Here is a 72,089-nt window from a genome sequence, read left to right as displayed (position 1 = left end):
GCCGACACTGAGGCCTTCCACAGGTTCACCCTTTAAAAAATTATGGTTATGCACTTACGTCCACCACTCCTAACTGTTTTCCCTAAGTACTTTTTTTTTTCTCGTGCCTCAGTTAGATTGATAAAGCCCCTAGTAGACGAAACGTCTCTCAGCATTAAAAATTTAAACCCTAACAGTTTTTTTTACCTCATTATCCTAACCGAGAGACTTCATCAAGGATCAGGCCGAGGGGGCGTTGACCCCCCGGAACGACCTACAGGTAGATTTCAGGAACTTAATAACTATGCTTCTAGTGGCTTAAAAAATAAACTTTGATGTACCAGTTTATATAAAACTTCCATACAAAGACTAACTAATCGTACGTAGATAACAGGACAGTTAAATGGTAACTTAATTACTAGAGACATTTAATCATCTTGACTATGCCATTCCTCCAATCAAGAGCTTTCCCTGTGATATATACATACTTTCCCCTTCAAAGGAGTGCCTTGATGCTTATGAAGGGCTCTTGATCTGAAGAATTAGAGCTGCCCTCTCCTTTCTCGGATCAAACCTAACTGCCTTCCATTCCCTAGGCGCTATAAAAATTACAGATTTAGCGCCTCCCCTGAATACAGTAATCATACGTACATTTTCACACATAAATACTATCACGCTAATAAATGTTCATGTAATCATTAATATCAAAACACCTGGTTATCAGATATATATGTATCAGTGCCACCTGTCTGATATCCGCAACAATCTGGCTGACAGTACCAACACCAGGTGTTACCTTACGTAAACATTATAAATGGAACGAATCATACAGGTGATTATAGCAGGCTGATTGTATCTTACGGTGATTCATATATACACTGCATACTGAGTATATTTACTATTTATATATACTTTGCATACATACCGGGAGATAAACGCCTGTATATGTACACGAATATGTACCTCTGTGTATATACTGAGTTGTAGATACACAAATATACATCTCACGATGTGGTGTGTGTATTGTGGTGTGAGTATTGTGTGGTGTGTATTGTGTGGTGTGTGTTGTGTGGTATATATTGTGTGGTGCGTATTGTGGTGTGTATTGTGTGGAGTGTGGTGTGTATTGTGTGGTATGTGTATTGTATGATGTGAGTATTGTGTGGTGTGTATTGTGTGCTGCGTATTGTGGTGTACTCACCTAACTGTGGTTGCAGGGATCGAAACTCAGCTCCTGGCCCCGCTTCTTCGCCGAGTGCTACTAGGTCCTCTCTCTCCTTGCTCCATGAGCTTTATCATACCTCATCTTAAAGCTAAGTATGGTTCCTGCCTCCACTACCTCACTTGCTAGGCTATTCCACTTCCTGACTACTCTATGACTGAAGAAATACTTCCTAACATCCCTTTGACTCATCTGGACCTTCAACTTCCAATTGTGACCCCTTGTTTCTGTGTCCCCTCTCTGGAACATCCTGTCTCTGTCCACCAGATTTTTTTAGATTTTGCCACTGAAGTGGCTAGTTTATTGTGCACCCCATATCCATCCTGTGGACGGTAGCGCAAGAGCATATGGATACACAAAAGGCCTAGGAACTAGGCCCCAAAAAGGTTAACAGGTGTATATATTGGTTTATATCTACAGTTTACTTATCTGTTACAAGCAAATTTAGGAAATTTGCTTAGTATATCTGGTATCTTATTTTCATTAATAAGATATCTTGACATGTCACATAGGTTATTATACTGTCTGTCTCTGTATTCCTCAATAAGTGGACAATTAAGCACATAATGTTCAAGTTAGTTTAATATGTTTATTATGCACCCCATACCCATCCTGTGGGCGGTAGTCAAAAGATTACAGAGGTACATAATTGGTCCAGGGACTGGACTCCAAAGTTTTGATAGCTGAGCAAGTTACAGAGGTAATGAACTCACAATTTACAAAGGTAATGAACTCACAATTTACAAAGGTAATGAACTCACAATTTACAAAGGTAATGAACTCCAGGTAAGTCTGGTCACAATCATGACAAGTTACAAAGGTATTTACAGATTACAGAGGTACGTAATGGGTCCAGGGACTGGGCCCCCAAAGTTTTGATAGCCGAACTAGGTACAAAGGTAATGAGCTCACAAGTTACAAAGGTAATGAATTCTGTAGAATGGTTACTTACGTTTATACTTTGGCTACAATCATGAACAAATTATAGAGTAATGAGCAATTCACACTTCCACACCCGGTCACAACTGTAATGAGTTATTGGTGCAAATATTGATTGTTGAGTCACACACACCACACACACACACACACACACACACACACACACACACACACACACACACACACACACACACACACACACACACACACACACACACACACTTTAGTTTAATATCTTTATGCACCCCATACCCATCCTGTGGGCGGTAGTCAAAAGATTACAAAGGTACATAATGGGTCCAGTGACTGGACCCCAAAGTTATGATAGCTGAACTAGTTACAAAGGTAATGAACTCCAGGTAGATCTGGTCACTAATCATGGCAAGTTACAGAGGTAATGAATCAGCTTCACTCCTATACATGGTTACAGTCATGAACAAATTACAAAGTAATGAACCACTGATACGTCCACACCTGGTCACAATTGTAATGAGTTATAAATACAAATATTAAGTGGATCATACACCCACACTAGTGCGCGCGCGCACATACACACACGAGGGCGCACGCACGGACATGTGCACACGAGCGTACAAATATATGCATACACACAAGGACGCACACCCACACACACACACCCACACACCAACACCCACACACACACACCCTCACACACACCCACACACACACCCTCACACACACCCACACACACACACCCACACACACACACACACACACACCCACACACGCACACACACACCCACACACGCACACACACACCCACACACGCACACACACACACACACACACGCACACACACACACACACACCCTCACACACACCCACACACACGCACGCACACACACACACACACACACACACACACACACACACACACACACACACACACACACACACACCCTCACACACACCCACACACACACACACACACACACACACACACACACACACACACACACACACATGCACACATGTGGTAATGCTTTATTTACAGCTAGCAAAGTCAGGGTATTTCTCCAGAATGGTCTGCAATATACCACTGTGGATAAAATACTTAGCCATTTCTTGAACACTTCTGAGTGAGTTGTTTCTAAATTCATTAATTTTATCACACTCCAGTACATAATGACGCAATGTGTGACAATAGTCCATCTGGCAAAGTTTACATTTCGTTTGGTCTACATCTGGTGGTGGTGATTTAACCTGCCACAGATACTTGTAACCCAGCCGGAGCCGGGCGGTAGTGACATCCAAGAGTCTGCTTATTTTGTTGGATGCACCATAGACATGTGGCTCCTCCTGCATGATAGAATGATGATAGATGGACTCACTGGTGTCAATCTCCCTAAGTCTTAAGTCCATAAAATTCAGCTGAAGTTCTTTTCGTATTATTGTTCTCAAACTACTACCTGACAAGCCAAGATTGTAATCTACTCCCTCTTTGAAAGCATACAGCTTAGCCAATTTATCAGTTCTATCATGCATCTGAAGACCAATGTGAGATGGAATCCACAGCATGTGCACTCTGACTCCACTGTCCACAATCTTACCATATCTATGTCTGGCTTCTGACACAAGCATGCCACAATTTATACTTAATGAGTTGAGAGCATTTATGGATGACAGAGAATCAGTTACAATTAAAGTGTCAACCTTAGATACATGGACACATTTGAGTGCAAGGAGTATGGCAAACAGTTCTGTTTGAAGGGTAGAGGCCCAGTTGTTGATGCGTGCTCCAATTTCTTTATGAGAGCCATCACTCTGTGTGACAACAGCGGCACTACCAGCTGCACCAGTGGACTGGTGAACAGAACCATCGACGTAAATAATTTGTGAAAGATTGTTCTGTGTGACTAAGTTATCAATACAGCTTAAGGCATCATGTTTGGCTTCAAGACGAAGCTTTGGTTGTGATTTAAGAAGAGTTTTGGGGGGAAATGGAGGAATGGTAGTTTGGAATGGGGTAATATCCCATGGAGCAGGGAAATGTCTCTGTTGTCCAACTTGATATAGATCATGTAGCTGGTTCATGCGGAGGTCGGTTCCAGTTTTTTCGATCCATCTGGAAGGATGTTCACCAGTGCTGAGGAAAGTTTGGAGGGCTTCTGTGCAGGGGTTTGAATGGGCTAGCCTAAGCATATTGACCCCAATAAGGATATTTCTTTCAGTAACACGATCTCTAATGCTTGGAATATTAAGTTCTTTCCGCATATTTAAAATTTTAGCAGTACGAGGGCATCCTAGGATGATCCTCATTGCTTCGTTTTGCAGTTTTTCCAGCCCTCCAAGCTTCCAGTCAGACACGAGTGCAAGTAGTGGCGCTGCATAATCAACCAATGATCTAATATAAGCAAGATACATCATTTTCACAATTTTAACATTAGCAGCATACATGGGATGAAAACCTGCCACAACTCTAAGTGCTCTCAGCCTTTCTTTGTATTGGCGACAAAGTCTCGTTACAACAGGTCCAAGTAGTGGAACCTCAAAGCCTAGATACCTGTATCTGCTTACATATTCTAGAAGAGACCCATCATGCAACTGGATCTGACGAACTGTGCCTCTCTGCCGAGGAGGACGCCTGTTGAGTATCTTTGTTTTATCCCCTGAGATTATTAACCCCAGGTCCTGACACGAGGTTAAAACATGATTAAGAATGTTTTGGGTGTTGGAGAATCCGGTGGTGTGAATCATTATGTCATCAGCAAAACTAACCATATAATGATGGGGCTGGCTAGGCATGGCATTAAGTAAGGCATTAATCAAAATGTTGAAAAGGGTGGGACTAAGCACACCTCCCTGTGGGGTTCCTAATTCAAAATCTTTAGTTACACTTCTATGTCCCTGGAACAACACAGACGACTTTCTGTTGGACAGGTAACCTTTAATCCAGCGGAGAAGCCATCCTCCAACATCCATTCTGGCAAGTTCACTAATGATTACATGTCTGTTGGCTACATCAAAAGCGGATTTAAGGTCAAGGAACGTAGTGTATGAGCTGTCAGTGTGCAGAGTGAGAAAGGTGGCATTGCACAAGACAGTGACGATATGCCTGATCACATAATTTGTATTTAGTTTGATCATCATCTGTGTGTCTCCCAAACTGCCAGAAGTACTTGTAACCAAGCCTAAGCCTGGCCACTACAACATCAGTCAGTACTTGTAACCAAGCCTAAGCCTGGCCACTACAACATCAGTCAGTCTGTTCACATTGCAAGTTGCTCCATAAACATATTTATCTACGTTCATGTTATCATAGTGGGTTATAGATCTACTCAGGCTTCTAACTGCATTCCCATAACAATCATTTTCGTTATTTGCTTCTCTCCTAATATTATTCCTAATGCTAGACACAAATATACCAAAGTTATATTCTACATTCTCCTTCTGGGTACTCTTCTTGGCTAACATATCAACTTTATCAACCAGGGCCGGATTACAGCATAGGCAAACTAGGCATTTGCCTAGGGCCCCGCGGTCCAAGGGGTTCAGGGGCTCATCCAAGACTGTGCACATGGTGCAAGTGCAAAGGGGTCCCTACCTAAAAAGTTCAAGTGTTTGGAGAGTAAAATTGATTTTTAAAAATTAATCAAAACAAAAATAAATAATGAAATAAAATAAAATAAAAATAAATAAACCTAACCATAGATGGCAACACTCAACACGCCTTTGTTTACATCAGAACAGCTGTGTTTTCCCGCTAATGGGTGAGTATGGGAGATTCCTCTCCAATTTTCTGTAGTAATTACACGTTATCTAGACTTGTACTGTGACAAATTAACTGAAGTGTTGTTGATAGACATTGATGTGTATGGATAAATGTTTGTTTTCGCCTCTAAATGTTAAGGGAGGTACCTGATAGGGTTACTTGACCAGTAAAGACGCATTTTTGGTAAAAATACTATAAAGAAAAACCTAAAAACGCAAACTGACTTCCGTTTGTAGGTTTTAAAAGCACTTTGTCCTGTCTTTAAGTCTTTATCATTTCAATAACAGATCTCAATTGATTGATATTCTACATCACTTCCGTCGCAAATGCTTAGTTTTCAAGTTGCGACGGAAGTGATGTAGAACATCAATTAATTTACTACATATTTCCCCAGAAACACATAAGCCACATCAGAAAATCGTTGGTTGGGTGAAACTGAAAATTGTCCCAGCATTCTTTAATTCCCATGTCCTTATCTACGGTGGTAGGCCATATATCATGCAAAACATAATGATTAGTTTAGTTATGAAAATGGTAATATAAATACCATTGTGCATTGTTCTTGGACTCGGTATGATTTCTGTTTAAGTAAATTGGAGATCAAGGAGGATGAATTAGTAAAATATTCGTAGCCCAAATCACTAACCTAATCTATGGTAAAAGTTCTGTATATGACTCCTTTCTGGTAACGTTTTGAATTTTTAGATGCGCAGCCAGAGGAAAGGGGGCTACAAGGGCCATATCCCCCCAATTGACAGAAAAAAATTTAATAATTAAAAAATTAATAATAATTGATAATGAAAAATTTGTATTTGCATGATTACAGACAGTGATACATCCTCATTATGGCATCTCGTGAACGTGATGTTGGACGTTCTTATGCGAGTGGGTCACAGAAAAGAAAGAAAATTCAAGAAAAATAGAAAAAGAAAGATGTAGGAAGCTGCAGAAAGATCACAGACATGCTCACGAAAACAGTTTCTGATGTTACCAGTACAGTTGAATCTGCAGATACGTCAGATCATACAGGAAGCCCTCCCTCCATTATTTCTCAGCCAGCATCTACTTCTTTTGTGTCTCCTCTCATTGTCTCAACGGACATTTCATCCGCAGGATTTCTTAAAAAATCCTGCCTCATGGCCAAATTTAATCCCAGATTCTCTACGTAATGCTTTCATTGCAGAAAACTTCAGTCAAACTCTGAACATTGACTTTAGGAAATTAGCAAGGATTTATGATGATGGAAGTCGTCGTTGTTTAAAGTCATCTATTTTTTATAGGAAGCTTGCAAATTCAGAAACTGTGAAAAGATCATGGATGGTATACTCTGAAAGCTCAGGAAAAGTGTACTGTTCAGCATGCAAGCTATTTTCTACCAAAGAAAATACCTTCACACAGGGGTTCAATGACTGGAAAAATTCCAAGCGTTTCGAGGAACATGAAAACAGCACCACTCACAGGAGCTACATTTTAGCCAGTGTATTTCGTGCACAGAAAAAAAGGCTTATTGGATTCTCATTTGGAAAATCAAACTGAAAAAGAGCGCACTTATTGGAGAAAAGTTCTAGAAAGAGTTGTTGCTGTTGTAAAATTCTTAGCTCTAAGAGGACTTGCTTTCCGTGGAGAAAATGAGGTTTTTGGTTCGGAAAACAATGGCAATTTCCTAGGGATCATAGAACTGTTAGCACAATTCGATCCATTCTTAGCAAATCATGTGTCACGCCTTGGGAATGCAGGAAGAAATGCGTAGGGAGACACTGGTCAGAGAAATAGCAAGCATCGAACTTAAGCTAAAAGAATCCTTTAGGAGTCAGGAATCGCGGGAAGAACTAAAAGCCATAAATGAAATCGAAAGAAACCCAAAGTATTTCTTCTCCTATGCCAAATCAAAATCGAGAACAACGTCCAGTATTGGGCCCCTACTTAAACAAGATGGGTCCTACACAGATGACAGCAAGGAAATGAGTGAGCTACTCAAGTCCCAATATGACTCAGTTTTTAGCAAGCCGCTAACCAGACTGAGAGTCGAAGATCAAAATGAATTTTTTTATGAGAGAGCCACAAAATTTGATAAACACAAGCCTATCCGATGTTATCCTGACGCCAAATGACTTCGAACAGGCGATAAATGACATGCCCATGCACTCTGCCCCAGGGCCAGACTCATGGAACTCTGTGTTCATCAAGAACTGCAAGAAGCCCCTATCACGAGCCTTTTCCATCCTATGGAGAGGGAGCATGGACACGGGGGTCGTCCCACAGTTACTAAAAACAACAGACATAGCCCCACTCCACAAAGGGGGCAGTAAAGCAACAGCAAAGAACTACAGACCAATAGCACTAACATCCCATATCATAAAAATCTTTGAAAGGGTCCTAAGAAGCAAGATCACCACCCATCTAGAAACCCATCAGTTACACAACCCAGGGCAACATGGGTTTAGAACAGGTCGCTCCTGTCTGTCTCAACTATTGGATCACTACGACAAGGTCCTAAATGCACTAGAAGACAAAAATAATGCAGATGTAATATATACAGACTTTGCAAAAGCCTTCGACAAGTGTGACCATGGCGTAATAGCGCACAAAATGCGTGCTAAAGGAATAACAGGAAAAGTCGGTCGATGGATCTATAATTTCCTCACTAACAGAACACAGAGAGTAGTCGTCAACAGAGTCAAGTCCGAGGCAGCTACGGTGAAAAGCTCTGTTCCACAAGGCACAGTACTCGCTCCCATCTTGTTCCTCATCCTCATATCCGACATAGACAAGGATGTCAGCCACAGCACCGTGTCTTCCTTTGCAGATGACACCCGAATCTGCATGACAGTGTCTTCCATTGCAGACACTGCAAGGCTCCAGGCGGACATCAACCAAATCTTTCAGTGGGCTGCAGAAAACAATATGAAGTTCAACGATGAAAAATTTCAATTACTCAGATATGGTAAACATGAGGAAATTAAATCTTCATCAGAGTACAAAACAAATTCTGGCCACAAAATAGAGCGAAACACCAACGTCAAAGACCTAGGAGTGATTATGTCGGAGGATCTCACCTTCAAGGACCATAACATTGTATCAATCGCATCTGCTAGAAAAATGACAGGATGGATAATGAGAACCTTCAAAACTAGGGAGGCCAAGCCCATGATGACACTCTTCAGGTCACTTGTTCTATCTAGGCTGGAATATTGCTGCACACTAACAGCACCTTTCAAGGCAGGTGAAATTGCCGACCTAGAAAATGTACAGAGAACTTTCACGGCGCGCATAACGGAGATAAAACACCTCAATTATTGGGAGCGCTTGAGGTTCCTAAACCTGTATTCCCTGGAACGCAGGAGGGAGAGATACATGATTATATACACCTGGAAAATCCTAGAGGGACTAGTACCGAACTTGCACACGAAAATCACTCACTACGAAAGCAAAAGACTTGGCAGACGATGCACCATCCCCCCAATGAAAAGCAGGGGTGTCACTAGCACGTTAAGAGACCATACAATAAGTGTCAGGGGCCCGAGACTGTTCAACTGCCTCCCAGCACACATAAGGGGGATTACCAACAGATCCCTGGCAGTCTTCAAGCTGGCACTGGACAAGCACCTAAAGTCAGTTCCTGATCAGCCGGGCTGTGGCTCGTTCGTTGGTTTGCGTGCAGCCAGCAGCAACAGCCTGGTTGATCAGGCTCTGATCCACCAGGAGGCCTGGTCACAGACCGGGCCGCGGGGGCGTTGACCCCCGGAACTCTCTCCAGGTAAACTCCAGGTAAGAGGCACTGTATCTTACATGTCATCTACTATATGCAATGAGTTTATTGAACTGATGACTAAGAAGGTCCTCAATAACATCATAGCAGCTGTGAAAACTGCAAAATACTTTGCAATAAGTGTAGATTCAACACCAGATATTTCACATACAGATCAATTGACATTCATTGTTCGCTTTGTCGACTCCAGTGGTAAGCCTGTAGAGCGCTTTATAAAATTCATTCCTCTTTCAGGCCATGATGGAGAAACAATGATGAATGTAGTACTGAATACTCTGCTTGAACATGATCTCTCTATTATGCATTGCCGTGGCCAGAGCTACGACAATGCAAGTAACATGTCGGGTAAATATAATGGATTGCAAGCCCGTATCAAGCAAATCAACTCACTTGCTGAATATGTGCCCTGCTCAGCACATTCTCTTAATCTTGTTGGGTCATGTGCTGCGGAGTGTTGTGTCGCTGCTTTTACAAGCACTCTTTATTTTTTTCTCTGTTTCAACGCATCGGTGGAGTATACCCAAGTCAACCATTCATGGAGATGTCATCAAATCATTATTAACAACAAGGTGGTCAGCGCAGCATGATGCAGCACATGCTTTGAAAGACAGCTTTGCTGAAATACGTTCTGCTTTGATCCAAATAGCAGAGGATGAAGACCAGACAGCAACTACAAGAAGCGAAGCAGCCAGCTTAGCATCAAAATTGGAAGATTTTGAATTGGCCTTACTCTGTGTGCTTTGGGACTGTATACTGGAACGGTTAAATGCCACGAACAAGACACTTCAGAAAATTGAAATTGAAATGGCTACTTGTGCTAACCTCTATGCAGGCTTAGTGGAATTTGTAAGCTCACTTCGCAATGATGAAGCTTTTGAAATGTTTGAAGAGAAAGCTAAATGCTGGTGAAAGACTACAGTTACCAGGCTGATCATCAGCGGTCAAGGAAGAGGAAACGCAATTTTGAAGAGCCAGACAATGAAATTGTGTTGCTACCAAGGCAGAAATGTAAGACAGCTACATACTTCGTCATTCTGGATTCACTGATTACAGAATTGGTGAAAAGAAAAGAAATCTACCAGAATCTCAATGACAAGTTTGGATTTCTGTTCAAAATTACTACTATGCCAGATGCAGAATTGAGAGAAGCTGCATTAAAGTTGCAACAACACCTTTCAGCAGATGTTCAGGACACATTTGTTGAAGAAATAGTTCATTTTTCTGGGTATATGAATCAGATTAAAGCTCCACCTGAAAAATGTGCGCCCTCAGCTGCTTTGAAACATTTAAGAAATGCAGGTATCTCAGAAACCTTCCCTAATGTTGACATAGTGTATCGCCTTTACCTAACACTTCCAGCTACTAACTGTGAAGGAGAACGTTCATTTTCTGTTTTGAAAAGAGTGAAAAACCAGCTCCGTTCAACAATGAGCCAAGACAAATTGTGTAACCTAGCCTTGTTGACCATTGAGTCTGATCTAACAAGAAATATTGATTTTCAGAATATAATTGATGATTTTGCCAATATGAAATCCAGAAAAAAGTTTATTTAAGAAGTGCCTGTGAATATAAACAATTCTTTACTTTCTTGAGTTTATATGATTTGATAGTCTTATGCATGATGCAATGATAACAATGATGGTCAGTGATTTATTAAGGGAATAATAGTGCTGTAGTGGTTATGCTGAATATAATAGGTACATGATGTCACTACTTTAATAGCCTAATCTAGTAATACTATGCTGTCTTGAGTTTATTCTCTTTAAAATGCATGATTTAACAAGATAGTTATAATGGCTGTTGGTAAATGGTTTTGGTTGTCTTGATGTACTTTCCCTATTAAATTTAATCTAAATAGCCAGAATGTATTTAATTAGACCTTAAACAGGCTCACACTGACGCCCCTCCCCCCCACCCCCAAGCTGGAAGGGGTCGCTTCGCTTACCCGTAACTCAAGGGGCCCCCGCCAATCTGAATAGCCTAGGGCCCAGACTTCTTAATCCGGCCCTGTTTATCATGAAGGAGTAATCCAATGTGTGATGGGATCCATAGCAATTGTACATTAATTCTTTTGTCCCTGATTTTTGGGTATCTATACCTGGCTTCTCCAATGAGCATGTTCTTGGAGTCATTATATGAGTTAAGAGCCTTCAATGATGACAAAGAATTAGTAATGATGATAGAGTCAAGCTCAGTTCCACGCAGTATTTGGTATGTCGTTATCATTTCATGTGGTGTGTATTGTGTGATGTGTGTATTGTGTGGTGTACTCACCTAATTGTACTCACCTAATTGTGGTTGCAGGGGTCGAAGCTCAGCTCCTGGCCCCGCCTCTTCACTGATCGCTACTAGGTCCTCTCTCTCTGCTTCCTGAACTTTGTCATACCTCGTCTTAAAGCTATGTATGGTTCCTGCCTCCACTACATCACTTGCTAGGCTGTTCCACTTCCTGACGACTCTATGACCGAAGAAATACTTCCTAACATCCTCTGACTCGTCTGAGTCTTCAGCTTCCAATTGTGACCCCTTGTTTCTGTGTTCCCTCTCTGGAACAACCTGTCTCTGTCCACCTTATCTGTTCCACGTAGTATTTTGTATGTCGTTATCATGTCTACCCTGACCATTCTGTCCTCCAATGTCATCAGTCCGATTTCCCTCACCCTTTCTTCGTTGGACATACCCCTGAGCTCCGGAACTAGCCTTGTTGCAAACCTTTGCACTTTCTCTAATTTCTTGACGTGCTTGACCAGGTGTGGGTTCCAAACTGGTGCTGCATACTCCAGTATGGGCCTGATATACACAATGTACAGTGTCTTGAACAATTCCTTACTAAGGTATCGAAACGCTATTCTCAGGTTTGCCAGGCGCCCATATGCTGCAGCAGTTATCTGGTTGATGTGTGCCTCCGGAGACATGCTCGGTGTTATGGTCACCCCAAGATCTTTCTCCTTGAACGAGGTTTGCAGTCTTTGGCCACCTAGCCTATACTCTGTCTGCGGTCTTCTTTGCCCTTCTCCGATCTTCATGACTTTGCATTTGTCAGGGTTGAATTCAAAAAGCCAGTTGCTGGACCACGTGTCCAGCCTGTCCAGGTCTTTTTGAAGTCCTGCCTGATCCTCATCTGATTTAATTCTCCTCATTAACTTCACATCATCTGTGAACAGGGACACTTCTGAGTCTATCCCTTCCATCATGTCATTCACATATACCAAAAATAGCACTGGTCCTAGGGCCGACCCCTGTGGGACCCCACTCGTCACAGATGCTCAATGTGATACCTCATCCCGTATCATGACTCGTTGTTGCCTCCTTGTCAGGTATTCTCTGATTCATTGCAGTGCCCTTCCTGTTATACGCGCCTGTTCATCTAGTTTCTGCACTAGTCTCTTATGAGGAACTGTGTCGAAGGCCTTCTTGCAGTCCAAGAAAATGCAATCAACCCACCCCTTTCTCTCGTGTCTTCTGTAGCTTTGTCATAAAACTCCAGAAGGTTTGTGAAACAGGATTTGCCTTCCATGAATCCGTGATGGTTGTCATTTTCAATTCAATTCAATTCAAATTCAATTCAAAGTTTATTCCCTATAAGGATTACAATGCTGAGTTTACAGAATTTGGTTATTGTGTGGTTTACATGTAGTTAAATAATGATTACAGAGTGTACCACTAGAACACCTAGCATGGCTAGGCATTTCGGGCAGACTTAGTTTAATTCTTAATTTTAAAATATTACAAATTATGAGGTAAGTTGGTATTATGGCTAAGTGACTAAATACTAGTTTGTGAGTTTAGCAATGTGAATGCTTTTGTTTTGGCACAGTACATAGTTTCAGTATTGGAGTATCACAGGATTCATTATTTTAAGATTGAGATTAATATTTCTGTTTATGGTCAAATGGGTGAGTGAGTGTAAGTGTTAACCACCAGGTGATATTCGTGTAGTTAGTTGATGGGGTGTATCAGGGAGATAAGATGTTTTCTAATGGTAGTTTTGAAGGTGGTGAATGTGTCTGCAGTTCTAGAGTTCTCAGGTAGGATGTTCCAGATTTTAGGGCCTTTGACATACATTGAATTTTTGTAAAGGTTAATCGGACGCGGGGAATGTCGTAGAGATGTTTGTGTCTGGTGTTATGCCTGTGGGTTCTGTCACAACTATCAAGAAAGCGTTTTAGGTCAAGGTTGATATTGGCGTTTAAGGTCCTGTAGATGTAAATTGCACAGTAGTAAGTGTGGATGTACTGAACAGGGAGTAAGTTTAGATCTATGATGAGTGGGGGGTGTGTGTTGCCAGGGATGGGATTTAGTGATTATTGTTACTGCAGCTTTTTGTTGGGTTATTATTGGCTTTAGGTGTGTTGCTGCAGTTGATCCCCAAGCACAAATAGCATAGGTGAGGTATGGATAAATAAGTGAGTGGTATAGTGTGAGAAAGGCATTTTGCGGCACGTAGTATCGTATCTTGGAGAGGATCCCAACCTTTTTGGATACTTTTTTGGTTATGTGTTGGATATGGGTGCTGAAATTCAGGTTGTTGTCAAGGTATAGGCCTAGGAATTTGCCCTCATTATGTCTGGTAATTAGAGTGTTGTCGATCTTAATGTTAATTTGTGCATCTCCTGCTCTGCTACCAAACATAATATAGTAGGTTTTGTCAGTGTTAAGCGTAAGTTTATTGGCTGTCATCCAAGTCGATATTTTGATCAGCTCCTCGTTAACAATGGTGTTGAGGGTGGCAAGATTAGGGTGAGAGATGACATAAGTCGTGTCGTCAGCAAAGAGAATGGGTTTCAGGTGTTGGGATACGTTTGGAAGATCATTAATGTAAATGAGGAAGAGCAGGGGACCAAGGACACTTCCCTGCGAAACTCCAGTATCAAGTGGCCGTGTTGTTGATGCTCTGTCTTTAATGGTGACATACTGATACCTATTAGTAAGGTAAGATTTGAAATAAGCAAGCGCATGGCCTCTTATACCGTAATGGTCAAGTTTGTGGAGTAGGATGTCGTGGTCTACTGTGTCAAAAGCTTTTCTTAGGTCAATAAAAATTCCTAGTGGATATTCCTTATTTTCCAATGCTGTGTAAAGCAGATCTAGCATTTTTATGATTGCATCATTAGTGCTTTTATTTTTCCTGAATCCAAATTGGCAGGTGCTCCTCCACTCTCCTCCTGATAATCTTCTCCATGACTTTGCATACTAAACACGTCAGTGACACTGGTCTGTAATTTAGTGCCTCTTTTCTGTCTCCTTTTTTAAAAATGGGAACTACATTTGCGGACTTCCGTACCTCAGGTTGTTGCCCAGTTTCAAGGGAAGTGTTGAAGATTGTGGTTAATGGCACACACACTGTGTATTGTGTGGTGTGTATTGTGTGGTGTGTAATGTGTGGTGTGTATTGTGTGGTGTGTATTGTGTGGTGTGTGTATTGTGTGGTGTGTGTATTGTGTGGTGTGTATATTGTGTGGTGTGTATATTGTGTGGTGTGTGTATTGTGTGGTGTGTGTATTGTGTGGTGTGTGTATTGTGTGGTGTGTATTGTGTGGTGTGCATTGTGTGGTGTGTATATTGTGTGGTGTGTATTGTGTGGTGTGTGTATTGTGTGGTGTGTGTATTGTGTGGTTTGTATTGTGTGGTGTGTATATTGTGTGGTGTGTATATTGTGTGGTGTGTATTGTGTGGTGTGTGTATTGTGTGGTGTATGCATTGTGTGGTGTGTATATTGTGTGGTGTGTATTGTGTGGTGTGTATTGTGTGGTGTGTATTGTGTGGTGTGTATTGTGTGGTGTGTGTATTGTGTGGTGTGTATATTGTGTGGTGTGTATATTGTGTGGTGTGTGTATTGTGTGGTGTGTGTATTGTGTGGTGTGTGTATTGTGCGGTATGTATTGTGTGGTGTGTATATTATGTGGTGTGTATATTGTGTGGTGTGTATTGTGTGGTGTGTGTATTGTGTGGTGTGTGTATTGTGTGGTGTGTATATTGTGTGTTGTGTATTGTGTGGTGTGTATATTGTGTGTTGTGTATTGTGTGGTGTGTATATTGTGTGGTGTGTATTGTGTGGTGTGTATTGTGTGGTGTGTATTGTGTGGTGTGTATATTGTGTGGTGTGTGTGGTGTGTATATTGTGTGGTGTGTCTATTGTGTGGTGTGTGTATTGTGTGGTGTGTGTATTGTGTGGTGTGTGTATTGTGTGGTGTGTGTATTGTGTGGTGTGTGTATTGTGTGGTGTGTGTATTGTGTGGTGTGTATATTGTGTGGTGTGTATATTGTGTGGTGTGCATATTGTGTGGTGTGTATATTGTGTGGTGTGTATTGTGTGGTGTGTGTATTGTGTGGTGTGTATATTGTGTGGTGTGTATATTGTCTGGTGTGTATATTGTGTGGTGTGTATATTGTGTGGTGTATATATTGTGTGGTGTGTATATTGTGTGGTGTGTATATTGTGTGGTGCGTATATTGTGTGGTGTGTATATTGTGTGGTGTGTATATTGTGTGGTGTGTATATTGTGTGGTGTGTATATTGTGTGGTGTGTATATTGTGTGGTGTGTATATTGTGTGGTGTGTGTATTGTGTGGTGTGTATATTGTGTGGTGTGTATATTGTGTGGTGTGTATATTGTGTGGTGTGTATATTGTGTGGTGTGTATATTGTGTGGTGTGTGTATTGTGTGGTGTGTGTATTGTGTGGTGTGTGTATTGTGTGGTGTGTGTATTGTGCGGTATGTATTGTGTGGTGTGTATATTATGTGGTGTGTATATTGTGTGGTGTGTATTGTGTGGTGTGTGTATTGTGTGGTGTGTGTATTGTGTGGTGTGTATATTGTGTGTTGTGTATTGTGTGGTGTGTATATTGTGTGGTGTGTATTGTGTGGTGTGTATTGTGTGGTGTGTATTGTGTGGTGTGTATATTGTGTGGTGTGTGTGGTGTGTATATTGTGTGGTGTGTCTATTGTGTGGTGTGTGTATTGTGTGGTGTGTGTATTGTGTGGTGTGTGTATTGTGTGGTGTGTGTATTGTGTGGTGTGTGTATTGTGTGGTGTGTATATTGTGTGGTGTGTATATTGTGTGGTGTGTGTATTGTGTGGTGTGTGTATTGTGTGGTGTGTGTATTGTGCGGTATGTATTGTGTGGTGTGTATATTATGTGGTGTGTATATTGTGTGGTGTGTATTGTGTGGTGTGTGTATTGTGTGGTGTATGTATTGTGTGGTGTGTATTGTGTGGTGTGCATTGTGTGGTGTGTATATTGTGTGGTGTGTATTGTGTGGTGTGTGTATTGTGTGGTGTGTGTATTGTGTGGTTTGTATTGTGTGGTGTGTATATTGTGTGGTGTGTATATTGTGTGGTGTGTATTGTGTGGTGTGTGTATTGTGTGGTGTATGCATTGTGTGGTGTGTATATTGTGTGGTGTGTATTGTGTGGTGTGTATTGTGTGGTGTGTATTGTGTGGTGTGTATTGTGTGGTGTGTGTATTGTGTGGTGTGTATATTGTGTGGTGTGTATATTGTGTGGTGTGTGTATTGTGTGGTGTGTGTATTGTGTGGTGTGTGTATTGTGCGGTATGTATTGTGTGGTGTGTATATTATGTGGTGTGTATATTGTGTGGTGTGTATTGTGTGGTGTGTGTATTGTGTGGTGTGTGTATTGTGTGGTGTGTATATTGTGTGTTGTGTATTGTGTGGTGTGTATATTGTGTATTGTGTGGTGTGTATATTGTGTGGTGTGTATTGTGTGGTGTGTATTGTGTGGTGTGTATTGTGTGGTGTGTATATTGTGTGGTGTGTGTGGTGTGTATATTGTGTGGTGTGTCTATTGTGTGGTGTGTGTATTGTGTGGTGTGTGTATTGTGTGGTGTGTGTATTGTGTGGTGTGTGTATTGTGTGGTGTGTGTATTGTGTGGTGTGTATATTGTGTGGTGTGTATATTGTGTGGTGTGTATATTGTGTGGTGTGCATATTGTGTGGTGTGTATATTGTGTGGTGTGTATTGTGTGGTGTGTGTATTGTGTGGTGTGTATATTGTGTGGTGTGTATATTGTCTGGTGTGTATATTGTGTGGTGTGTATATTGTGTGGTGTATGTATTGTGTGGTGTGTATATTGTGTGGTGTGTATATTGTGTGGTGTGTATATTGTGTGGTGTGTATATTGTGTGGTGTGTATATTGTGTGGTGTGTATATTGTGTGGTGTGTATATTGTGTGGTGTGTATATTGTGTGGTGTGTATATTGTGTGGTGTGTGTATTGTGTGGTGTGTATATTGTGTGGTGTGTATATTGTGTGGTGTGTATATTGTGTGGTGTGTATATTGTGTGGTGTGTATATTGTGTGGTGTGTGTATTGTGTGGTGTGTGTATTGTGTGGTGTGTGTATTGTGTGGTGTGTGTATTGTGCGGTATGTATTGTGTGGTGTGTATATTATGTGGTGTGTATATTGTGTGGTGTGTATTGTGTGGTGTGTGTATTGTGTGGTGTGTGTATTGTGTGGTGTGTATATTGTGTGTTGTGTATTGTGTGGTGTGTATATTGTGTGGTGTGTATTGTGTGGTGTGTATTGTGTGGTGTGTATTGTGTGGTGTGTATATTGTGTGGTGTGTGTGGTGTGTATATTGTGTGGTGTGTCTATTGTGTGGTGTGTGTATTGTGTGGTGTGTGTATTGTGTGGTGTGTGTATTGTGTGGTGTGTGTATTGTGTGGTGTGTGTATTGTGTGGTGTGTATATTGTGTGGTGTGTATATTGTGTGGTGTGTATATTGTGTGGTGTGCATATTGTGTGGTGTGTATATTGTGTGGTGTGTATTGTGTGGTGTGTGTATTGTGTGGTGTGTATATTGTGTGGTGTGTATATTGTCTGGTGTGTATATTGTGTGGTGTGTATATTGTGTGGTGTATATATTGTGTGGTGTGTATATTGTGTGGTGTGTATATTGTGTGGTGTGTATATTGTGTGGTGTGTATATTGTGTGGTGTGTATATTGTGTGGTGTGTATATTGTGTGGTGTGTATATTGTGTGGTGTGTATATTGTGTGGTGTGTGTATTGTGTGGTGTGTATATTGTGTGGTGTGTATATTGTGTGGTGTGTATATTGTGTGATGTGTATATTGTGTGGTGTGTATATTGTGTGGTGTGTGTATTGTGTGGTGTGTGTATTGTGTGGTGTGTATTGTGTGGTGTGTGTATTGTGTGGTGTGTGTATTGTGTGGTGTGTGTATTGTGTGGTGTGTATATTGTGTGGTGTGTATATTGTGTGGTGTGTATATTGTGTGGTGTGCGTATTGTGTGGTGTGTATATTGTGTGGTGTGTATATTGTGTGTTGTGTATTGTGTGGTGTGTATTGTGTGGTGTGTGTATTGTGTGGTGTGTGTATTGTGTGGTGTATATTGTGTGGTGTGTATATTGTGTGGTGTGTGTATTGTGTGGTGTGTGTATTGTGTGGTGTGTATTGTGTGGTGTGTATATTGTGTGGTGTATGCATTGTGTGGTGTGTATATTGTGTGGTGTGTATTGTGTGGTGTGTATTGTGTGGTGTGTGTATTGTGTGGTGTGTGTATTGTGTGGTGTGTATATTGTGTGTGTGGTGTGTGTATTGTGTGGTGTGTATATTGTGTGGTGTGTATATTGTGTGGTGTGTATTGTGTGGTGTGTATATTGTGTGGTGTGTATATTGTGTGGTGTGTGTATTGTGTGGTGTGTGTATTGTGTGGTGTGTATTGTGTGGTGTGTATATTGTGTGGTGTGTATATTGTGTGGTGTGTGTATTGTGTGGTGTGTATATTGTGTGGTGTGTATATTGTGTGGTGTGTGTATTGTGTGGTGTGTATATTGTGTGGTGTGTATATTGTGTGGTGTGTATATTGTGTGGTGTGTGTATTGTGTGGTGTGTGTATTGTGTGGTGTGTATATTGTGTGGTGTGTATATTGTGTGGTGTGTATATTGTGTGGTGTGTGTATTGTGTGGTGTGTATATTGTGTGGTGTGTATATTATGTGGTGTGTGTATTGTGTGGTGTGTATATTGTGTGGTGTGTATATTGTGTGGTGTGTGTATTGTGTGGTGTGTGTATTGTGTGGTGTGTATATTGTGTGGTGTGTATATTGTGTGGTGTGTATATTGTGTGGTGTGTGTATTGTGTGGTGTGTGTATTGTGTGGTGTGTATATTGTGTGGTGTGTGTATTGTGTGGTGTGTGTATTGTGTGGTGTGTGTATTGTGTGGTGTGTATATTGTGTGGTGTGTATATTGTGTGGTGTGTGTATTGTGTGGTGTGTATATTGAATTATTATTTTTGTTGGTGAATTATTTGATGTTTTTATTTATTTGTGTTATGTACATTGCATTTTGCTATTGTAATAAGTATCATTTTTGGGATTTACAAATGTGATCTCATTCTAGAATGTCATTTTTAGACATTGTTAGCATACTTGTTAATGATATAATTGTTGTTGTTATATGACATATCTAGAGGCGGACTTTGAGGCCGATGCCAGCAGGGTACCTTTGAGTTTAATGTTGAGCTACCAGGATCATCAGTGGTAGCAGGTACTGTGATGAATAGTGATAGTGAAAGATGTAATGTATAATGATAGATGTAATGAATAGTGATGGTGATATATGTGGTGACACTGGGAGATGAACAAGTCTTGGTGTTTGCACACTTTCATGTAAAAACAATAATAATAATAGTAATAATAATAATAATAATAATAATAATAATAATAATAATAATAATAATAATAATAATAATAATAATAATAATAATAATAATAATAATCATTAATAACTGTCCTCTTATAACTCTTACGAGTTTAATGCTCCGATACAAAAAATTAAACTCATTTTTGACCAACAAAAAAGACTTGACTTAAAGTGTATAAGGTCCTAGGAATCAACCAAAGTTCTATGGGACTTGTGTCTTTGATGTTGACTTTGATCTTGGTAGCTGGGAGGCCTAGACTTGGAGGTAGCATGATCTTGGTAGCTGGGAGGCCTGGTCTTGGTGGGAGCAGCAATGGTGTTCACACTACCCAAAACCCTTTAGTATTATAATGTTTTAAAACACATTTCTTATTACCCAGAATTTGTGGTTTTCCATGTTGTTGTGCATTCTGGACTGGTGGTTTTACTTGGGTTTTTGCATCATCAAGGAATATTTGCTTGTCTGCTGGCATAACTACTATTTTCTGTGGGGTCTCACCTCTTGGACCAGTCAACACATGGCCGTTCAGCATCAGTGCTCGTCTTTCGTAATCCTTATTTTTAAAAATTGCAAAGCCATACCCACGATGACCTCTGAGTCTTCGTGGCATCATGAATTTGATTAAACCGCCGGATTTTTTCAGAAGCTGTTTTACAGTCCGGTACCTACACAAAGTGGGTACCTTGGCCACAAAAACTCCATACCCTGTAGGGTTGGGGATGGTGGGTTTGGGGATGGTTATGGGTTTGGGGATTGTGATGGGTTTGGGGATGGTGATGGGGATGGGAAGGGTATTGGGGTTGGGGAGGGGTGTTGAGCTACCAGCATCATCAGTGGTAGCAGGTACTAGCTCACCAATCACCACTGTGTCACTGGTGCTGGTATGTGTAAGTGGCTTGAGAAGTCTGGTACGGAAGAATCGCCAGGTGTAGTACAAAACTCCTAACACTGTCACAACGACCCAGAGATGAACCAGCATCACTTGGGAGGATGAATTATTCTGGCAGGATTCTTTCATCTCCTTGAGGAGAATCTCCAGCTCCTCAACATCTTTGCTGGCTTGGTACAATTTAAAGATGATTCCCAGAAGAGGCCAGGAGTTTGGTGCCCACCAAGTGCTCGCCAGCCTTCCAGGGAGATGTAAGGGGGTATAATTATCACAATTAAATATTATCCCCATCCCAGGGATCCTACAAATTCTCTGGAAAAATGATTCACAAGCCCAGGAGGCTTCCTGGATCTCCATCTGGAGTCGCATCCGGTCCTCTTCCAGCTCCTGGGCCCACTCATCAAAATAACAATATAGCCCAACAAAAATGGTGATAACGTCCAACACCACGACGAGATACATCAATTTCCTGTAGATTTCCATATTTAGATATTTCTTCTCTAGTGGAAGCTAGGAAAGAAGAGAATAATAATTTATAATATCTCCAGCCACAATAATGTTCAAAATATAATATATGAGAAATATAGTTAACCTCGAATTTTGTTGTTCTGCCCTTGTGTATAGTGATGGTGATATATGTGATGAATAGTGATAGTGAAATGTATAATGATGGAGAGATGTTGTGAATAGTGATGGTGACATGTGGTGAATAGTGATGGTGATGTAGTGAATAGTGATAGTGATATATGTGATGAATAGTGATAGTGAAAGATGTATAATGATGGAGAGATGTTGTGAATAGTGATGGTGACATGTGGTGAATAGTGATGGTGATGTAGTGAATAGTGATAGTGATATATGTGATGAATAGTGATAGTGAAAGATGTATAATGATGGTGAGAGATGTTGTGAATAGTGATGGTGACATGTGGTGAATAGTGATGGTGATGTAGTGAATAGTGATAGTGATATATGTGATGAATAGTGATAGTGAAAGATGTATAATGATGGTGAGAGATGTTGTGAATAGTGATGGTGACCTTGTACCTAGTTCAGCCATCAAAACTTTGGGGCCCAGTCCCTGGACCCATTATGTACCTCTGTAATCTGTAAATACCTTTGTAACTTGTCATGATTGTGACTAGACCTACCTGGAGTTCATTACCTTTGTAAATTGTGAGTTCATTACCTTTGTAAATTGTGAATTCATTACCTCTGTAACTTGCTCAGTTATCAAAACTTTGAGGCCCAGTCCCTGGACCCATTATGTACCTCTGTAATCTTTTGACTACCGCCCACAGGATGGGTATGGGGTGCATAATAAACATATTAAACTAACTAACTTTGAGGCCAACAGAGTATTTTATGCCCTTGAGGCCAACAGAGTATTTTATGCCCTTGAGGCCAACAGAGTATTTTATCCTTTTGAAGCCAACAGAGTATTTTATGCCCTTACCTGGAGGGTGTTCCGGGGGTCACCGCCCCTGCGGTCCGGTCCATGACCAGACCTCGTAGTGGATCAGGGTCTGATCAACCAGGCTGTTACTGCTGGTCGCACGTAAACCAACGTACGAACCACAACCTGGCTAGTCAGGTACTGACTTCAGGTGCCTGTCCAGCTCCCTCTTGAAGACGCCTTGAGTCTATTGGTAATCCCCCTTATGTATGCTGGGAGACAGTTGAACAGTATGGGACCCATTACAGTGTTGTATCTTAGTATACTCATGGCATCCCTGCTCTTCATTAAGGGGAATGTTGGACCGCCTGCAGAGTCTTGCTTTCGTAGGGAGTAATTTCTGTGTGCAAATTTGGAACTATTCTCTCTAGGTCTAGGATTTTCCAAGTGTGTATTATCATGTATCTCGCCTTGGTTTTTTTTTTTGTAATTTTATCTTATATATTTTATTTTATGTTCACTATACTTTTGTGCCTTAATTGTCTGAAAGCTTCGTGTAACCATCAATATATTTCTTATCTTAATCTTGATACAATAGTTTAAATAAATAATACACTTAATAATTGGTATGATAACGACCTTCACTTACCGAGCTGGCGGGCGTACAAGTACTACATTATCTATATACACATTTATATACATAGATATATTTTATATATGCATCTTACGTATATAAATTCACGATTGCAATAAACACATTAAAAAAAATCAGTGCCTGAGGAAATACATATTAAAAATAAGTTAGTGGTATAACTTGTGTTGAGTGACCCTGAAGACTGGGTAGACATGACTGTGGAAATGACTTAAAACCTCAAATGAACATGACTCGTGAAGTCAGTGATATTGCAGTGACTGAGGGACACCACCTGTGATGACTCTACTGCTGGACAAACTCAAGGTTCTTCCTGACTATAATGTCGAGGAAATACTCAAAGAGGAGTTTCCTAGATGTGAAGGTCAGTTTTATTTCAGGTGTAAGTTTATTTAGGCACAGGTACACATGTGTACAATTAACATATATATAGTTTAAATTACCAAGGCTAACCTAAAAAAGTCAAAGTGACTTATTTCCATTGAGTCCTTGTAATATCTTATTATTTAAAACAGCTAGTCCAATCTTCTGGTACTAACGTCAGTGAAGGGCTCTTGATTCAGAGAATTTGAGCAATCTTTTCTTTTACCTGCATCTGAATAAACTAACTTATATTACAAGCTGACAGACAGGATCTGTATACTCAGACCCCTCAAGGAAGGTTCCTTGATGTTGGTGAGGGGCTCTTGATTTAGGGAATTGGATCTGTGCTCCAGTTCCCCGAATTAAGCCTGAATGCCTTCCACATCCCCCCCCAGGCGCTGTATAATCCTCCGGGTTTAGCGCTTCCCCTTGATTATAATAATAATGTATACTCAGAGGTGTATGTCTCTGCATACTTGCTGAGAGTTTACTTTTATCCTGGTTTTAAGGGGGGGGGGAGTTATCTTTGGTAATTTACACATGTTACTTATACTATGTTAATTGTACTGCCCCGTGACCTGGTGGCTGAAGCTCTCGCTGCAGACGGCGAGGGTCCGGGTTCGATTCCCAGCAATGGTGGAAACATTGGTCGTGTTTCTTTACACCAGTTGTCTGTGTTCCCCATCAGTAAAATAGATACCTGGGAGTTAGTCGACTGGTGTAGTTTGCATCCTGGGACAAAAATTGACCTAATTTGCCCAAAATGTTCTGCATAACAAGCAGCTTTCTATGTAGTAGTATGTCACTGATGTCAGCTAGGCCTGTATGTATACCTTGTACATGTACTTGTACAAATAAAGATATTATTATTATTACTATTATGTACACCTGTAACTGAATATTCTTACTTACTAGATAGGCTTTCAACACACAGATAACCCACATATAGGAGAGAGGAGCTACGATGATATTTCGGTCCAACTTGGACCATTTACAAAGTCACACTGCGGGTTATTTGTGTATTGTTCCAGTCAGGGTATTGTGCCTTTTTGTTATATATTTAGACTTTCAACCCAATTAACCAACCATTGTAGGCTCAGAAAGACTACAGAGTATTCTGTACCATGTTTTGGCTGAACTGCTGAGATTTCTTTAAAGATTAAGTTAAATTTGTACAGTGTTAACATTTGTACATTGCAAAAAAAAAAAAGTTCCCATATATGGTTTACATTTTGACGTGGGCACACTGGCATGTGATGAAAGACCCATTGATACTGGAGCTTATTCCCATAACCATCCACAAAAAATGGACTATATATGAATGCCAAAGTCATGATTATAAAGTACAGTAGTACTAGGTATTTTACATTTCTGAGTGTTCCTTTCACTTTAAACCTTTCCCATACACAGCTTTGTTTAAAATTAATGTTTATGTGTACAGTACTACTATATAAAATTAATTCCAGAGTCTATGACAGCACTGTATTACTGTCACTGTTAGTAAAATACAGTAGTACTATATACCATGCATCTTGCCTGATTTTTACACTCCACCAATTTTCCTCTGTCCCTCTCACAATATTTTTACCTGCTACTACTTTAATAACAGAGTGCGTTCTCTACAGGAGAGTTAGTTTTTCTTTTAGGCACAGGTACACATAAGTACAAGTATCATACATAGTGTAAATTACCTAGGGTAACCCCCCAAAAAGTCAGTGACTTATTTCCATTACGGTCCCTTTAAGTTTATTTAGGTACAGGTACACATTTATCATGCATAGTAACATATGTGTAAATTACCTACAATAACCCAAAAAAGTCAAAGTAACTTTTAACATGCTTTGTATTTGTAGTTTTATTGTGATTTTTTTTTTATCAGGCCATTGTTACCTTGATCATGCAGCTGCAGCATTATACAGCAACAGCCAAATAAAAAAAGTATCAGATGAGCTTCAGTCATCGCTGTTTGGTAATCCCCACTCTCGCCACTTCCCTAGTGACTCCTCTACACAGATAATAGAGTCTGTCCGCCAAAGGTGAGGAGGATATTGATTTGGTCGTAACATTTTTGATAAACGCATATTTCAGTGAACTGTATTAATTTATGAATAAAAATATTATCTAGTTAAAAGGGGAGGGATATGCTTGTGCTATCTTCTCTTTGGTAATTTTTTCATCGTATATTAGTAATTTGTTAATATTTCCATTGGTTGTAGCCTTAGTACTGTCTCTCTCACTTTATTCCATTCTTCACAAAGAAAAAATTCCCAGTATCCCTTCAGCTTCATTTTAGTACTAGTAGACTGCAGTTCCCTTTGAGAAGTAAAATTGTATGCTATATCCTTATACTTTCTGAATTTGGTGTTTAGGGAAGCAATTGTTAAACCGGTATTCCTGGAGTAAGAGATTTTAAATAATTAAAGTAGCTTCTTAAAGAGTGATTCTCTCCTTCCTCTATACTCCAAGTATAGGTATACAACTATGATTCTCTATATTTTCTAACATCCTTTCTCCTTAAACTGGAGATGTCATAATAAATGGCAGTTAGTTAATAAGCTGAATGGTTGAAGTCTTGGGCTTGGTACATACAGTACATGGACCACCATTTAATTCACTGTCCAGCATTTTGTCTATTCATTTTTTCCTTATTTGCATAGTGATCTGTTTATTAATTTAGATTTTTTTCTTTGCAGAATCTTAGAGCATTTCAATACGACACCAAATGAATATGATTTGATCTTTACCTCTGGTGCTACTGAAGCAATGAAGATTGTTGCAGACAGTTTTCAGTGGAACAGTAGTTCAGAAATATTGCACAGAAGGAGCAATGGTGCTGTGTCAGAAGAAAAAGCAGTTAAAAAAAATAGCCAGAAAGCCCAGGATATCGAAGACATGCAGCATGAATGGAAGAGTTTGAGGGAGACCGAAATGACAGAGGCACATTGTGGGGCATTTGTATATGCAAGAGAGAACCACACCTCAGTGCTTGGTATGAGAGGCTTGGCCCACTGGGCAGGTGCTAGTGTATACTCTCTCCAAATCAAAGAGCTACACAATATATTTGAAGAAAAATCTTGTACTGTTTTGAAAGATTCCAATTTTGACATGGATACTTTTGGCTGTGCAAATGCTAAAGAAAAGATATCCCAAGGCAATTCTCATCAGAGAGGTGTTACAAGAACAAATTCAGAGATGTGTTCTGGAAGAAAAAACTGTCTCTTTGCCTACAGTGCTCAATGTAACTTTTCAGGAACAAAGGCACCTTTGGAGTGGATTGAGAAGGTTCATAAAGGAGCTTTGAACAGGCTATTAAAAACCTCTCCAATAAATAAAGATGCAAGGACAGGTACGTTACTCTTGGAAAGTTAGTATTATACATACATACTTGTTGGATTTCTCACACTCAAATCTGTTTTCTTTCTACTATTTCTTTCTTATAAATGTCAGTGTAAACCAGTTTAATCATATTTGAGGAGATTGAGTGTGATCATATAGGAATGAATTTGTATCACATACAATGTAGCAAAATACTGGTAGAAACTGGGTGACTGCATATAAGAAAATTCACAAAGTGAAATTACATGAAGTGAGGGAAACATTATTCTGTACTTACCATATAATGAACTAAACTTTGAGACATTGTTGAACTTCTGTCTGTTTTGGCAGTCATTCAGCCCTTGATGCTTCAAATAATGTGTTTCTTGTTGATTCAAATATTCCTTTCACACTTCCTTCTGTTCACACTTAGTATATTCCATTTTTCAGTGGATTACTGCTAATGCATAAACTATTAAGCGGAAAACATCTTATTCTCGTGAATGCTGTGCAATGTCAAAATAAAAATGGTTCATTACCCACCCATCCCTCTTACTCAGGTGCTGTCCCAAATATAATCACCTTTGAGTTCTACCAGTTGTATCCAGGAAATATTAATAGGATGCACCCCTGAGTATGAGCAAACAATAATTAGTAGCAAGTATGTGTTGGAGTGTGAGCAGGGTAATATTTAGTGAAGGGATTCAGGTAAACTGGTTATTTTTTATATAGCCAGACTTGAGTACTGGAAATGGGAAGTACAATGCCTGCATTTTAAAGGTTTCGGATATTGGCAGTTTGGAGGGGTATGTTATATATCTGTATATATGCTTCTAAACTGTTGTATCTGGGTGCCTCTGCAAAGACAGTGATTATGTGTGAGTGAGGTGAAAGTGTTGACTGATGATGAAAGTATTTTCTTTTTGGGGATTTTCTTTCTTTATGGGTCACCCTGCCTCGGTGAGAAATGGCCGACTTGTTGGAAAAAAAAAAATGTGGCTTATCAGTTTTGAATATTGAAACTGTTTGTAAAATTCATTTTCATTAGGAACCTTGTTTAGATGTACATGTATATCCTTTTATTTTCTACATCATCTATTTAACAGTATTTTTCATATTTCACTTTTTCTCTCCTCAGAATTTAAAAATGATCCACACTGGTATGTACTGCTGGATGCTGCTAGTTTAGTAGCAACCTGCCACCTTGATCTCTCCATGTGGAAACCAGACTTCATCCCTGTATCCTTCTACAAAATTTTTGGATACCCGACTGGATTAGGCAAGGCGTTTTTTATTATGCCTGTATTCCTTTGTGATTTGGGATACTATTGACAGTTTGGAGGGACTTCTAAACTGTCGTATCTGCGTGCCTCTGCAAAGACAGTGATTATGTGTGAGTGAGGTGAAAGTGTTGAATGATGATGAAAGTATTTTCTTTTTTGGGGATTTTCTTTCTTTCTGGGTCACCCTGCCTCGGTGGGAGAGGGCTGACTTGTTGAAAAAAAAAAGTACATTTAATTTATTACTATATTTGTACATAGTTTTATATACTACATTAAGACTGAATAATATTTACTATGCAGCATATGTAGTAATATGTATGTAATACTCCTCAGGATGCTTGATGGTGAGAAAACGAGCATGGGAGGTGTTGAAAAAGCAATATTTTGGTGGGGGCACTGTGCTTATGGTGGACTCCAGGGAAATGCAACTTGTCCCACGACCATCACTTCATGACAGGTACTGTATTGGATTTGTTTTTAATTTATTTCAAGCCTGATTTTGCTAGTTTTTGTTTACCCTTTCAGTGGTGTCGAGAAAAGTTTAACTTCAGAGAGACTTATAACGTAAAAATGATATATGGAGAGACATTGGGAGGTAAAACAACAAGTCAAGGGAGACTAAAGCTAGCCAATGAGAGAATGGGCAAGGCAACATCAGTAAATTTTTGCTGAATATAAGAAACAGTTTTGGGAACAAATTGATAAGTTGAGAATGCCTGTGAAAGCAATGGACTTGGTACTTCAGAATGAAAGAGGGAAAATGTTAGATATGGGAGGGATGATACCAGAGAGATGAAGGAAATATTTTGAGTTGTTCACTGCTGATGAGAGAGAGAGAGAGAGAGAGAGAGAGAGGGGGGGGGAGGTTGTGATATATATTGGGCTGGGAGGAATTATGTGGTAAGAATAAGGAATAGCCAGAGGTGAATTTTGTGGCTAGAGTCTCATATTGCAGCTGCAAGTGCAGTTACAGGTGTAGGGGCTAGTACAAGTGCAGGTGCTTCTAAAATTGTGGGCACAGTGTATGTATTGATAGGCTTCAAGCTTTGTATTGATGATCTTTGTTAAAAGAAAGATTGGACTTCACTTTGAGCTGTGTAAATTAAAATTCAACAGTTATTATTAATATTGTTTACATGACTTAGATAGGGAAGCTGTGATTTCGTGTATAGGGCAAGGAGGAATAACATCTTGTAGGAGTGAGGAAGAGCCAGTTGTGAGTGTGGGGGAAGTTCGTGAGGCAGTAGGTAAAATGAAAGGGGGTAAGGCAGCCGGGATTGATGGAATAAAGATAAAAATGTTAAAAGCAGGTGGGGATATAGTTTTGGAGTGGTTGGTGTAATTATTTAATAAATGTATGGAAGAGGGTAAGGTACCTAGGGATTGGCAGAGAGCATGCATAGTTCCTTTGTATAAAGGCAAAGGGGACAAAAGAGAGTGCAAAAATTATAGGGGGATAAGTCTGTTGGAAAGAGGGGGTAAAGGAGGTTTTGTGGGCGAGGGGCTTGGACTTCCAGCAAGCGTGCATGAGCGTGTTAGATAGGAGTGAATGGAGACGAATGATTCAGGGAAACCGGTTATTTTCTTATAGTCGGACTTGAGTCCTGGAAATGGGAAGTACAGTGCCTGCACTTTAAAGGAGGGGTTTGGGATATTGGCAGTTTGGAGGGATATGTTGTGTATCTTTATACGTATATGCTTCTAAACTGTTGCATTCTGAACACCTCTGCAAAAGCAGTGATAATGTGTGAGTGTGGTGAAAGTGTTGAATGATGATGAAAGTATTTTCTTTTTGGGGATTTTCTTTCTTTTTTGGGTCACCCTGCCTCAGTGGGAGACGACCAACTTGTTGAAAAAAAAAAAAAAAAAAAAAAGTCTGTTGAGTATACCTGGTAAAGTGTATGGTAGAGTTATTATTGAAAGAATTAAGAGTAAGACGGAGAATAGGATAGCAGATGAACAAGGAGGCTTTAGGAAAGGTAGGGGGTGTGTGGACCAGGTGTTTACAGTGAAACATATAAGTGAACAGTATTTAGATAAGGCTAAAGAGGTCTTTGTGGCATTTATGGATTTGGAAAAGGCATATGACAGGGTGGATAGGGGGGCAATGTGGCAGATGTTGCAGGTGTATGGTGTAGGAGGTAGGTTACTGAAAGCAGTGAAGAGTTTTTACGAGGATAGTGAGGCTCAAGTTAGAGTATGTAGGAAAGAGGGAAATTATTTCCCAGTAAAAGTAGGCCTTAGACAAGGATGTGTGATGTCACCATGGTTGTTTAATATATTTATAGATGGGGTTGTAAGAGAAGTAAATGCGAGGGTCTTGGCAAGAGGCGTGGAGTTAAAAGATAAAGAATCACACATAAAGTGGGAGTTGTCACAGTTGCTCTTTGCTGATGACACTGTGCTCTTGGGAGATTCTGAAGAGAAGTTGCAGAGATTGGTGGATGAAATTGGTAGGGTGTGCAAAAGAAGAAAATTAAAAGTGAAGTGAATACAGGAAAGAGTAAGGTTATGAGGATAACAAAAAGATTAGGTGATGAAAGATTGGATATCAGATTGGAAGGAGAGAGTATGGAGGAGGTGAATGTATTCAGATATATGGGAGTGGACGTGTCAGCGGATGGGTCTATGAAAGATGAGGTGAATCATAGAATTGATGAGGGGAAAAGGGTGAGTGGTGCACTTATGAGTCTGTGGAGACAAAGAACTTTGTCCTTGGAGGCAAAGAGGGGAATGTATGAGTATAGTTTTACCAACGCTCTTATATGGGTGTGAAGCATGGGTGATGAATGTTGCAGCGAGGAGAAGGCTGGAGGCAGTGGAGATGTCATGTCTGAGGGCAATGTGTGGTGTGAATATAATGCAGAGAATTCGTAGTTTGGAAGTTAGGAGGAGGTGCGGGATTACCAAAACTGTTGTCCAGAGGGCTGAGGAAGGGTTGTTGAGGTGGTTCGGACATGTAGAGAGAATGGAGCGAAATAGAGTGACTTCAAGAGTGTATCAGTCTGTAGTGGAAGGAAGGTGGGGTAGGGGTTGGCCTAGGAAAGGTTGGAGGGAGGGGGTAAAGGAGGTTTTGTGTGCGAGGGGCTTGGACTTCCAGCAGGCATGCGTGAGCGTGTTTGATAGGAGTGAATGGAGACAAATGGTTTTTAATACTTGACGTGCTGTTGGAGTGTGAGCAAAGTAACATTTATGAAGGGGTTCAGGGAAACTGGCAGGCCGGACTTGAGTCCTGGAGATGGGAAGTACAGTGCCTGCACTCTGAAGGAGGGGTGTTAATGTTGCAGTTTAAAAACTGTAGTGTAAAGCACCCTTCTGGCAAGACAGTAATGAGTGAATGATGGTGAAAGTTTTTCTTTTTCGGGCCACCCTGCCTTGGTGGGAATCGGCCAGTGTGATAATAAAAAAAAAAATAATACATGACTTATTTTTTTTATTTTTATGAATTTTCCCTAAAGCTTTAGTTTCATAATTTATTAATGTTACTTTATTATTTTTATTATTAGTTAACACTCTGGTCATCTCCCACCGAGGTAGGGCGGCAAATGTCTGAACCTGAAAAGATGATACAGTGCCTGGGAAATAAGAGGCAATGAGATTTAACCCTTTCTTGGTCGGCAGGCCCTCTCCTAAACTTGTTCTCAGGGTTGGAAATTTTTCAAAAAAAGAAAAAAAATTTTTGTTTTTTCATGTGAAATGATAGAGAATCTTTTCCCGGTCATAATGACACCAAAATTTTGAAATTTGTTGGAAAACTTACGGAATTATACTTTCGCGAAATTAGCAGTCTCGACGATGTTTACACATCGGCGATTTCACCCACTTTGAGCCCTATTTTTGGCCAATTCCAACATACCAGTTGAGAAAAATCATAACTATTTTGCTAGAATTCCATTTTTTTCTATCGAATGAGTACAAGAAACAACCCGTTTACTGATTTCAACTATCCAATAAAATGGTCAGAAATTTGTCAATTTTGCCAATTTCACACAAATTTCCAAAGATGCCAATTTTCAAATAGGGTCCAGAATAAACAAGACAGACATTCCTTGCACTAAAATAACATTTTTCTATTCATTAGTCATGTCCCAAGACCTCTCTTACATTTCTTTTGCTTTCCACTTTGAATTTTTATTCTCACAAAAAAATGGAAGATTTACTGTTATGCAGACTACTGCATTAGTGTAGAAATGGTATAAATAATATCAGCGCACTTGTGAAAGAATATTAGACTCACCAGTTGAAGTGTATTGGATGCATGGCATGATTTGTTTACTTTTGAACTTTGGCAAAACTCGAACATTTCTGCTACTTTGAGCTCAATTTCAAGGTACTTTTCATCGTGAAACCAATCAAAATCATCTCAATTTCCGTAATATGTCTTCCATTCTATAAAATGAGACCAGGAAAACTAGAATACAACCATAAATAGCATGTGAAAATACACTGCAAAGTCGCTGTTTTAAAGCAAAAACATGGTCGGAGTTTTTTTTTTCACATAATGCACTGTGTGCTGCAGGATTTTTTTTATACTGTGCACACTGACCACATAGACTCATTCTTTCATATGTAGGCCTACCAGCTTTCTCTTTCTAGATTTGAAGGCGCTAGAATTTATGCGTACTACTACGGCACCAACCCTGGCGTGCAAGCCGTACTAGTATGGCAGCAACTCTGAAAGGGCTAATCTAAGGAAGGGGAAGGTAGCTTCAGTTCCTTGCTTCCCATTCCACAGGTTCTGTATGGGGGCTGGGAGATACTCAGATTTAAATTGATTTTCAAAAGAATTTGTAATTTTTTTTATAAACAATTACATATTCTTGTATGTATACTGTACATTGTTAGCATCAGTCATCCTATTTTTTCATGTCTAACTTGAAAATCCTCAAACTTTTTTTTTTTTTTTTTTTGTATATGTATTACCTAGTTTGTTTCTGAATATTAGTCTAATTTTCTTTGCACTGTTTCTACTGTATCAGCTTACTTTCATCTTTTTGTTCCTTTTGTAATTTATGTAATTTATTCCATTTTTAATTATTGTAGATTTGAAGATGGAACACTTCCTTATCTGAGTATTGTAGCTATCAGGCATGGTCTTGACACCATCATGAAACTTACAGGTATGGTACTTGCTTGGTTATTTTCTCATCTGATTATCAATGTACATACAGTAACTTCATTTATTCAGAGCCAATAGGAAGAGTACAAATACACAAAAAATAAGAGCAAGTCCAAAATGTTTTTTTAGCATGGTACAATATATTATCATGTATCATTGTACTGGTTATAAACATCATATATTTTGTAAAATTTGGCTTTGAGTTTATCCTTCATTTTTTTTTTTTTTTTTTTTTTTTTTTTTTTTTTTAGTAACATTTACTGTACTGCTCAATATGGAATCCCTTTGGGGATTTGTTGTAATTATCTTCATATTATTGGCTCTGCACTTGACTTGCCTGTTTTCTACAGTTTTTTAAATTTAACCTGTCATATTTTTACAATTGTCTGTCATGCCTCTGTCTGTCTGTCTCTCTGTACCTGTGTCTGTCTGTCTCTGTTTCTCTTGCTCTCTTCTGTCTTGTATCACTCTGCCACTTCTCTTTACATCTCCTGATATTTATACCACTGTACTACTTTATATCTCCTTATCACAGCTCTCTGTTGCTCCTCTAAGTCCAGCAATCTGCTTGATTTTCCTATTACCTCTTGCAATACTTGATTGCTCAACTAGTCTAGAAGAAAAATATCTTGGTAGTAGTTCTTATAAAGCAGCAGTATTATGGAATTTATGCAATCTTCTGTCCGATGTACCGGTGCACTTCTGCCTTTACTTAAAGATTGAATGTAATATTTTGCACTGAGAGTGTATATGTATGTACTTCATCATGTTGCTCTGTTTACTCAGTACCTGCATTGGCATCATGAAAAATTATTAACATACTAGCAAAATAACCACAGCAGTATTTTAACAAGAAATAAGGTCATGTAGTGCCTTATTTTCAATGTTCTTAGGTCCTCTCCCCAGGATGTGACCCACAACAGTTGACTAGTTTTCTAGTATCTGCTGTTAGATGAACAGGGGTAGAAGATGTAAGGAAAGTTGCCCATGTGTTTCACATTTCCTGGGAATTTAGCCCAGGACTTTTGAATTGTAAATTAAGTGTTCTTAGGCTCAGTATAAAAATATTCCACTAGAAATGTCATAAACAGAATTGCCTAGTGTATACATCATCTGACGAAGTGCTTTAACCTTTTGAGGGTCGAGACACCTGATCCTTAACTCACACTCAGGGTCGAAAAATATTCGAAAAAAAAAAAAAATTCTTACCAAAATCTTATGAATAATTTTGTGAGAGATATAGGATAAAACAATTTTTTTGCGATCAATACTTACCAAGGTATAGAGGTGTGAAGTTGACAGAAAGTGAACCACTTACGGCACCGTCACTGGCGATCACTTGGTAATATTATACAGTGGAACCTCAAATTTCGAACTTAATCCATTCCAGGAGCTAGTTTGAAAAGAAAAGTTTGAAAGGCGAAGCAATATTTCCCATAAGAAATAATGAAAATACAATTAATCCGTTCCAGAAACCCAAAAATATTCACAAAAAAATACATTTTATAGATAGTATTACATTATAGTTATACATACACACAACAGATATAGTGTACAATTATTAATAAATTTAAATAAATATATAAAATAACGTTTTTGCTTACCTTTATTGAAGATTGGTGATGGCATCTGGAAGATAGGGAGGAGGAGAGAGGGAGTTGGGGTTAGTGTTTGGAAGGGGAATCCCCCTCCTGGGATTACTTCCCTTCTCTGTCTTTTAATGCCACTAGGACCAGCTTGAGAGTCACTGGACCCCTGTCTCACAAAATGACTGTCCACAGTCCTCTGTTTCTGGTGCCTCATTAAGATTTCCCTAAAATAGGACATGGTTCTGTTACTGAACTTGTTGCAAAGATGGCTTGTTTCAGTTTGCTCAGGGTGGTACTTCTCCACAAACATTTGGACATCATTCCACTTGGTGCAAATCCCCTTAATCTTTAACCCCTAAACTGTCCAAACGTAGATCTACGTTTTTTCAACATTTGAAAGTAGTATGTAAAAAAAGTAGATCTTTTTTTTTTTTTTTTTTACATTTGAAAACGTGTAAAAGACTTTGATCTACTTTTTTTTTTTTTTTTGAAAGCATATAAAAAAAATAGATCTACTTTTGGAGCACTACACATTTGAACGTAGATCTGCTTGGACAGTTTAAGGGTTAAATCAGCATGCAACTTCCTCGCCTTTTCACAGATAATTGAGTTTGATAATAGGGGCAAGTTTGACAATAAGGACAAAGTTGGTTCGAAAAAAGCGGTCGATTTTTGAAGAGTTCGATAAGTGATACGTTCGTAATTTGAGGTTCCACTGTATTTTCTTTTTTCTACTTATTTTATTTTTTAACATTTTATTTTTTCAAGTAACTTTTATGGTCTGTGAGACCAATATAAGGTATATTGTATGTATATTCACTCGTTGTATGCTACACAATAGCCGCACAAACACTATTGTCATTATATTGTTTAAAACATGTTTACACAAACCAACAATAAAAAATGTTGTTTATTACTATTTTTCTATAATATATACTATACAATGCCTGCACTCTAAAGGAGGGGTTCGGGATATTGGCAGTTTGGAAGGATATGTTATGTATCTTTATAGGTATATGCTTCTAAGCTGTTGTGTTCTGAGCACCTCTTCAAAAACAGTGATTGTGTGAGTGAGGTGAAAGTGTTGAACGATGATGAAAGTATTTTCTTTTTGGGGATTTTCTTTCTTTTTTGGGTCACCCTGCCTCGGTGGGAGACGGCCGACGTTTAAAAAAAAAATATATATATATACTGAGTTACTTGGACATGTTCCTAGAAGTGCTGCAGCTTGTGGAACTGTGAAACATGGTGTCATGCACAGCGGTGTTTTACACTCCTTACACATAAAACAAGTGTGTCTGCGTTTTTGTGGGCATTTTCTTTTTTTTGTATGTGAACAGACATAATTCCTCTTCTGAGCGGTTTTCTTTGTAGTAAAGGGCAGTTGTATTAGGTAGTGATCACCAGGTCTCAGACGAGAGGGTAGTTGTTGATCAGTTCGTAGGCGGTTTTTTATTACAGGTGTTGTTACTTGGTACTTGAATAATATATGTCTGATGACAGACAAACAAAATTGGTGGTTTGTTTCTGGTCTTCAACTTGTACATATTATAAGCATTGAGCATGGAAATGTCCAAAAGACAGAAAGAATTTTATGTACCACTTATAACTCTTGCGAACACAATCAGCTAACCCAGTTTGCATGTCACATTTGTCCACTGAATGCATATTGAGGGTGTTAGGTTAGGTAAGGTTCATCAGGAAACAGGACAAGTGTTTCCTGACACGGGTCTTGGTCAGATGATGACCTGCCTTGGGAGCTTTTGGTCATCTGACCGAGGCCTGCTGGTTTACCGGTCCACCCCTTTAAAAATTATGGTCATTTATAAGCATTGTTATTACTAATATTGAGGGTGTAGTCCATTACAGCTTTGGATTTTAGAATGGGTTCATTGGTCTCTCTATTCTGCCTGCCACTGTGTGTCATTTCGTTTCGGTGAACTGATGTCAAGAGTGTGACATCCCATTTGTCATGCCACCGAAATGCCATGATATCATTGGAAGCAAATGCCTGCACCTCACCTCTGAGAATGCCTGTGTCAAACTTAGGCATATGCTTACGATTTGCATGCGCTATACTGCACACATCTGTCATGTTCACTTGCAAAAAATCACTGAGTAAGGGCCTTGTGTACCAGTTATCAGTATATAATGTATGCCCCTTACCAAGATATGGCTCCATCATTATTCTAACCACATTACCAGATACCTAATAACTTCCTGGTATCTTGCAATGTATTACTTCCAGTGTACACAATATCCAATACAAGACCACTGTAGCAATCACAAAGTACAAACAACTTTATACCAAAGCGTTTCCTCTTGCTTGGTATATACTGCTTGAATGACAGTCTACCTTTGAATGAAGTCAAAGACTCATCAGTAACAAGCTTTCTGAAGGGATAAAAATACATTGAGAATTTCTGTTTCAGATACATAAACACATTCCTAATCTTATATAACCTGTCTTTTCTGTCAGGCCTGGTTTTGTCTGAGAAGTGTAGCATATGTAATAATAGCACAAATAGATTCAATGGTATTATATCACTGAAAGCTGGGATTGAAATCAGGCGGTCTGTCAACCAGTATGATTTAACACTGCTTATACACATGTTGCATAAGCATTATTGTGGCAAAGATACATCTCAGCCACAGTTGTCTCCTTCCACTGGTGTAGGCATGATCTTGGTGAAGAATTGTGTTTGCCATGGTGTAATCAAAGTACATGTTGCTTTCCCTGACAATAATTTCCATCAGGGGTTCATCAAAGAATAACTCGAAACATTCCAGTTCGGTGGCATTGTTCTCAAGTGTACAAGATGGCTGTATTCCACTTTGACTTTCATCAAAGTGATGGGGATTGGGAACAAAATTGGCACCTTGCTGCTAATCCCAGATGTGGTCTGCTGGGGGGTACTGGATATTGACAGGTGGTTGTGGTTGTGGAGGTTGTGGTTGTGCAGGTTGGTGTGGTGGGTGGGTGGGTAGGTGAGGGTGGGCTTTGTTGTAGCTGAGCTGGGTCAACTGTGTGGGTATCAGCATGGGGCATTGCTGGTGCCTCATGGTGCATGGCATCACCACCATTTGATGATGCATGTGCATTATCCATCCCAATTGTAACTATCATCTTCATTTTCACTATCTGTTCCTGTTGTACAGCCAAGGGATGTACTCCAAGATGTACTCCTTCCCATTGGAATAGCATGTGGCCACTACCAGAGTGCATGTAGCGTCGTATATACTGACGCTTCACTGGAGAATATTCCACTTCACTCTCGCTACTGGAACTGTTTTCAAGAGCTTGGATATCATATTCACCATCACTATCATCACCACTGCTCACACCTGAGTCCTGGACACAGAAAAATGCGAGTTTCCTCTTTCGTTCTGGTACAGTTGACCATGAACAAGATGGCCCAGCACCAGAGGTGGAAAGATGATGGTTGTCTGGGTTTTCATCACTATTACCGGTATTATGGTCATTACTTTTGGTCACAAACTCCTCAAAACCATATAGTTCATCTTCACTGACACTTCCATCTGTGTTAGAGTATCACTTGGGAAAAGAAGAGTCCCAATTTGCTGCGAGTGAAAAGTTTCTCACTGCAAGGCATAGTAAACAAGGCATACTAAAATGGCATTCCCACAATGCAATGCAGGTGCCCTGATTTTTTTTCCTACTACACTCACTTGCCATGCAGACCCATTCTCTCACATGTAGGCCTACCAGCTTTCACCTGCTCAATTTGAAGGTGCTAGAATTTTGGCATATAAGTACAGGACTGACCCTGGCTTTCAAGCCATACATGTATGGGACCAACCCTGGAAGGGTTAACTAAGTTGTGATTGCCACTTTGTGTATTACTGTACTTCATTATAAATTAGCACCAGTGTTAATAAGTACAAACTTTTGGATTCTACCCCACTGCACTTGTACTTTTTTTTTCTTTTAAATGTGGATTCATTTGCAGAAGTATTGACATGTTAGCAAACCATATGCAGCTTTCAGTATTTTGCAGCAAATCATTCATTGTGGTATTTTAGAAATATCTAAGTTTAGTGAACACCTGTTAAGTCTTCATGATTTATAGAAATGTAGAGAAGCGAAAAGTAGACTACAATTATATCCTAAATCAGGGGGATTGGAGAAGATCAGTCATCATGTGTTCCACTTGGCAAGATACACACACCATGCCCTGAGAAGCTACAGACATGCTAATGGCTCCCCAGTTGCTCAGTTATACTGTGAAGAGCAGCACTGGGATGTCAAGACACACGGATCCATTGTCAACTTTAATTTGTTAAATTCAGATGGCTCCCATATTGGATATGCCCAGGTTAGTAGAAGAGTTTCATTGAGTGGAAGGAAAAAAAAAGAAAAAGTTCTGAAACCTGCAAAATCTCATCTATTAGTGAAATACTGTTTATAGAGTAGAGTTGGTTAATATATGTTCTGTTAACATTTTTTTTTTTTTCATCAACATGGTTGCAAAATTGCAGCATGCTTTTGGTGTACATGTTGTATTAATGTTTACACAACAGGGATACATGTAGGTTCTTTTCCCATCATTCTAGCATTGAACCTATGGACGAGTCAATTGTATTATGGGGGAGGCCTATGTAATGTACAGCGTCCCTCACCTTAGTGCTTCATTTGTACACATCAAATACTGTACTTGACTTGTGTTAGTGAATCAATTTCTTGTCTTTTCACCATCCTTTCTTGTCTCTGCATAGAAATCATGACCCCTAAGAGCAATGAGTAATCCTGGAAGTGCAGAGGAAGAGGATAAAGTGTGAAAGTCTTTGTGTTACAAAGAAAATTGAGATCCTAGATAATAGATAACTAAAGTGTAATGAACACTTGTCATTGCTCAGTAATAACCCACATGGAGACAGAAACTCAGACCAATTAATCTTCTGAGTTTGTCTCCTAGATAATCTTGATAGTGGTACATATGTGGAATCTTGATAGTGGTGCACATATGGCAGTGACTAAGCAATCCTGTAATCTGAATGAGGCCTCATTTCGCACAGTTAGAAAGTACGAGAATATACGAGCTTGTGTAATAAGTAACCTAAATTGTGACCTCCTGAAAAGACTGACAAATAGGTTACAATAGCTAAATAATATAGAAAAGTTATTAAATGAGTGGAATGAGTAAAAAACAGGAAATGTGCACAAATTTCATCTTAATAAGGAATGAGGAAGGAAGACCTGAACAAGTGCTTCTTTAGTACAGGCTGGTTCCACAAGTTCAAATTCTGCAGTTGGTTGCATAACACTGAATTTTCTGGTGAAAATGATTCTTCTGGCCACACAGCTGCAAAGAATTTCCCTGCTGAATTGCAGGAAATTATTTCTGAGGGTAGCTACAAGCCACAAAGTGTTTAATATTGGCAAAACAAGTCTTATTTGAAGAAGGTACCAATGAGAACTTACATCAACCAGAAAGAGAAAGTGCACTGGGTTTCAAAGGAGCAAAGGATCACTTTAGCTTGCTAATTTGCAGTAATGCATCAGGTGATTTTAAGGGTAAGCCCATGGTTATTTATCACTCCAAGACTTCCCATTCTTTTAAAGGTACAGATAAAACCATCTTGCTAAATATTTGGAGGTAAAACTAGAGAGCATGCATGACAGAGGAACCTTGCATTCAAGATTCTTTCATCTTTCACTTTTAATAATTTCCATACTTTTCCAGAAGTTTTGGTGGATGTTCATCCACATATAAATGTTGTGTTTTACCACTAAATACAACTTCTTTAATACACCCACTGTATCACAGCATTATTAAGAAGTTTTAGGTGTAACTACACACAAAAAGTGAAGCTGAAACTTGTTGCAGCAATGGATACTAAATCCAAGCCTGAGTGCCAGACTCTTGCTGTAAATTTAACATTGCAGAAGCCGTCAGCTTCAAGAAAAGTGCATGTAATGAAGGCCCCATTCTACATTAAAGGCAGGTTGGGGAAAGTTATGGCCTAGTATGATGAATACTTTTACAGGCTTTCCACTCAGTTGAGCATTGGGTCCAGGAAATTGTTTAGCTGGCAAGGAGATTGCCAGGTGAGTGCTTTAAAAATATGAACTATTAAATGATGATAAGGAAGACCATTATCCAGAGGAAATAATGGCAGATCTCAGTGTCCAGATACAGGGAAGGCAGATAACAGATGAAGATGTAGAAGAACCTGACAAAAAATTAACATTGCAACAGTTACATTATGAGTTCCATATTTTTTGTAAAGTTGCAGACTTTTTCACTGAAGAGGACTCTGACAAATTTAGAAGTGCTGCTCTGAAATGGGTTCTGGAGCAGCTGGTGATGTCTTACTGTCAGCTGTTTAAAGTGCTGCAGGGTGAAACAGATCAGAGATGCAGTACAGAATTCCTCAGTGCTCCGTTACAGTCATTGCCGTTACTGCAAAAATCTCAGTGATCTACAATCTTCCATGTCAGCCCAGTAGGGCTACCCCATCCCTCTCCACTAATTTTAACCCTTTGACTGTCACAGGCCCCTTTCTGAAACTGTCATTCTATGTCGATAAATATTTGAAAAAAAAAATTATTTTTTTCTTATGAAATGATAGAGAATCTTTTCCCAATGGTAATGACACCAAAAGTACGAAATTTGGTTGAAAACTCATGGAATTACGCTCCCACAAAGTTAGCAGTCTCGGCGACATATACGCATCGGCGATTTTGCCGACTTTGAGCCCTGTTTTTGGCCAATTTCGTTATTCCAGTTGACCAAACTCATAGCCATTTCTTTAGAACTCCATTTTTTCTATATGTTGAGTACAAGAAACCGCCCATTTACCGATTTGAACTACTCCATAAAGTGGTCAGAAATTGGCAATTTGGCCAATTTCATGCAAATTAAAAAAGATGCCAATTTCAAAATAGGGTCCAGAATAAACAATGTAGACATTCTTGGCACTAAAACAACATCCTCTGTTCATTAGTTACGTCTCTAGGCCCCTCTTATATTACTATTGCTTTCTACACACACTATTGCTTTCTGTTTTGTTTTTTTATTCATACAAAAAATACAAAATTTACTGTTATGCAGACTACTGCATTATTGTAAAAATGGTATAAATAATATCAGTACACTAATGAAAGAATATTAGACTCCCCAGTTGAAGTGTATTGGACGTGTGGTGTGATTTGCTTACTCCTGAACATTGGTAAAAATCGAACATTTTCGCTACTTTTAGCTCAATTTCAAGGTCGTTTTCATCGTGAAAGTAATCAAGATCATCTCTATTTCTGTAATATGTTTTCCATTTTATCATTTGAGACCATGAAAACGAGAATGCAACGATAAATGCTATACGAAAATACACCTCGGTCAGTGTTTTAATCCAAAAAAAACCGGTCGTTTTTTTTTTTCTCATTACGCACTGCGTGCTGCAGGATTTTTTTATGTGGTGCACACTGACCACACAGACCCATTCTCTCACATGTGGGCCTACCAGCTTTCTCCCACTTGATTTGTAGCCGCTAGAATTTACGCGTATAAATACGTCAGAAACAGTGGTGTGTAAGACGTATATATATGACCGAAACAGTCAAAGGGTTAAAATCAAAAGCAAAAAGAATTTAAGAGGAGAAATATTGTTTATGGAACCTATTGTAGCTATAAGTATTGTATTAACTATAACACATAATTGCATCAACCTACAGTTATATTATCATTTTTTTTTTTTTTACAATTTTGAGACCTAAAAATAAATTTGGTTGGCTTGTTTGGGGGTGTAAGGAATATAACCCTATTTTTCTCACATGTTCTTCAGTTCATTTTACATGATTTTTTTATTGCATTCAGTTTTCAGGAATATAACCACATTGTCTACTTGACTAATCACAGTACAATAAAACCTTGCTTGTATTTTTACATCTAGTTTTAGCACTTGCAGTAGTCATTGATATTATTATTACTCCCATAAATCACTAAACCCGTATGGGTCATACAGTACTACCGGAACACTGTGCTGAGTAGTCTTAATGCTATTGTATACTATATCCATTATTTCAGGTTGAAAGAGTTGCTTCTTTATACAATATATATTTACGAGTTGGGTGCCTGTGCAATCCAGGAGCTTGCCAGACTTACCTTGATATCTCGCGGGAAAAGCTGTTGCATCATTTTGAGGTAAGGTTCATTTTAGTCTCAAGCTGCCAAGTTACATTATGTAAGTTAGTAGCTCAAGCAAATTGTTGGGTGTGGTTTGTAAACAAAATGGCTAAAGTGTATCTGAACTGATTTGGATTTATCTTTAAAGTGCCAAATAGTAATACAGTACTGTATGGGACTAACATATCATCTGAGCTGTGATGTCAGCACACTTCTGGTAAGACAGCAGTTGAATGAATGATGGTGAGTGTTTCCTCTTCCTTGTGTCACCCTACTTGGGTGAGAGATGACCAGGTTTTTTTAACCCTTTGACTGTTTCAGGCCCCTCTCTGAAACTGTCATTCTATGTCGCTCAATTTTTGAAAAAAAAAAAATTATTTTTTCTTATGAAATGATAGAGAATCTTTTCCCGATGGTAATGACACCAAAAGTTCGAAATTTGGTCGAAAACTCGTGGAATTATGCTCCCGCGAAGTTAGCGGTCTCGGCGACATATGCGTATTGGCGATTTCGCCAACTTTGAGCCCTATTTTCAGCCAATTCCGTTGTTCCAGTTGACCAAACTCATAGCTATTTCTTTAGAACTCCATTTTATCTATCAGCTGAGTACAAGAAACCTCCCATTTACTAATTTGGACTACCCAATATGGTGGTCAGAAATTGGCAATTTGGCCAATTTCACGCAAAATAAAAAAGATGCCAATTTCAAAATAGGGTCCAGAATAAACAAGGTAGACATTCTTGGCACTAAAATAACATATCCTCTGTTCATTAGTCACATCTCTAGGCCCCTCTTATATTATTATTGCTTTCTATTTTGATTTTTTATTCATACAAAAAAATACAAAATTTACTGTTATGCAGACGACTGCATTATTGTAAAAATGGTATAAATAATATCAGTGCACTAGTGAAAGAATATTAGACTCCCTAGTTGACGTGTATTGGACGTGTGGTGTGATTTATTTACTCTTCAACATTGGTAAAAATCGAACATTTTCGCTACTTTGAGCTTAGTTTCAAGGTCGTTTTCATCGTAAAAGTAATGAAAATCATCTCTATTTCTGTAATATGTTTTCCATTTTATCACCTAAGACCATGAAAACGTGAATACAACGATAAATACTATACGAAAATACACCTCAAAGTCGGCGTTTTATTCCAAAAAAACGATCAGTTTTTTTTTTCTCATTACGCAATGTGTGCTGCAGGATTTTTTTTATGTGGTGCACACTGACCACACAGACCCATTCTCTCACATGTGGGCCTACCAGCTTTCTCCCACTTGATTTGAAGCCGCTAGAATTATTGAGTATATATACGTCAGAAACATTGGCTCGTAAGACGTATTTATACGTCGAAAACAGTCAAAGGGTTAAGAGAGAAAAAAAAGCATCTATAAAAAAGGAGGAGCACTGCAGTATGTCTAATCGCTTATTTAGGCAGGTCCTTCTCGAACCCAAACCCTGTAACAAAAATATTTGCCCAGCCCATTTTCAATGCTACCCAAGGAATAAGCTTGATAACCCTGTTAATTCATGTTGTGCAAGTCCTGTTCAAACCCAACCCCACTCACTCGTGTATTATTTATTTTTTCTCAAAAAAAAAAAAAAACCAGCCGTATCCCACTGAATCAGGGTAACCTGAAAATGAAAACTTTTGTTTTTCTTTTAAAATTTAGTAATTTATACAGAAGGGGTTATTAGCCCCTTGCTCCCAGCATTTTAGCCGCCTCTTATGACACATATTGCTTACAGAGGAAGAATTCTACTCGTATATTTATCTAACCTATATTTGAAGCTATCCAAGGTTTTATCTTCAATCACCCTACTAGGTAGGTAGACTGTTCCACTCATCAGCTTCTCTATTTCAAAACTAGTACTTACCTACGTTCTTTCTAAATCTAAATTTATCTAATTTCATTTCATTAATTCGAGTTCTTTCTTTCAGAACCTTATTTATACCTACTTTATGCCCATCTTCCACTTACATATTTCAGTCATATCTCCCCTCATTCTACATTGTACAAGAGAATGTAGTTCAAGGGCTCTCAATCTTTCTTTGTATGAAGGATTTCTTATGCAGTGGATTAGTTTTGTCATTCTTCTTCAGTAAATTTATATCCATTCTATAGTACAAAAACAAAAACTGAGCTGCATAATCTAAGTGAGGCCTTACTAAAGATGGGTAGAGCTGTAGTATAACCTCTTGGCTCCTGTTGCTTATATGTCTTGATATAAATCTCAGTAATCTGTTAGCCTTGTTATGCACGCTTAGGCATTACTATCTTGGCATGAGGTTGGTGCTTATCATAACTCTCAAGTCTTTTCCAAATTCTGAATGGCCAATTTCTGAATTAGTTTGTAAGTGCCAGGGTTATTTATATTCCAGAGCTGTAGGACTTTGCATTTTTTTCTTTTTCCAACAAGTCGGCCGTCTCCCACTGAGGCAGGGTAACCCAAAAAGGAAAGAAAATCCCCAAAAAGAAAATACTTTCATTATCATTCAACACTTTTACCTCACTCACACATAATCACTGTTTTTGCAGAGGTGCTCAGAATACAACAGTTCAGAAGCATATAGTATGTATAAAAACACACAACATATCCCTCCAAACTGCCAATATCCCAAACTCCTCCTTTAGAGTGCAGGCATTGTATTTCCCATTTCCAGGACTTAAGTCCAGTTATATAAAAATAACTGGTTTCCCTGAATCCCTTCACTAAATATTACCCTGCTCACACTCCAACAGCTCGTCAGGTCCCAAATACCATTCGTCTCCATTCACTCCTATCTTTCATGCTCACGCACGCTTGCTGGAAGTCCAAGCCCCTCGCCCACAAAACCTCCTTTACCCCTTCCTTCCAACCTTTTCGAGGACGACCCATACCCCGCCTTTCTTTCACTACAGATGTATACACTCTCCAAGTCATTCTACTTTGTTCCATTCTTTCAAATGACCAAACCACTTCAACAACCCCTCTTCAGCCCTCTGACTAATACTTTTAGTAATGCCACACCTCCTCCTAATTTCCACACTCCGAATTTTCTGCATAATATTTACACCACACATTGCCTTTAGACAGGACATCTCTACTGCCTCCAGCTGCCTCCTCACCACAGCTTTTACAACCCAAGCTTTACACTCATAGAGTGTTGGTACCACTATACTTTTGTATGTTCCCTTCTTTACCTCCATGGATAATGTTCTTTGTCTCCACAGATACCTCAATGCACCACTTGTCTTTTTTCCTTCATCAATTCTATGGTTAACATCATCTTTCATAAACCCATCTGCTGACAAGTCAACTCCCAAATATCGGAAAACATTCTCTCCTTCCATACTCCCTCTCTTCAATGTCTGGTTTATTGGGTGGTAATTTGACAGCAGTGACTTATCCCATTTTAAAAATGGGAATTCATTTGTTTATTTATATTTTCAGGAAGGACATGTTTGTGGGGATGCCCGGGATTTGGTGGATGGGCTACCAACAGGCTCAGTGCGTGTCAGTTTTGGCTACACAAGCTCATATAGGGATGCTGATCTACTCCTGAAAATGGTGCGGGAGTGTTTTGTTGAAGGTCCTCTTGTTATAGATTTGTCATGGATGGAAAAGAGTGCTGTGTCTTTGAACTCTGAACAGGATGAAGCCATTGTTCAGCTTAACTTGCATAACAGAGGGCCAGTTGTTGAAACAAGTGACTGCCTAACAGGGATTAAAAAATGTGATACTATGTCTAATGCTTACACAGTCAGTAGCAGCAAACATTATAGCAAAAACAAGCAAATATCAATGAAAGACTTTAAACTTGTATCAAAATACAACTTTGTACAATCTGAAGATACCCTGTATAATTATGTGGGAGACTCGGATTCATCTGTTAGAAGAGAACCATGCAGTAAGAGACCTTTAAGACTCTTCCTTACAGATATTATCATCTTCCCCGTCAAATCATGTAGTGGTATTTCACTGAAAAGATGGATCATTGACCAAGAGGGTCTGAAATATGATCGTCGATGGATGGTGGTAACTAGCTCTGGCATGACGCTGACACAGAAGAGACTTCCACGCATGAATCTCATTAAACCTTGCCTTGATCTCCAGGCTGGGACACTTATCCTCACATATGAAGGTACTGTACTGTAATAAATACTGTTTCTATATTGAAATTGAGTTCCTGTCAATTATGGTTACCGTGTAGGTCAGTTAGTCTGACAGAACTAATGGAGTCACTGATATTCAATTGAATGCTTGTCACAACTGATTTGAAGAGTGTGTTGTTTATAGGCTGGATAACTTTTATTTACAAATGTTAAAAAGGCTTTCTAGTGGTTGAATTGAAAATGGTCCCAGGCTTGAATGTTCTGAGGAGGGACACTAAAGGTTTGCATTACTAGTTATTACTAGAATGACTCTAGACTCTTCAGAGATAAAACTTGACCAGTGCTGAGGAAAAAAGTTTATCAGCCCAACATAACTGAGCACTTGCTACATTAGCAAGATGTGACCACTAATGTGAACAAAGAGATAAACAGCATATTGAAGACAGTTTTGTAAACCAAAAAAACAAAATGCTACAGTAGAAAGAAAAACATTAAAAATGGATTTTGCTAAAAATAAGTAAGAAATGAAAATTGTTATTGCAATTGACAGAACCTGACATCACATTAAATGAATTGCAGAGATGCACAAGTTCATGTTCATATAAAACTGACAGTGGATAATGTCTCCATTATGGTGTGTCACCATGCCTAGCCTAATTTACAGTGCATTACATTCTCCTGCACTGGGTCTCTGGGTACAACCCTTTCAAGATTATGCACAGGACTCTCATAGCCAGATTTTACTGACTGTGATGGTTGTGTGGTGTTTACACCTAAAGAAAAGATGTGGATAATATATAAAAAGTCCAAAGACATGTCACAAGATGACTCCCATAATGAAGAAAGATGTTGCAGAAAAAATTAAGAAAATGCTCAAACTCTCTGACTAATAGAAGTATGGAAGAAGTGAATGTTTTCAGATATTTGGGAGTTGATATGTCAGTGGATGGATTTATGAAGGATGAGGTTAATCATAGAATTGGTGAAGGAAAAAAGGCGAGTGGCGCGTTGAGGTATATGTGGAGACAAAAAACGTTATCTATGGAGGCAAAGAAGAATGTATGAAAGTATAGTAGTACCAACACTCTTATATGGGTGTGAAGCTTGGGTTGTAAATGCTGCAGCGAGGAGGCGGTTGGAGGCAGTGGAGATGTCCTGTCTAAGGGCAATGTGTGGTGTAAATATTATGCAGAAAATTCAGTGTTTGGAAATTAGGAGAAGGTGTGGAGTTAATAAAAGTATTAGTCAGAGGGCTGAAGAGGGGTTGTTGAGGTGGTTTGGTCATTTAGAGAGAATGGATCAAAGTAGAATGACATGGAGAGCGTATAAATCTGTAGGGGAAGGAAGGCAGGGTAGGGGGTCGTCCTTGAAAAGGTTGGAGGGAGGGGGTAAAGGAGGTTTTGTGGGCGAGGGGCTTGGACTTCCAGTAAGCGTGCGTGAGCGTGATGGATAGGAGTGAATGGAGACAAATGGTATTTGTGACCTGACGAGCTGTTGGAGTGTGAGCAGGGTAATATTTAGTGAAGGGATTCAGGGAAACCGGTTATTTTTATATAGCCGAACTTGAGTCCTGGAAATGGGAAGTACAATGCCTGCACTTTAAATGAGGGGTTGGGATATTGGCAGTTTGGAGGGATATGTTGTGTATCTTTGTATGTATATGCTTCTAAACTGTTGTATTCTGAGTACCTCTGATTATGTATGAGTGAGGTGAAAGTGTTGAATGATGATGAAAGTACAGTATTTTCTTTTTGGGGATTTTCTTTCTTTTTGGTCACCCTGCCTTGGTGGGAGACGGCCAACTTGCTATAAAAAAAAAAAGAATAAGTACAAGGAAATAAATAAATAAATAATTTCTTGGCACCAACCTGTATTCCCTGGAACGCAGGAGGGAGAGATACATGATTATATACACCTGGAAAATCCTAGAGGGACTAGTACCGAACTTGCACACGAAAATCACTCACTACGAAAGCAAAAGACTTGGCAGACGATGCACCATCCCCCCAATGAAAAGCAGGGGTGTCACTAGCACGTTATGAGACCATACAATAAGTGTCAGGGGCCCGAGACTGTTCAACTGCCTCCCAGCACACATAAGGGGGATTACCAATAGACCCCTGGCAGTCTTCAAGCTGGCACTGGACAAGCACCTAAAGTCAGTTCCTGATCAGCCGGGCTGTGGCTCGTACGTTGGTTTGCGTGCAGCCAGCAGCAACAGCCTGGTTGATCAGGTTCTGATCCACCAGGAGGCCTGGTCACAGACCGGGCCGTGGGGGCGTTGACCCCCGGAACTCTCTCCAGGTAAACTCCAGGTAAACAGTAGGGAGAAGAGTAGGCCACAATTATTATTACATTCATGGGAGATTGTGCTAAACCCATATTGGTCATACAGTGTCTGGAGAAATGGAAGGCATTCAGGTTCAGTTCCGGGAAGGGGAGCACAGGTCCAGTTCATTGGATCAAGAGCCCCTCACCAGTGTCAAGGTTCTCTCTTGAGGGGTGGAAACTGAGAAATGCAGTTCTTAGAGGATATTAAATTTTTCTTCAGAAATAATGATGGAACACTGGAAAGGATTCCAAAGGAAGGTAATAAATGCTATAACCATTAGAAAATTAACACTTTTGACAAATTGGTACACCAATCACAAATGGGTAATTAAATTCATGTCTGATGGTGGTCCCCCAATTATGCTTAAGCCATCATCCTCAGGCATGCTGCTTAGGGCAGGTACTAGTGCAATTCTCACAGCAGGTTGGTATCATACTTTTAAAATGAACAGTGCATGCCACATTATACTTATACATCCAATAATCTGTGCCTTGAACTTACCTATTTTTAAAGCCTTTCTTCCTTCTTTCCTCCAAGGCTGCCTACCTTCCTCCCTCCCAGACTTCCTCCCTGCCTTCATTGATCAATGAAACTTAAACTTTGCATAATTTTAAAAATAGGTAAGACAAATATAGGAGTGAGGGGGGTTGGATTTGAGTACAACTTGCCTGTCATGGGCCATTAGGCCTACTGCAGTGCTCCTCTATTCTATGCTTTAACTGACAACTGCAGTGATGATCTGATACATAAACATAGTGAGGGAAGAGGTCATCATGAACTAACATCTGTCTCCTTTGGATCAAACCTGATTTTCCCATTCCCCTGTGCATTATATAACCCCTATGGGTGTACACTGTAGACGATAGTTCACAGAACTGACAAGTTGATAAATTAGACACATGCAACACTGGAGTATCTCAGTAAAGATATGCAAGTGTTGCATATGTCTAATTTATCAATCCCTGTGGGTTTAGAGCTCTCTCCTCATTATGATAGTACCATATATACTAGAGTATAGGTCAAGGCTTGAAAACCAGTTTTTTTAAGTAAAAGAAAAGAGTGATAATAGATGTTAAAAAACTGTGCCAACAAGCAAAAAACAACATATAGGTAATAATAAATCTGTGGTTCTTTACCAACCTCTGGCAAACAAACATGTATTAGGTGTGAGTAGGGACTACCTAGCATGGGCTCCTGGGCTTGTTGCAGTGCATTTCTATTCCTGTGTAATAGTCGGGTGTGAGTGAGACCTACTTGGCATTGGTCCATAAACCTGATCCAGAGTTGCTTATGTTCTTAAGTGGTGATTGGACGTATCATAAGTAGGATCTGCCTGCCATCACAAGTAGGTCTAAAAGCTGATTTTCATGTCTATTTTTACATTTTTAGTACAGCTCATTACATTTTTCCTAATTTTGGTTAGAATATATTTTGTATTAGACTCATTTAATCATTTAACCTTCTTTTATTATCCTTCAAAAATAAGGGCTGATTATAGACAAGATTTATGAAACAGTAATGATTTCGGGGCAAAAAAATCAAAGGTCAATTTTTTCACACCATCAGATTACGCTCTGGGATGTACAAAAATAAAATATAAATACTACAAGCCTAAAATGTGAATGCAACTTACACTATTTTTTCCATTTAATATGATTTATTTTGTTGACAGGTGAAAAGGATATTATTGTGCCTCTGGAACCCTCAGTATCCACAACAAGTGACTTGTCTTTGTGTGGAGGTCGTGTGTGTGGTGACCAATTGAAAGGTCGAGACTGTGGGCCTGAGGTTGGAATGTGGCTTTCCAAAGTGTTGAGAATGCCAGACCTGAGGCTTATGCAACAGATTACCAGGCGATCAGGAAAGCTGCAAGCTGATGTCCACAGTAAGTTGAAAATGAGCAGGGGCTTTAGTAATTTATTAGTGAAAGATTTGTTATTTTCCTGATCATGTATGGCAGTTTGTTAACTTAGGAGTAATCTAGAAAACAGCAAGGGTGGTATATTTGTATCTATAACATAATGATACAACAAATTAAAAAATAAAATACAGTACAGGAGGGCCTTGCTTATACAGCAGGTTAGGTTCTAGGCTACTGCTGTAAAGCAGAAATTGCTGTAAAGTGAATCATAACCTCTTTTCATTTTCAAAGGCATATAAAAGCCTGATAGGTTTACACTATCATGTATTAAGTGAGCAGTAGAGCTAAGCCTAAATAATGCATATAGAATACACACATTACTTACCCTAAAATATTTTTGTCCTTAGCTTAGAGTGCGTGGTGAATATATTTATTGTAGGAAGTCTGAATAAATGAAGAATGGGTATAATTGACAACCACTGTATTAGTCAAATGCTGGAGAGTAAAGTAGTGTAAAGTGGGGCCCTCCTGTATAAGGGGCGGGTGGGAAGACTTTTTTCCTGTAATAAACTATACGTTTTATACTGTAGTTCATTATTTTATGTCCATTTCATTACTTTTCCCATATTGCTATTGCACTGAATAACCCTTAAAGGTTTAGTGCTTTGTGTGAATATAACTCCAGTACTTTTTTATATTGCTGTATTTTTAATTAACATGTAACCATTTGAATAAGTATAATTATTTTACTTACTGATATAATTTTCATTACTGCATCTTATTTCTTCATGTGCTTCTTTGTGCATCATGGACATATTATTCCTTCTGACAAGTCGTGTCAAAAGATGAAAGCTATCCTATTAAGTAGTCCTCTGTTAAAGCTATCTAGCCTTCAAAGATGCTGTCTTGTTGAACCAGCTGTTGTACACAACTTTCATAACATGAATCTTGGCTCTGACTTTGTATCTGTAGATGCCTGCTTTTCTCATTACAGTTCCTTGTCTTCTAATTTTCTGAACACTCATGACTCGACCTAACCTTTGCTGCCTCATCTCTTTGCTTTTCATTTGTCTTCTGTATTTTCTTTACCTTCTCTGTCTGCCTTGGTATATTTTTGCCCCAAGGGGTTTTTGCCCTTTGCCCATGGGCCAGTAGCCTTCTTTACCGCTCTTTCATTCTCATGTTCTTTTATACTACCACTACTAGTTCTTTCACTACCACTATACACAAATAACCCACAAATAGGAAACTGAAGCTTAAGATGGTATTTTGGTCGAATTTGGACCACTAACTAGTCGTATTAACTAGTGTGACTAGTTAATGGTCCAAGTCAGACCAAAAAGTCGCCATGAGTTTCTCCTGCATGTGAGTTATTTGTGCATTTTCCATTCACAGTAGTGTGCCTTTTTATTCACTACTGTTGCTGCTACTCTTGTTTTTTCCTCTTCTACTTCCTCCCTTTCCCTGTTCTATTTTCTGGCCTTTCTGCCTCTTACTCATTCAGTTGATTTGACAATGGTCCAGGACAGTCTGAAACATCATCATAAGGTTTCTGTCCTAAGTGTGGCTGTTAGTGAATTGTTCCAGCCACAGTACTGTGATTTTTTGTTTTAGCAATAAGTAGTAACACTGGCATTATTTCATCATTTTACAGGACAGTCGGAGAGTTTATCCCTCGCCAATGAATCACAGTATCTTGTGATTCATAGGCCAAGTGTGCGTAAGCTGCTTGATGAAATAAAAAAGAAAGGCTTAATAGCAATGACTGAAGTAAGTGGTGTACATGTACTATTCATGGTTCTGTATGCAATGAACTGTTCCATTCATGTACTGTTATGGCTTTAGCAGATTATTCTATAGCTCAGTTGGTTTCACTTGGGCAGTGAGAAAAATCATTGTATTTCTGTTATAATGAAGCAGCTTGCTGTATCATCAGCATCTTTATTCATTAACACCATAAGACATCTTACTTAATAGTCTCTCTATTTCTTAAGTAACATTTAAGCCATATGATTAGTTGCCAAACTGCATTGCATAATTAGTGGCTTTCTTTGGTGCCTATTAGTGTGTTAATTCATGTAAACTACATTATTTATACCACATAAAGAAATAAAAAAATTGTTATAAATATACAGTGCAGGTCATAGATAGCCACATATTTCGGCCTCAGTCAGAGACCCTCTTCAGCGGTTCTCTACGGCTGAAATACACTGCTCTCTCTCACCTACATTTCATATTTACGTCCACCTGGTTTCCCCACTTAGCATCATTTAATGTTTAAGACACTTGAATCCAAGCTGTGAGTACTGTTCTATTCTTACACTAAGTCCATGTAATCTTGTACTTAATTACTATGCCTTTTCTTCACTCCTGCACCATACACATTTAGCATGTTTGATGAATAGTTTTTTAACCACATTGTTTATCACCAAGGTAGGGCAACCCAACGAAGAAAACACATTTTGTTTACCACTAAGGTAGGGTAACCCAAAGAAGAGAACACATTTTCCATCACTCATTTAATAGCTGTCTTGTCAAAAGTTTCAGGGTAAAAAAGGGTTCTTTAACCCTTTCAGGATCGAGAGGCCCTCTCCTGAACTTGTTCTCAGGGTCAAAAATTTTTCAAAAAAATAAAAATTATTTTTTCTTATGAAATGGTAGAGAATCTTTTCCTGATCATAATGACACCAAAAGTATGAAATTTGATGGAAAACTTATGCAATTATGCTCTCACAAAGTTTGCAGTCTTGACAGTGTTTACGCAGTGGCGATTTCACCCACTTTGAGCCCAATTTTTGGCCAATTCCAATGCACCAGTCAACAAAAATCGTAGCTATTTCGTTAGAACTCCATTTGTTCTATCAAATGAGTACAAGAAACCGGCCAATTACCAATTTCAGCTATCCAATAAAGTGGTCAGAAATTGGCAATTTCGCCAATTTCACACAAATTTCAAAAGATGCCATTTTCTCTGTTCATTAGTCACGTCCCCAGGCCCCTCTTACATTTCTTTTGCTTTCCACTTTGAACTTTTATTCTCACAAAAAATAAAAGATTTACTGTTATGCAGACTACTGCATTAGTGTAAAATGGTATAAATAATATCAGCACACTTGCGAAAGAATTTACTCACCAGTTGATGTGTATTGGATGCGTGGCATGATTCGTTTACTTTTGAAAATTGGCAAAAATCGAACATTTCTGCTACTTTGAGCTCAATTTCAAGGTACTTTTCATTGTGAAACCAAGCAAATGTATAGGAGCCTTTGAGCCAAGTAAGAGAGTAATTGTGGTAGGGGATCTGAATGCTAAAGTAGGAGAAACTTTTAGAGAGGGTGTGGTAGGTAAGTTTGGGGTGCCAGGTGTAAATTATAATGGGAGCCCTTTGATTGAACTTTGTATAGAAAGGGGTTTAGTTATAGGTAATACATATTTTAAGAAAAAGAGGATAAATAAGTATACAAGATATGATGTAGGGCAAAATGACAGTAGTTTGTTGGATTATGTATTGGTAGATAAAAGACTGTTGAGTAGACTTCAGGATGTACATGTTTATAGAGGGGCCACAGATATATCAGATCACTTTCTAGTCGTAGCTACACTGAGAGTAAAAGGTAGATGGGATACAAGGAGAATAGAAGCATCAGGGAAGAGAGAGGTGAAGGTTTATAAACTAAAAGAGGAGGCAGTTAGGGTAAGATATAAACAGCTATTGGAGGATAGATGGGCTAATGAGAGCATAGGCAATGGGGTCGAAGAGGTATGGGGTAGGTTTAAAAATGTAGTGTTAGAGTGTTCAGCAGAAGTTTGTGGTTACAGGAAAGTGGGTGTGGGAGGGAAGAGGAGCGATTGGTGGAATGATGATGTAAAGAGAGTAGTAAGGGAGAAAAAGTTAGCATATGAGAAATTTTTACAAAGTAGAAGTGATGCAAGGAGGGAAGAGTATATGGAGAAAAAGAGAGAGATTAAGAGAGTGGTGAAGAAATGTAAAAAGAGAGCAAATGAGAGAGTGGGTGAGATGTTATCAACAAATTTTTTTGAAAATAAGAAAAAGTTTTGGAGTGAGATTAACAAGTTAAGGAAGCCTAGAGAACAAATGGATTTGTCAGTTAAAAATAGGAGAGGAGAGTTATTAAATGGAGAGTTAGAGGTATTGGGAAGATGGAGGGAATATTTTGAGGAATTGTTAAATGTTGATGAAGATAGGGAAGCTGTGATTTCGTGTATAGGGCAAGGAGGAATAACATCTTGTAGGAGTGAGGAAGAGCCAGTTGTGAGTGTGGGGGAAGTTCGTGAGGCAGTAGGTAAAATGAAAGGGGGTAAGGCAGCCGGGATTGATGGGATAAAGATAGAAATGTTAAAAGCAGGTGGGGATATAGTTTTGGAGTAGTTGGTGTTATTATTTAATAAATGTATGGAAGAGGGTAAGGTACCTAGGGATTGGCAGAGAGCATGCATAGTTCCTTTGTATAAAGGCAAAGGGGACAAAAGAGAGTGCAAAAATTATAGGGGGATAAGTCTGTTGAGTATACCTGGTAAAGTCTATGATAGTTATTATTGAAAGAATTAAGAGTAAGACTGAGAATAGGATAGCAGATGAACAAGGAGGCTTTAGGAAAGGTAGGGAGTGTGTGGACCAGGTGTTTACAGTGAAACATATAAGTGAACAGTATTTAGATAAGGCTAAAGAGGTCTTTGTGGCATTTATGGATTTGGAAAAGGCGTATGACAGGGTGGATAGGGGGGCAATGTGGCAGATGTTGCAGGTGTATGGTGTAGGAGGTAGGTTACTGAAAGCAGTGAAGAGTTTTTACGAGGATAGTGAGGCTCAAGTTAGAGTATGTAGGAAAGAGGGAAATTATTTCCCAGTAAAAGTAGGCCTTAGACAAGGATGTGTGATGTCACCGTGGTTGTTTAATATATTTATAGATGGGGTTGTAAGAGAAGTAAATGCGAGGGTCTTGGCAAGAGGCGTGGAGTTAAAAGATAAAGAATCACACATAAAGTGGGAGTTGTCACAGTTGCTCTTTGCTGATGACACTGTGCTCTTGGGAGATTCTGAAGAGAAGTTGCAGAGATTGGTGGATGAATTTGGTAGGGTGTGCAAAAGAAGAAAATTAAAAGTGAATACAGGAAAGAGTAAGGTAATGAGGATAACAAAAAGATTAGGTGATGAAAGATTGGATATCAGATTGGAGGGAGAGAGTATGGAGGAGGTGAATGTATTCAGATATTTGGGAGTGGACGTGTCAGCGGATGGGTCTATGAAAGATGAGATGAATCATAGAATTGATGAGGGGAAAAAGGTGAGTGGTGCACTTAGGAGTCTGTGGAGACAAAGAACTTTGTCCTTGGAGGCAAAGAGGGGAATGTATGAGAGTATAGTTTTACCAATGCTCGTATATGGGTGTGAAGCATGGGTGATGAATGTTGCAGCGAGGAGAAGGCTGGAGGCAGTGGAGATGTCATGTCTGAGGGCAATGTGTGGTGTGAATATAATGCAGAGAATTCGTAGTTTGGAAGTTAGGAGGAGGTGCGGGATTACCAAAACTGTTGTCCAGAGGGCTGAGGAAGGGTTGTTGAGGTGGTTCGGACATGTAGAGAGAATGGAGCGAAATAGAGTGACTTCAAGAGTGTATCAGTCTGTAGTGGAAGGAAGGCGGGGTAGGGGTTGGCCTAGGAAAGGTTGGAGGGAGGGGGTAAAGGAGGTTTTGTGTGCGAGGGGCTTGGACTTCCAGCAGGCATGCGTGAGCGTGTTTGATAGGAGTGAATGGAGACAAATGGTTTTTAATACTTGACGTGCTGTTGGAGTGTGAGCAAAGTAACATTTATGAAGGGGTTCAGGGAAACCGGCAGGCCGGACTCGAGTCCTGGAGATGGGAAGTACAGTGCCTGCACTCTGAAGGAGGGGTGTTAATGTTGCAGTTTAAAAACTGTAGTGTAAAGCACCCTTCTGGCAAGACAGTGATGGAGTGAATGATGGTGAAAGTTTTTCTTTTTCGGGCCACCCTGACTTGGTGGGAATCGGCCAGTGTGATAATAAAAAATAAAAAAAAATTCTGTAATATGTCTTCCATTCTATAAAATGACACCAAGAAAACGAGAATACAACCATAAATACCATACGAAAATACACTGCAAATTCGCTGTTTTAAACGAAAAGCATGGTCAAAATTTTTTTTTTCTCATTATGCACCGCTGCAGGATTTTTTTATACTGTGCACACTGACCACAAAGACCCATTGTTTCATATGTAGGCCTACCAGCTTTCTCTCGCTAGAATTTATGAGTACTAGTACGACACCAACCCTGGCGTGCAAGCGGTACTAGTACAACACCGGCCCAGAAAGGGTTAAAGTTTCCAGCGGCTGAGTCCATTGAAAAGGTTAGGAAGCCTACCTTGTCAGTTCTTTTGAATCCTTAATCTTTAATGTGGATATCAGGTCTATTCTTATTTCCTATTAGACAGTGATAGAAAATTCAGTGCTTTCAGTCTTTCTTTGTAACCCATTTTCTGTGAGAGCTATTTTGTAAATCAATTTTGTTCTGTTTTTGGACTTATTGTTTTTTAAGGCATGGCTACCGTCCCATTGGTGCATATTATAATTTTTGGTATATTGTAAGTAGTGTTTTCAGTATTTCCATATCCATATATCTAAAAACAATTTTGTACCAAAAATGTGAAATTTATTTTAAAGTTGACATGTACAACCATAGAGGATGACATACAAGAGAGTGATTGGGAATTAAGCATTCAGTAAATACTTGAGCATGTTTTGGTAGCTAGTGGAGGCGAGTTGTCTATGGAATTTGAAATGCTGTTGGAATGTGAGCAAGTTAATATCTGTGAAACTAGCTTTACTTGATACTTTGAAGCTGACAAATACAGTATCAGCACTGAAAGTGAACTAGGACATCATTGTCCTGTGGAGTGGCAGCTAGGGTGTAAGTGATGTGCATGGTCTTTCCTGTGTCTCCCCGAGTTGGACAGAAAAGTCCATTAATATTATTATTATTTTTATTATTTTATTATTATTATTTTTATTATTATTTTTGACAGTTACTTTTTGCTGATGATACTGTGCTTATGGGAGATTCTAAAGAAAAGTTGCAAAGATTAGTGAACAAGTTTGGGAGAGTGTGTAAAGGTAGAAAGTTGAAAGTGAACATAAAAAAGAGTAAGGTGGTGAGGGTATCAAATGATTTAGATAAAGAAAAATTGGATATCAAATTGGAGAGGAGGGGTATGGAAGAAGTAAATGTTTTCAGATATTTGGGAGTTGACATGTCAGCGGATGGATTTATGAAGCATGAGGTTAATTGATGAAGGGAAAAAAGGCGAGTGGTAAATTGAGGTATATGTGGAGACAAAATACATTACATATGGAGGCAAAGAAGGAAATGTATGAAAGTATAGTGGTACCAACACTCTTATATGGGTGTGAAGCTTGGGTTGTAAATACATACTGCAGCGAGGAGACGGTTGGAGACAGTGGAGATGTCCTGTCTAAGGGCAATGTGTGGTGTAAATATTATGCAGAAAATTTAGAGTGGAAATTAGAAGGTGTGGAGTTAATAAAAGTATTAGAGGGCTGAAGAGGGGTTGTTGAGGTGGTTTGGTCATTTAGAGAGAATGGATCAAAGTAGAATGACATGGAGAGCGTATAAATCTGTAGGGGAAGGAAGGCAGGGTAGGGGTCATCCTCGAAAAGGCTGAAGGGAGGCGGCAAAGGAGGTTTTGTGGGCGAGGGGCTTGGACTTCCAGCAAGCATATGTGAGCGTGTTAGATAGGAGTGAATGGAGACGAATGGTATTTGGGACCTGGCAAGCTGTTGGAGTGTGAGCAGGGTAATATTTAGTGAAGGGATTCAGGGAAACCGGTTATTTTTATATAGCCGGACTTGAGTCCTGGCAATGGGAAGTACTATGTGTGCACTTTAAAGGAGGGGTTGGGATATTGGCAGTTTGGAGGGATATGTTGTATATCTTTATATGCATATGCTTCTAAATTGTTGTGTTCTGGGCACCTCTGCAAAAACAGTTATTATGTATGAGTGAGGTGAAAGTGTTGAATGATGATGAAAGTATTTTCTTTTTGGGTCACCCTGCCTCAGTGGGAGATGGCCGACTTGTTGAAAAAAAAAGATATTATTTTTATTGTAATCAAAAAGAAGCACTTAACCAGTCCATTAATATTAAACTTCTACGATGGCAGGATGAACTCGTAATGCGGTTTCGAGGAAATCTGGTTATTGATGGTGGAAATCCATACGAAGAAGATTCTTGGGCATCCATTGTTGTTGGTGATCTTCATTTCCAGGTATGGTATGAGATAGTTTATTCATAACCAGGAACTACTATCTATCTGTGTGTGTGTGTGTTTCTTTGTTTTTCCATCTCTTCCTGTAACTTTACTATATCTCAATGCACAGCAGCAACATAAGAACAAAAAGAGACAATACCATGACTGGAATAATGCACAAATAACACGCACATTTGAGTTTAAGACAACATTTTTAATTACTGTTTCCATCTAGAGCAAAAAGGAGGACAGTATATTCTTGGCTGGGTAGCAAAATAAATGTTGACTTCATTAATCTTATTTTATTAGAGAAGTTTAGGTTGTAAGTGGATTATTATTATAAAAAGGAAGTGCTGAACCTACAAGGGTCATACAGCACAGCAGGGCAGGAAAGGATGCAAGGGTATTGGGTAGCAAGAGGGAGAGGGATGATTATTAGGTCATGGAGTGCAGCGGGGCAGTGGATAGTGCAAGGGGTAGAGGGTAGCAAGAGATTGAGGTACAAAGGGCTGTGAGGAGTACTAGAGGCATCATCATCGGAGTTTGTGCAGTAAATCAGTTGCTGTCAAAATGTCAGTGAGAGAGTCTGGGTTAAAGGAGGGTCCATCAGCAAGAAGGGAAAGTAAAGTAAGGACAGTAGAGCGGTGGCGACGGAGGTAAATTCTGTGTGCTAGTTGATAGTGAGCAGTCCAACAGAATGTGGCTAACAGAAACTGAAACCTGACAATTCTCAGAATGGAACAGGGCGCCTCTCCATGAGATACCCGTGAGTAAAACAAGTGTGGATGATGCAAAGATGGGAGAGAGTAGTCTCCCAACCTCAACACTGATGATAAGAAGACGGCCAGAAACCTACACTCAGTTTAATAGAATGTAGTTTATTATGGAGCAGATCAGACCAACCTTGTTGCAAACGGGTGCAAAGGTGGGTAGCAATTACAGCTAAATAGTTTGTGAATGGAACACCTCTATATGAAACTGGGAGGTCATGTACTGCTGACCATGCAGCAGTGTCTGCCTGTTCATTGCCCTGTATGTCAACATGACCGAGAACCCAACAGAAAACAATGTCTTTGTGTTTGCTGGAGATACAGCGTAACCAAAGTTGGATACGAAGAACCAGGGGATGAGGTGTATCAAATTTTCATATAGCCTGTAAAGCACTAAGGGAATCTGAAATGACCACAAATGGTGACACAGGCATAGATGCAATACAGATAAGTGCTATGTGATTGGCATACAATTCAACCGTAAGAATGCTAGCTTGGGATGATAAATGCCCTTGCATGGCGCTGTCCAGAAACACTGCTGTGAATCCAACTCCGTTAGAAGACTTGGAACCATAGGTATACACTGCAATGGCATGAGAATGAGATTGGAAGTGGTTAAGAAAAAGAGAATGAGAAGCCACTGAAAAATGCAGAAGGGAAGGAGGGGTGAAAGATTTGAACAATGGGGGTGTTTTGGACTTTGGAGAAGGAGAGGGGCAATGGGGAGTAGGTGTTGTATGAGGCTTGTAGACACAAACTTGTGAGTGAGAAGAGGAAGAGGTGAGAACAGAATGAGGTGCTGAGGTAGGGACCTCTTGAGTCCAGGACAGCAAAAGAATTAGAGACTGGAGACTGTGGAAGGGGTGACCACAGAGGAGGGGGGAAGCTTCCCTTGGAGGCATAGATGAAAGAGTGCCATAGAATATGAGAGGCCTTCTGCCTCTTTGAGACAATGGATTTCACACTCATTTAAGTATACTTGGCAATGGCAAGAGTAAGATGGGTGAGCCTCATGACAATTAAGGCAGGAGGGAGGTAGACTACAAGACGCATTGGTATGGTCGTCAGCACCGCAGATTGGGCATTCAGCCATGCACCTGCAATATTTTGCTGGATGACCAAAACGCCAGCATTTTCTACACTGTTGCGATGTATGGATCACCTTTCAAACTTGTAAATGGTATCCTGCAATATATACAGAGGACGGAAGCTCACGGCAGTCAAAAGTTAAGCGAGCTACATTGCAAGGGTATTGTCTCTGCCTGCAGGCAGGGAGGACATAAGTATCTACTTTGAGTTCCAGCTGTTCCAGAATTTCATTGCCACGTTTGGAAATTGTTGGACAATGATATGGGGCAGAATGACAGTACCACTACATGAATTGAGGGAATGATGTTTTTCAATAGTTACAGGAACAATATCAGTAGTTGTAAGGAGAGAAAGATTGTGAGCTTGGTTAGCATTCTGAACATTGATGATACGTGTACCGCTCTTGAGAGCATGAAAGGATATATCTCTACCAATATGGCGTAGGAGCACCTTGCTAATACTATGGTCGGAAAGATAGGCAGTAGAGGAAGTCGGTCGTAGAGTAAAAAACTTAGTCCATTGTGTTTTTTGAAACATAGCATGTAAAGGGAGTGCATGACGTGCTGGTCGTTTCTGAGAAGAATGAGAAGGAAGCGAAGAGGTAATGGTCTTTGGTGTTTAGGTGTGGGTCCGATATGGCACAGGTGGGGGATTCAAAAATTGCCACACAGTAGAGGGAGAGGCCGGAAGCATAGTCAAAGAGCAGAGGTCAGACGTATCGAAGGAGTCGGTCGAAACCCCGGCACCTGAAGCAGGTGACGAAACAGCACTAGCAAGAGGTATAGGGGCATTAGGAATGTCCAAAGAGTGGTCAAATAATAAGGCAGGATTGGAACACAGTGTGGTATCAGTAAGGAGCCCAGGGAGAGCAGGTTCATGGATTTGGGACTCCGCGGTTGGGGGGGGGGAATGTGGGGGAATAGCTCCTAGGAGGCAAAAAAGGGCCTTAAATCCCCCTCCGCACCCAAGAGGACCCCAGCACCGCAAATAGTGCAGATATAATATGGAACCCATGCCATACCCTACCCTTCAAGCTAGTAAACCAGCAACCTCACGTCCGCCGAGCCACCTTGGTGGACAAGAGAGAGGGCGGCCAGACACCCGCCACAAAGCATACCTCCTTTGGCCACCACCCCCAGGAATCCAACAGGCAGCCTCCAGAGATGCACCCCTCACCCAAAAGACACCCAGAGCCACCCCCCAGGAGACAGGAGAGGGATCAGGACAGATTCCATGGCAAACTACACCACTGCCAAGGACCTCAACGGAATGGGATGGACCCCGGTACCCTTCCCCCTACCTAGGAACTAGAGTGCCTGTGGGAAGAATCCCAAAGGCTGAAAATAGGAAGGGAATAGGGGAGGGATGGGGAGGAGGAGGAAAAGGAAAAAGGGAGGATGGGATAGGGAAGGGGGGATTGGGGGTAATTAGGTGGAGTTGAGAGTTAGTGTAGCCATAAAATTAACATCATAGTGCAGTAGATTAGTTTGTTAGTTATCATTGGAGTCAGCATCAAATGTGGGACTTTTTGGGCAATGGGAAGAGGTTAGCTAGTGTGTCAAGGCATTGAAAGTGTCGTTAATGAATTCTGCATACTCTGATAAACAGGGCAGTCCATTAATGATTTGTTCGATTCCATGCAGAGAGGCACTCTGCATGTTTCCTTATGGTATTTACAAGTCAGTGTGACCCTCCCAGAGAAAATGGAGTCATGAAGAGGGTCTAATAATCATAAAAGAACATATCTAGAGATAGGAATTCCAATCATATTTTGTAGTTTAGGTTCATGAAGACAAATGCATACAGGAAAAAAACTGGGAAACCAGAACATGGAGCTCTCCCCAATTCTCCCTGTATCCTCTGATATTCCACTAACACTGACATTTACTTATTAATATGTTGGTAGAGGAAAGTAAGTGGTGGTTATGGACTGGAGCAGTCTGTAAAGTTGACAGTGGTACAGGCATTGAAGTAACAAGAATTTGTCTGGTGGCATTTTAAATGTCATGAGAAGTAGCATCCATGCAAGTTGCAAGTGTAGGTGGTAAAACATTAATAGTATATGGGATGAATCATGAGGCATGGATTGCTAATGTTAGTGTAGTATGGTGTTGTTAGTCATGCAATGACTGACAAACAATAACACACACACATACATGGGGGGGGGGGGGACGCCATAGACCTCACCTCCCCATGCATTCTTTCGAAACAGACAATGTGGTCAGTGTAGAGTGTAATTCCCCCCCCCCCCCCCATGTGCCTTTGAGTGCAGTTCATAGGAAAGGTGGATAGGAAAAAGAATCCTGCGAGGTTAGCTACTAAAAATGGCCCATTTTAAACAAATTCTTTAGTATAAATTTTGTAAATTTCCAATAGATACAGGGTGGATGTAGACGGTGTCAGATGGTGTGTGTCGTCCCAGATACCTGTGAACGCACCAGAGAACCACTTTTAACACTGGTAGCTACCAGAGGTTCATCTATGAAGTTTGGTGTCCATGCCAAAGCTATCATTCCAGGGGAATGCACAGAAAATGCAGCACTGACTGTGACTGTTGGCATACCAGTTGAGAGTACTAGCAATAACGAAGTCCAAAATTTGTGTTTGTGATTATGGCAAGATATACTACTGGCAGGTATGACAATAAAAACATTAAAACCAGAGTAGGCCACATTTTACATTTACTGATAATTAGAAGGGGGTGAAGTACATAGATTAAACCCTATTGTCTCCTATTCCCTAAGGGGACGATAAAGCCATATCCTTGAATCAAGGTCCTTGCTGGCATCAAGGCACATTTGGCAAGTGTAATTGTTAAAAACAAAAAAAATATTACCTGCACTTAGAATTTTTCTAAATTTAATACTGGCTATATTGTATTGCAATTGTTTTCACTTTACACCACATTCGGTATCAAATTATCAGTATCACGTTACATTAGAACCTGATTTATCATTTCTGTACCATAGAGGCATATTTTCTATACCAGTGAGGTACTCTTGATTCAAGGAACTGGACTTGACCTCCCTTTCCTTAGGTCAAACCTGATTTCCTCTGGCAATGTACGATCCATATAGATTTTGTGCTGTCCTCGTAAATGTACAGGTCTCCCTCAACATTCACGTTTTCAACTTTCACGGGCTTCACACATTCGCGAATTCCCAACCGCCAAATTCCCAGCCGCCAAATCATATTTAAGTTTCCCGCCACCTGTGAGTCCCTACTACCCTCCCTCCGAACCCCGCAACTGGCAGCCAGCCCTCCCACCACTCAGTGTGGCGAGTGTTTTGTTTGTTCATTATTTGCTATTAAACTACAGTATAAATAATGTAAACCCATTCATGACTACATATTGGAATGGCTATTAGGAAAGGTATTAGACGGTGACATCATGTGTTTACTCTTGAACACTGCAAAGAATTAAACATTTCTGCTACAGCTAATAATAACAATAGTAATAATAATAATAAATATGATATACGTAATTGAAAAAGGAAATTGTACAAAAATATGAGGGAGTGGTTGACACATCGTCAGTGTGACTTTGTTTATGCTGGAGTGAACATTAGTCTCCCTGCTCTTCCAAACATTTCACAATAATTCATTGTGTTTGGTGCTTGTAGATTGAGTGTGACTGGAGTGGTAGAGGCAGTGATTGAGGCAATGGTATTTAATAACATACATGTTATTAATAATGTACTATTATTATTTATAGCATATGTTATTAAATACATACATGTTAATAATAATACATGTTATTAATAATAACATGTACTATTATTATTTATAACATATATGTTATTAAATACCACTGCCTCAACTGCTGAATTATTGTGAAATGTTTGGAAGAGCAGGGAGACTATGTTCACTCCAGCATAAACAAAGTCACACTGACGATGTGTCAACCACTCCCTCGTATTTTTGTACAATTTCCTTCTTCAATTATATATTTATTATTATTATTATTATTATTATTAGTTATTATTATTACTATTGTTATTATTACTATTGTTATTATTATTACTATTGTTATTATTATTACTATTATTATTATTACTATTGTTATTATTACTATTGTTATTATTATTACTATTGTTATTATTATTACTATTGTTATTATTATTACTATTGTTATTATTAGCAATAGCAGAAATGTTCGATTCTTTGCAGTGTTCAAGAGTAAACACATGATGTCACTGTCTAATACCTTTCCTAATAGCCATTCCAATATGCAGTCATGAATGGGTTTACATTATTTATACTGTAGTTTAATAGCAAATAATGAACAAACAAAACACTCACCACACTGAGTGGTGGGAGGGCTGGCTGCCAGTTGCGGGGATCGGAGGGAGGGTAGTAGGGACTCACAGTGGTGGAGTCTGTGGTATTTAATAACATACATGTTATTAACATGTATGTTATTAAATAACATGTTATTAAAGCATAACATGTATATATTTAGTACAATTTACGAAGTTTTCATGTATTTTACGATTATTCATGGTTCAACAAGTTAAGGAAGCAGTATTGTAATATATTTCCCTACAATATATTGGGGCACCAAACATTCACAGTTTTTCAACATTCGCGAGGCTCTTGATCCCCTAACCCTCGCGAATGTTGAGGGAGACCTGTATTAGTAATACACAGTACACATTTTCCCTTGCTTTATGCAGGTTTACTTTGTGAATTCCATATTATGCAATGTGCCATTTCTATCAGTAATTCTATGCAAGATATGCATTCACTGATCAGCTCAGTTTGTAAAATGCACAGACTTTAGTGCATTTAAGTTTTAATGGCTTGGGCCTGAAACTACCCTGCATAAATTGTGACACCTGTACTGTAATTTTAGAATTTTAGGTACATTTGTTTACCAGTATATTCAGCAAGAGTACAGTTCAGGTTCAGTACAAAATGCATAGGATATATTAACTTTCTTTTATACAATGTTTATTGTGACAAATTTACATTACATGTGATTATTTACAGTTTCTTGACAGCAGAACAATTTTGATAGTCATCAAATGTCAGACCAATAAGTATCTTATAAATAAAACTTTACCTTGTATCAAATACAGTATGTAACCTTTAACCCATTCCATTTAAAGGCTGAACCAGTCATTTCAACATCTTTTATGCCTATACCAAATAGATAAACTACGAAGTTTTTTTTTTTTAAGCCTTAAAATTAACATCGTTTTTTCTCCATATTAATCTTACACACTTGGCAATTGGCCCATTTCATCAAAAATCATTACCCAAGCGGAAAGGGCTAAAGAGAAATGTACGTATAAAAGAATCATTCTCTGAACCATAAGTACTGCACTAAATGTCAGTAATCTTTCTTTTAACAAATAATGTTCCAAGATTTGTTACAATAGTATTTTAAAGCAACTTATTGACAAACATTTCAAAACTGTATCTGGTGTACTGTTTTAGGGACAACACCCCTAGGAAGGTTCCTCAATGGGAGCTCTTGATCAAAAATTTTACCTGACCATATTACCCCCCTCCCCTCTCCAGGAGCTGCATGATCCCCGTGGATTTAGTGCTTCTCCCATCCCCCCCTCCCCACAAACTTCCCATGAATGTAAAAACAGGAACAACAAAACTACATGTAAAGCTTGTGCTCAGATACATTTAGTATAAATTTATCTGATTTATGAAGTGGATCTCTGAAAAATAATGTCCACATTCAGGCAAACTAAACACCCATGATGCAATACTGCCAACATTTCTACATTCAGCTTCATTTACATCAATGATTTTAATGGCATTTATACTAAGTTGTGGACGATTATACAACAAATGAAAGCAAGGTCGAGGAGCTACATAAAATTTTAATTTTATTAGTTTATTGGGCTGTACCATCGTAGAATAGGACCACAATTTGATTTAAGTTTATGCATCTTGCTGCAACAAAGAATTATACTGTTAGTTTTAAAATCATCCAACTTAAAATTTGCTAGGCATCATGTGAAGACCTATTTTTATTTAGTTATACCCACAAGAATAAATTATTTAAAGTATAGTAATAAAAAATCCATTTAGCCTATACCAACTAACATGGCACAGTTTGGTAAAAATGCCTTCCACAATTTTGATGAATATCAATGCCCTAGCACTGACGTTTAACTCTTCAAGGAAATAAAGTGGCAAGAATTAATAGGTATTATATTTGTGCTATTATGTAATTAATTCCAAGTCACTAAATTCCTCAATTTCATTCACACACTTGAGGCTAAATTATAAAATCTCAGTATAAAATAATACTAAATTTTTGGTAACAAAAGACCATTTTTCAGCGTCTAGGGTTGTGATTTTATCACACGATACATACATATTCATTTAACTCCTGTTTGAAGTTAGTAACTGAACTGTCAATACATGTTTTAGTACAAACTTGTGTTCTCAAAATTTAGCATCAATACTAACTGCCAAATTCTTTCTATCAGTCAAATTACTATCATTAAATTTTGAAGTATGGATGACAAATTATTAATGAATTAAGAACTTTCTATCTGAATTTAAGCAACAAAAAAAAAAAAAATAGACTAATTACATAATATTCAATAAGACACTGCTACTTGTGTTCTCTATTCCTCTCCATATTAAATGCATTACTATATTTGCATCCCACTCCTATGCCTTAAACAAGCCTTCAACTGATCAATATGGACTAAAGTGATATGCAAAGAACAATGTTTACAATAAAGGCAACATTTAATAGCAACATGACAAATTTGCAATTAACACTACCTTTTTAAGTATACAAATAAATACAGGTTTATTTATAACAATTACAAAACCAAAAAATTGGCCAGGCATATTAAATTATGGGGAATCGAATACGAAATGAGAGTTGCTGATGATACTGTGCTTTTGGGGGATTCTAAAGAAAAATTGCAGAGGTTAGTGGACGAGTTTGGGAGGGTGTGAAAAGGCAAAGTTGAAAGTGAGTATAGATAAGAGTAAGGTGATGAGAGTATCAAACGATTTAGATAAAGAAAAACTGGATATCACACTGGAGGGAGGGAGTATGGAAAAAGTGAATGTTTTCATTTGGGAGTTGACTTGTCAGTGGATGGGTTTATGAAGGATGAAGTAAACCACAGAATTGATGAAGGAAAAAAGGTGAATGGTGCATTGAGGTATCTGTAGAGACAAAGAAAGTTACCTATGGGGTAAAGAAGGGACTATGAGTGTATAGTGGTACCAACTCTTATATGGGTGTGAAATATGGGTTGTAAATGCTGCAGCGAGGAGGCGGCTAGAGGCAGTGATGTTGTGTTTAGGGGCAATGCACATTGTAAATATGCAGAGAATTTATAATGTGGAAATTTGGAATTGTGGAGTTACTAAAACTATTAGTCAGAGGGTTGTTGAGGTGGTTTGGTCATTTAGAGAGAATGGAACAAAGTAGAATGACTTGGAGAATGTATAAACCTATTGGGGAAGGAAGGCAGGGTAGGGGTTGTCCCTGAAAAGGTTGGAGGGAGGGGGCACAGGAGGTTTTGTGGGCGAGGGGCTTGGACTTCCAGCAAGAGTGCGTGAGCGTGTTATATAGTGAATCTAGACGAATGTTTTTTGGGACCTGACGAGCTGTTGGAGTGTGAGCAAGGTAATGTTTTGTGAAGGGATTCAGGGAAACCGGTTAGCCGGACTCGAGTCTTGGAAATGGAAAGTACAATGCCTGCACTTTCAAGGAGGGGTTTAGGATATTGGCAGTTTGGAGGGATGTCTAAACTGTCATATCCGAGTGCCTCTGCAAAGACAGTGATTATGTATGAGTGATGGATATGTGTAAATGTTTAAGGGTTCCTAATGGTAAAATTAAATAACTAAATTTAGTATACATATTTTAGCAATCCAAATATGCAACTGGATGGAGCTCATACTTCGTAACCACAATTTTGATGGCATTCACAGCAATAATAATGCAATAATTACACATAATTTAAGAACAGTTTACATATGAATAAATCATAAAAGTCAAAATGGATGATGACCTATTGGGTTTAGTACTTAGATTTATAATAAACTGAATAATAAATTTTTTTTTATAATTAAAAATGGGTTATGCCTTCATGTAGGTGTCTACACTGACAATTTTTTCATTCAATCCATGGTGGTGTTGCATTTACAATATAAAATGTGTCTACATAAAACAAACCAAGGAATCAAAGCAGCTTCAGAATTTAGAAAGCTAACTGTATGCTTTACCGACAGTATCTATGTTCCATACACATTTAATATGTGCCTGAATTTTTTTTTTTTTTTAATCTTCTATTGCCACTACAAATTCACTCGTTTAACCCAGAAAACATGTTAAATGGAATATTATGCAAGTGGGGAGGGGGAAAAATGGAAGGGGGGGGTTGTATTACATTCATATAAAACACTGAACTCGCGAGGGTCTTTCAACGCTGCATGGTAAAAGGGAATGGAGGCTGAAATTAGAAATAGGCAATAAACCAGCTATTATGCAATCAGAGAATAAACATTAAAGGTGGGACTTTCAGAAAAGAGGGCAGACAGTAAGAATGTTATGGCACTAAAGGAAAGGTTGAAAATGAAGTCAGTGCTCCCTGATAAATGAGGTAATCTATAGCTGTTAACTTGGAACTGACTGACAATTCCTGCAGATGACCATGTTAATCTGGCACGACCTATGTTCAATTTGTAAATACAATTTCCTTAACTGACAGTTACAAAGATGGAGCTATAGAAGAGACAGCAATGAAGGAAAACAAAGGGAAAGACAAGAAACGGGAAAGAGCTCACAAGTCATAGTGCCACTCAACTCTCCCATGTGCAGATTAGGTTAGCACCAAGAAATGCTAGTCTAGGTTGAATTTTACTGTCTCAATTTTTTTTAACACTCCTTAAGTCAGGTCAAAAACTACTAACAATTTTTAATGCTATAACAAAATACTGTGCCTGGAGACACTATAATCAAATACAGGTTCTAGGTGATGGCCTTGAAAAGTTTTTATTACACATCTGATATGAAAAAATATGCCTGACAAAACTGTATAAATACAATGAAGCAGCCTCATGGTTTATACAACACTACTGTACTGCAGACACTGGCATTCTTTACTTCAGAATCAAATATCAAATGTTCTAAGGCTATGGTATGGAATAGAATAACCTATGGACAGTTCATTTGTGCCTTAATGACTGAGCAATATCTGCCTCCAATTCCCCGCATAAGTGTCACTACCAGTTACTGAGCTAGCGAGTTTCGTGGACCAAATGTTGGAACACTTGCAACACCCATTACCACATATAATACACTGAGGAAACCACACAAAGTCTATCTTTGTGATTCAGCAAGGACTAGAAATGTACAAATATTTGCCAAAGCTATCATTAAACTGTACACTTTCTAACACCCACTTAACACTGAGGCTGGAATGTTTCATGGAGTTAAGTATGACCAAATTCTGAATTAATCCTTTCATGCAGTTCTAAATGCAGACTGTATCATGTGTAAACTGACAGGAACTGATTTATCCTGCCCCACACAATATGTAATGAAATTTCTTTAATGACATCAGCAACTTTTAGTCCATAATAATTGAGCATTATAGTTTATGCTTGCAAAATACTACTTTTTTTTTTTTAAATTCTGCTTGGGAAAAAAAGCAAATAACTTTGAATTTTTGGTGCAGTCTTCATATATTCATAATAACTACTAATTTTTTCAAAAAATTAATTAAAATGTTTTAACAGTGAATCACACTTTTCCTCTATCAAGTGGTTACAATAATAAGGGATCACCCTACTTTAAAACTGCTTGCAAGCTAATGGGTATCCCTATATAAGATTGCAAGTCTTACATAATTCAAGTAGATGACAGTTGCAACACTGCAAATTTACGCTGAAAGTCATACTCCCATGATAATGGAAGTCGTGCATAATGGAAAATATAGTTGCATAGTTCAGACAAAGAAAGAATACATTATGTGTAAACAAACAGCTTTACTTCTCAACAAAAATTCACTTTCATATTTGCATTCAAGTAGTGCTCTGTCCCATGTGGGTTAATGTTTTCTGGTCAATACAATAATCACATTCAGGTATTGAATTTACAGAACATGTTATATTATCTAGAAAACAACAGTATACTTGAAAAAATGTAATGAAAGATTTTTCCCAGATCTCTCACATAAAAGTTGCAGTAATGCACAACAAAACTAACTGTACCTTAAAATAATTATTCTTCATTATATACGATGGTAATTTTGAAATGAGAACTGTTTCCAGCTTGAGTTTAAAAACTGTTCAGTGTCCTTAACAGCTACTGTACCTACAACAAAAATATTTCTTACAAAAACACACCATAAATTATTGTATGTAATCCTTTGTTAAACCAATGTGTTAATGAGAGAAAGCTTTCTAGAAAACAATTAGAGAAAAAAAAAAGCTGCTGAGAATATAGAATTTTCTAATTAAGGTAATAAAAATATTCCAGAATTTATATCCAGTCCTTAGGATGCCAAAACAATTTTATGCAGCAAATGAAATATAAAATAAC

At 39.0% G+C, this 72,089-nt stretch overlaps 1 protein-coding gene across 1 annotated transcript; it reads left to right on the top strand.

Annotated features, from left to right (window-relative positions):
* Positions 1 to 23,438: 23,438 nt before the first annotated feature.
* mal (molybdenum cofactor sulfurase) lies at positions 23,439 to 64,395 on the top strand. The gene is made up of 13 exons (XM_053785928.2): positions 23,439 to 23,635; positions 25,514 to 25,670; positions 26,328 to 26,980; positions 28,088 to 28,228; positions 28,566 to 28,689; positions 33,276 to 33,352; positions 39,078 to 39,277; positions 42,986 to 43,102; positions 46,528 to 47,218; positions 51,194 to 51,406; positions 53,037 to 53,152; positions 59,598 to 59,702; positions 63,920 to 64,395. The coding sequence occupies exons 1-13, from the start codon at positions 23,551 to 23,553 to the stop codon at positions 64,151 to 64,153; spliced, it is 2,913 nt and encodes a 970-aa protein (XP_053641903.1). The 5' UTR covers positions 23,439 to 23,550; the 3' UTR covers positions 64,154 to 64,395.
* The last annotated feature ends 7,694 nt before the right edge of the window (positions 64,396 to 72,089 follow it).

The sequence above is a fragment of the Cherax quadricarinatus genome, chromosome 50 (genome assembly GCF_038502225.1).
Source record: "Cherax quadricarinatus isolate ZL_2023a chromosome 50, ASM3850222v1, whole genome shotgun sequence".
Taxonomy (NCBI): Eukaryota; Metazoa; Arthropoda; class Malacostraca; order Decapoda; family Parastacidae; genus Cherax; species Cherax quadricarinatus.
The sequence above is the reverse complement of the archived record's forward strand: the minus strand, read 5'-3'. Positions and strand labels throughout refer to the sequence as shown.

Bases quoted from the DNA above. Each gene is read 5' to 3' on its own strand.
- mal (XM_053785928.2), top strand. From the start codon at position 23,551: ATGACTCTACTGCTGGACAAACTCAAGGTTCTTCCTGACTATAATGTC. The intron at 25,671-26,327 runs GTGAGGAGGATA...TTTTCTTTGCAG, and splicing joins ATAGAGTCTGTCCGCCAAAG to AATCTTAGAGCATTTCAATA. The intron at 39,278-42,985 runs GTTAGTAGAAGA...CCATTATTTCAG, and splicing joins CCCATATTGGATATGCCCAG to GTTGAAAGAGTTGCTTCTTT.